This window comes from Mercenaria mercenaria, chromosome 1, assembly GCF_021730395.1.
Source record: "Mercenaria mercenaria strain notata chromosome 1, MADL_Memer_1, whole genome shotgun sequence".
In the NCBI taxonomy this organism is placed as follows: Eukaryota; Metazoa; Mollusca; class Bivalvia; order Venerida; family Veneridae; genus Mercenaria; species Mercenaria mercenaria.
In genome coordinates this window covers 111,093,039-111,153,986 of record NC_069361.1, presented here as the reverse complement: position 1 = coordinate 111,153,986, position 60,948 = coordinate 111,093,039, and the positions used below count along the sequence as shown (strand labels likewise).

The 60,948-nt window shown below is 34.7% G+C and overlaps 3 protein-coding genes across 3 annotated transcripts; 1 reads left to right on the top strand and 2 right to left on the bottom strand.

The window, feature by feature from the left end:
* Positions 1 to 2,587: 2,587 nt before the first annotated feature.
* Positions 2,588 to 5,589, bottom strand: LOC128547581 (monocarboxylate transporter 12-B-like). Its single transcript, XM_053520592.1, has 3 exons — positions 5,414 to 5,589; positions 4,415 to 4,540; positions 2,588 to 3,889 (listed from the first exon to the last, which is right to left on the bottom strand). The coding sequence occupies exons 1-3, from the start codon at positions 5,535 to 5,537 to the stop codon at positions 3,765 to 3,767; spliced, it is 375 nt and encodes a 124-aa protein (XP_053376567.1). The 5' UTR covers positions 5,538 to 5,589; the 3' UTR covers positions 2,588 to 3,764.
* Positions 5,590 to 5,971: 382 nt separating this feature from the next.
* LOC123545302 (monocarboxylate transporter 14-like) lies at positions 5,972 to 10,523 on the bottom strand. The gene is made up of 4 exons (XM_053529216.1): positions 8,879 to 10,523; positions 8,565 to 8,708; positions 7,844 to 7,945; positions 5,972 to 6,540 (listed from the first exon to the last, which is right to left on the bottom strand). The coding sequence occupies exons 1-4, from the start codon at positions 9,114 to 9,116 to the stop codon at positions 5,972 to 5,974; spliced, it is 1,053 nt and encodes a 350-aa protein (XP_053385191.1). The 5' UTR covers positions 9,117 to 10,523.
* Positions 10,524 to 55,244: 44,721 nt separating this feature from the next.
* LOC128547576 (uncharacterized) lies at positions 55,245 to 59,202 on the top strand. Its single transcript, XM_053520584.1, has 2 exons — positions 55,245 to 56,352; positions 57,501 to 59,202. The coding sequence occupies exons 1-2, from the start codon at positions 56,068 to 56,070 to the stop codon at positions 57,804 to 57,806; spliced, it is 591 nt and encodes a 196-aa protein (XP_053376559.1). The 5' UTR covers positions 55,245 to 56,067; the 3' UTR covers positions 57,807 to 59,202.
* Positions 59,203 to 60,948: the final 1,746 nt, after the last annotated feature.

The window sequence follows — 60,948 nt, the reverse complement described above, 5'->3', positions numbered from 1 at the left end:
GCCATAAATATCTGCTATAGAACTTGACCTGTCATACATAAAGATGACAAGCTTTTCACGAACTCCCTTGTCCTTGTTAGATATCACTGGCCGATATACATCTAGGTTCTTAAAGACATCTTTCACTTCCTGACAAACATTCCAAGTTTGCCAAACTGTCTTTTTACCTTTTCCCCAGAAACCTAACACTACATCACAGCCTGTAAACGCATGAAAGAAAGCAATAATACCTTTTGCTTTCTCATGGCCGATTGATTCAATGACATCATGTATGGGTATCCATCTCAAATTTGTTCCCTGTCCGAAGGCTACCCACAGTTGTTCAAGGCCAAGATCTTTCAGCTCAGACAATACATGAATAGCCATGAATAGCGATGGCAACTAAATCTGTGTATGTAGCTTTAATGACAAGCTGTTTTGACCATCCACAACAACATGTCTTGCATGCATAAACATCCGTGTATCGAGTTCCTCATGACTGCAGATTTCCTGATTGCATACAGTCTTTTCCTCTCTGGTCAAAATTATAGTTATTTGTGTGTGCATATCAACATGTCTGTCGGCCAAAAAAATAAAAAGATCAGTCTTGTTATCATTATCCCTCAAGAAACTGCACCAGTTAGGTGGGATTTTTCAGTTGCTAGTAACACTTCGTCTAACGCCATGACCTCATTTCGTTCACACTTCAGACTATATTGCCGAACTATTATAATTGTGACCAGAGAGGAAAAGGACTGTAAGCAATCAGGAAATCAGTCTCGAAGGTCTGACACCATGTAATCATGAGGAAGCTGATACACGGATTTTTATGCATGCAAGACATGCTGTTGTGCAGGGTCACAAACAGCTTGTTATTAAAGATATGTACACAGATCGTAGTCATCACTTTTCATGAATTTTCTGAGATGAAAGATCTTGGTCTTGAACATCTGTGGGTAGCCTTCGGACAGGGAACATATTTGAGATGGATTCCCATACATGATGTTATTCAATCAATCGGCCATGTCAATTGCTAGTGTCAGATTTCCGGGGAAGGGTTGGAAAGGCTGTTTATCAAACTTGGAATGTTAGCCGGGAAGTGACAGATGTCTTTAAGAACCTAGGTGTATATCGGCCAGTGATAACTAATGAGGACAAAATGGTTCTTGAAAAGTTTGTCATCTTTATGTATGACAGGTCAAGTTCTAAAACAGATGTTTATGGTGTCAGACTGGACATGTTTGCCCACAAACAGAGGTCATATAATGCTATTTCCCCAACTAAAGCAGCCCTTGCCGATCACATTAAGCGTGCTGCATACCAAGCTGGCTGCATATAGGGACAGGCACTGTTTTGCCAAATGGAAGTCGAGAATTCTGCTGAATGGGGATGGGGGAAAACATGGTGATTTTTGGCAGATACACTGGACAACATTCCACCGGTTGCAAATAGCTGTAAAGTACTCACCAAATGCATGTAAAACAGAATGTTGTGGTAGGTGTAAATGCAATCGCTTTGGACTCCAGTGTACAGATCTATACAGCTGCAAATATGACAGATAATTGGCCAAAATATAAAGACTTGAGAAATGCCTTCTAGAAGAAACAAGTACAGTAGATCTGCATTGTTTCACCTATGACACAACGCAGGTCTTTTGTTTATCAAAATTGATGTGTCTACTTTAATTTTAAAAATGTCTGTCTTAAATAAAGTTTGACCACAAGTTCCAATCAAGCAGTGACGACCATAAAGGGACATAATTGAAAAACATTCCATGTAGAGACACGAAAACTTAACGTTGAAAGTTATAATTTTAAAAGGGGGATAATTTTGTAAAAATTCGTGTCAGAGTTATAGAACACGGCTTTGTACAGTGCCTAATGACCATGAAGGCATGTGTGAAGTTTCAACCAAAAAACCTAGTAGTTTCTGTGAAAAAGACTTAATACGAAGACTTAACGTTGAAAATTCTAAGTTAAAAAGGGTGATAATTTTGTTAAAATGTATGTCAGAGTTATGAAACTTGTCTTGGTACAGCGCCTAATGATACAAAGTCATGTGCGAAGTATCAACCCAATAAACAGAGTAGTTTATGAGAAAAAAACTTGACAAATAACTTTAATGTTGACTCCACCGCCGCCGTCGCCATCACCGTCGCCGTCGGAAAAGCTACGCCTTGGTCCGCTGCCAGATCCAAAAGTCGCAGGCGAGACAAACACTGTCCTTCAACACTCTAAATATGTTATTTGACCATAACATTAAAATTAGTTTAACTATGAACGTCAGTATTAATAGCAAATTTGTATTTTTACATGAATCGGCGGCCATCTTGTAAAAAGACGCCATATTGGATTTTGAAACCAGTGTTTTGTGTATCAAAAATATGTTTCGCACACTCAAAACATCTTAAGAGATATTTATTCTCAAAATTTACAAAATTAAACTCTGTATAGGTCTGTCAAGCCAAAAATTACTTCCTGTGGCGGCCATCTTAAAAAATGGCCGCCATTTTAAATTTTCAAGTGGCTAACATGCTTTTTGAAAAAAGTAGGCTCTGACGAGTATACGTGCCAAATTTTATGCTTGCATCTCCAAATGCAGTATTGTTACAGTAATCTGCCCAGCTAAACGGAATACAAAACCTTTTTGACACTTTTTAGTAGTTTTGTTTTGCAATTATTGGCATATGGTCACTTTTTCGCAGCCACTATCTGTTGTCAACGCGACGCTGTGGCACATAAAAGTATATCCAGGTCTCATCTCCTATTTGAGGATGTGACATATGCGATCATCTAAATTTGAAACTCTTTCATCGTTTCTTTAGCACAAATGACTCTGTTCACATTTTGCTCCTCTATTAAAATGTGAGGCACAAACTTTTTTAAGCCCAATTGCTTGGTGAGAATCGTATGAGCTCAACGTTGACATGCCAAGAAAAGACGCTATCTCGGACACCATGTACCTGGCCTGTAAGGACGAGCCCTGTCTTTGAGAACTGCCTATTTTTTTTAAATACATAACCCCCTGTTTTCTCTGGTACTCCAAATTTCGCATAATGAAGTATGCAGTTCTCCATTCAGTTCACTGGGTATATGCGTTCCAGGAATTTCTAAAGAACAACGTAATTTAATGTACGCGCTCTAATTTCAGGTTTTTGTTCACGTTTCATATATAAATGTATTTTACTTGCTACAACTGATACAAACCTAAATATCTCCGAAACCATACAACAGTTTTCAACAAAACTTTGCAGACCTAGGAGCCATTTATGTATTAATGTAAAAACGTCCACGGAAATGCGCCATATTCATTATTTTTAGAATGGCCCTCGTAATATCGTTAAACATTTATCCTGGTGTGGATTGTTTTTTACAAGTTGACGATTTTGTAACTTGACACCGTTCAAAAATTATGAAAACCATTGAAAGGCAACTGCAACAATGCCTACATCTAAATAAATTTCAGACATAAAAATTGTTTTGAATTTTCCAAGTCTTAAACTAACTGTGTGCATTTTCTGACAACTACGTAAACATCGCGATCATCCAAACTTCAGATGGGACAATTAGAAGTGGCGAATTGATTTCAAAGATATAAACCATATTCCCTACAAGGTATACAATTGATTCAGTTGCTTCTTGAAAATATGTTCAAAACAAAACGAGCGTTCTATCTTATTATTATCATAGGCCAAGTGAAAACTGTTGATTCAAATCAGTTTATTTCAAAACAAACAGATATGTCAAGATTTTCTATTCTGAAAGGTCACCATAACAATAGTTGAATTAATTCCTTCTCTTCCTTCTCTGCATAAATCTTAGCACAAGAACCAGTAGTCCCCCAATAATCAGCTCTGATCCGGCAACTACAAATGTGACGTCATAATTCCCGGTCTTGTCGAATAGGAATCCTGAAAATAATATTGCACAGTTCATTCCTTTTCACATTAATGTCAGTTTTCTCCCTATTAAGTTATGTTCCTCGGAACAGTATGCTTTGATTATTAGACTTTATGAGACTAGGGCGCGTGAGAGGTGTTGCACATTTTATTACCTCTCATGAACAGACTCATTCAAACCGAGTCTGCTATTATTCTTTTTGGTTGCATTCTATGCTTCCAAGGGATCTTTTCACAGATTTTATCATTTATATTACCTAACTTGCACAGAAGCATCAAATTTTATTAACCAGTTTCGTGTTTTAACCATTGAATCCAATCACTGATGCTTTTACAAGTAGACTTTACCAGCCTTATTTGGTGACCGATGTTCACCCTTTCGTACATTCAGCTTTAAAATTCTAAATTTTACACTTGTAACATTTCATAAAAAACAAGAAATACTTTGTTTGTAAGATCTAACTAAATCACTCGTATTTACGCATTCGGTCGTGATTTAGTTATAAGTCGTCATAAATTTATCAAACTTATACAAACCTCCTATAGGAGTTGATGCTACTGTAGAAAGGCCAAGTGCAAACAGATATAAACCTAATGATTTTGCAATCAGCTCAGGCGAGAACATGTCAGCAAGTACAAGAGGGCACATTGTAATATAGCCACCTAAAATACAATAAAGAAAAAGAGTTTAAAAACAATAATTTGGGCCGCGCCATTAGAAAACCAACATAGTGCGTTTGCGACCAGCATGGATCCAGACAAGCCTGCGCATCCGCGCAGTCTGCTCAGGATCCATGTTGTTCGCTTTCAAAGCCTATCGCAATTAGAGAAACTATTAGCGAACAGCATGGATCCTGACCAGACTGTGCGGATGCGCAGCTGGTCTGGATCCATGCTGAACGCAAACGCACTATGTTGGTTTTCTTATGGCGTAAATCGGGGGTCAAATGGGCATTATTTCACTGGTGGAATGTTTTTTACATAAAATAAGACACTTTTTATGCTTATATTCGCATGTTTTCGAGTTGTTTACTTGAAAACGAAAGTAGGGTGTTTATTCTGCGGACCGCTTTCTGAAGTGCGCAATATGAAGGTACCTAACTTCAGTTGACTTGCATTTCATTTATTATGTGGTGAAATGCAAGTCAGCTGAAGTCAGGTAACCTCATATTGCCGCATTTCAGAAAGCAGTCCGCAGAATAAACACCCTACTTTCGTTTTCAAGTAAGCAACTCGAAATCATGCGAATATTAGCATGAAAAGTGTCCTATTTTATGTAAAATTCATTCCACAAGTGAAATAATGTCCATTTGGCCCCCAATTTACGTGCAAATGCGCGAAAAATGGGGAAAATTAGGATCTATTTATTAGGGACTTCATCACCACGGAAGCACATTTTTGACCGAATTACTGCAATATAACCTAAAGTCCCTCATTCGTAGCTTCCGTATCAGTCAGAAATAAATTATGTCATAATTATCCTATCTGTTGTTATACTGACATAAATTTCGACTTAACAATAAACCTCAATTTTACCAATGCAGAATCCGTAAAGTGACGTTCCTACAATTCTTGTGGAAAATGTCCTTAGCAGATGCGACAACGCCGTAGATACTCCAGCCAGAAGCAATAGCAGAGACGCCATAACTATTCTACTCATAAATCTCCGATCTGCTAACCAACCGAGACAAATTCGACTCGCAGTATTTGCTATCCCTGAAGAAATCAAGCTTTAATATAATTATTTTGTGCATAATACATACAGGTGAATAATATGTACATAACATTTGCAACTTTTTGCATAGGGCAAAATGTTTATAGAGAGTCTGCTGAATTAAAGAGTCTAGTGAATTAGAGGACACGAAATGCCATTGAAAGTTTGTCTCTCATAGATTGTATACGTATTGAAATTTAGGTCTTACATAGAATCTATGATGATGAGGGTCTGATTTCTTTGTATTTTATTATAGTTAGTATTTGCTGTTTATCATAACTATCTGCTTTGCGTTATGATTTTTGTTTTTTGTTAAACACCATTACACATACATATTCAACACAATTTACAAATTACAGCTTTTTCCAGTTTAGTGAAAATTACTTGCCTATTGAAGATGCTAGCCAAGATGCCTCGTATTTCGTCATTCCTAATTCCATAGCCCGATCTGCTGTCATAGTAATGACCACCGAAAATGCTAGATGAACCACCACCGTGGAGAGCAGAAATATCCAGAATCTAAGATCAGTTAGAAGTGATGTATCAAATATTGACTGGAACATTTGTTTAAGTAGGACAGTGTCAGGTGATTTGTAAATTTCTTTTTTGCCCATATCACGTTTGATAGCAGACTCTTCTGGTTCCGTTTCCATTTCAAAATTGTTTTTATTGACGCTTTTATCAGTTTTAACTTCTCCGGTATTTGGGATAAGTGATATAATTTCGCAGTTATGAGTATTTGGAAAATTGTCAAGTTTTAGGGTACGAACAGTTTCCTCGTTAAAACATGTGTTTGGACAGCATTTTCTCTCTTGAAAAGGAGGCAACAGAAAAAGGCTGAATACAACACACTGAAGGCACATGCCTGCTTCAATTAGTATAGTACCTCTCCATCCATATTCTGCTATCAAGACACGCGTGAACTGATTAAAAGCAAACGTCCCGACTCCTACAATAATCATTGACAGAACGTTGACAAATTGATTACAGTGTTTCATAATTATAAATTGTTATATCATTTTTAAAGTGATGTCACTTTTTGAATTTCCGGCGAATAACAAAAAAACAAAGAATATTCAATTCTTTCCAAAAACCGTTATGTTATGATTCAACCAAATAGTTTCCTTTGTCTACCAAAAAGGAACAATTTTTATTTCTTAATATTGAGATTTGGTACCTTTATTACAGACAATAAACTAAAACAATAGAAATTTATACGTGACTTCGGTGAGCTCAACAAAGCAATTTCAAGCACATACATTAATGTGGAATGTAAAGTAAGTTACACACTACAATATCCGACCAAGATACTTACAAAAACAATGCATTTGCAGAAAAGAGAGATGAAAATAGTTTTGATAGCTCGTGAAAACTAAAGACAAGTTTTGACAGGTATATGACGACTCATGACCTAATTAAGTATTTTCTGTTATTTCTTACTTCCAGTTTGATTTTCATAAAATGGGTATTCTATATTGTACCTTACAACTCATAAATTAAAACAATAAAAACATAAATTGTTACCTCACTGTCGTTTTGTCTATCCAAGTCACGTACGAATTCCTATTGTTTCAGTCATTTGTCACTAATAAGAGCAACTTACAGTGTTGCAATCATACAAAACACAACCCTTATTTTCACATAGATACTGAGGAATTATCTAATGAGCACATGTATTTGAAACACAATTTCAATACAGATTGTGTACTGCAATAATGCTAAACTATCTCAGCCGTGACATGTCTTTAAGGGACTTACCAACACATTTTAGGCTAAAAATAATTTCTCTCAAAAACCCATAAAAATTGAGTACTCTCAAAGTGACTAGTAGTTCAGACTTATTGACATAAGATTTTTGCAAGATATTCTTATATATAACCAAAAAGATACAGTAAACCGTTGCAACGTTTCTGAAATAATGCAGAAAATTAACATTCCTTTTGCATTTTTACTAATATCACCCACTTTATCATTTTTCAGTGTGATATATACATTCTATGCCTAACATGGCGGAAATAAACACGTTGAAAAGTTTCACCCAAACTGTGGACGAGTAGCTTTAAAGTGTTTACCTACTATACAGGTCTGGTATAAAACATCAATATATAAAAACATGTTATATCCATAGTTTTAATGTGCAGCAGAGATACTTTCAGATTCAGAAAGGATGCGATTTGCGCACTTGGAATCATTATTCACCTAAATTTCACCGTGAATTTTAAGTAGTTTATAGATGTAATAATTCAATATACCTGACCCACATAATGATATTCCACATGCAAGACCACGTCTTTTGGAAAAATGTTGTACAGTTATGATATTCCCTGTAAGATAAATACATCCTAATCCTACACCTGAAAGAAACAATTTTCATGTCAAGGTCACTGGATATATTGTCTTATATGATAGCTAGTGTAGGGCGATATATCACAAGAAAATATCTTAAAAATATAATGACAATATGTCTATATATATATGAGCCATGCCATGGGAAAACCAACATGATAGTGGGTTTGCGACCAGCATGGATCCAGACCAGCCTGCGCATTCGTTTTCAAAGCCTATTGGAATTGGAGAAACTGTTAGCGAACAGCATGGATCCTGACCAGACTGCGCAGATGCGCAGGCTGGTCTGGATCCATGCTGCTCGCAAACCCACTATGTTGGTTTTCTAATGGCACAGCTCATATTATATTTCCGAGCTTTCTTACATTTAACTAAGATATTCGACTTCTGTTTAAAATAATAATAATATATTATGAAAAAGGTTTCAGAATTAAGTAGAGCATGTGTGACGTTCTTGAAATGACGAGCAAAATAAATATCCTGCACGGGTTTTGCATGTATCAACTATCGATTATCATTTGTATTATTAGTATCTCGATATCAAATGAACTATTTTATGTAAAAAATAATGATAATATTGAGTACCATACCAAACGTTTAGAATTCGCTCACAGACATTTCACTTACCACCAACACAGCCGTAGAAAATATACAGGAAGTAGATGCTTGTAGCAAATGAACTGATCAAAATTCCTACGCAGGATAAAATAGATCCAACCACAGCAATAACGCGGCATCCATACATGTCACAAAGACCTCCACAGAAAGGTCCTGAAATAAAATCGTTATCAAATAAAACATATTAGATCCTTTAGAAGCAAAGAACGCAAGTAAAGCAAATTGATAGTTGAGTATTTATTAATGAAAACTAGGTCAGGTCTTGCACGTAATCAAATGTTCTCTTGAAACAATCATGTACCACAATACACATTTATACGAACCAATAAGACCAGATATCCCAAGTAAGATTGAAGCGGCCAAAGCTGTTGTTGCCCGATCATTGTTGAACTCTTCTATCAGCTCAACCATCAAATTGCCAAACGAAAAAAATATACCGTCTGTGATCAGGATGAGACAGAAAGATGACAAGACAATAATTATACCATATCCACCATCTACACGTCTGTCTGAAAGGTCGCACTTCATCCCTCTTATGGAAAATATAAAAAAAAAATTCATTTAGTCTTAAAACTACATGCAAGTGTTATGAGAAATCTTTTGTTACTTTCTCAAATCATCAGAAAAATATTTAGAATGACAGAATATCTAGGCTGTCATACAGCTCAGAATGTTATAAATAAATGAGTCGATATGGTCTTCAACATGTTTATGTTTCTGTTTGCATGCATAAGTATAATTCGACATAAATATGGTGCCGTATAAGGTAATGGACCCGTCGATTACGTATTTCGGCCTAACGTAGTTCATTTCAACAGCAACCCGGAGAATGCCGAAATCGCATTCGATGAAAACGTAACCGTACGGAAACTGCCGAATGTCATTACGGGTCTATTACTTTAAATGTCAAGTAAAGTCAAACAGTCGCGTTGTAAACATGTACTCATACTGACACCTACTGTAAAACCCACAAATATTGCTAGTAACCTGGTGTTACATTACGAAACATATAGAGAAAGGTAAAACCAATTGGAATAAATAAGCATTTAAAAAAAAATTAACTACATCTAACAGTTTTCTGAGTAACTGAGAAAAGTGTTTAGATCTGTTGGAAAATGAATATTGGGAGAATATCTTGCGCTGTATGTCGTCATTGACAATTTTATTTTTTGAAACAACAGAAAAATAGTTTTCTTGCCCAAAATTACCAAATCCGCTTTATTTGATCCGAGATCATACAATACTGATCCAGTTTCTCAGTGTAACAATTGTAAGTGGTACTGCCTGGGGTCATGAAGAGAAGATGTGTTGTACGTGGTAGGTGGGACAATGTTTTTTATTCTGATGAAAGCAAGGTAGATGTTGGCAATGACAGTCTTGTGTATGTGCGGACGAAATGTGCTGAAAATTATAGGCTAGAAAAAAACACAGAAGGTAATTTATAATTGCAAGACATTTTTTTTTCATAATGATAATGCCCCTTTACATCCTGCAGGCAGGCTAAATGTTTACAAGCTAGAAATAGTGTCAGAGCGCAGATCCCTGACCTAAACAGTGTTGAAAATGAATGCTTTTTGACCAAAAGAAAACTCCATTGTCAACTACATGAGGCCAATTTATTTTCAAAAATTTATCCAAGTCATCATTAGCTCTCATATGCATCTTTTATATTTTCAATAAATTATTTCTAGATATTGACAGACACATACATTATCGATATTGCAGTCTTACTTACAACAGACATTATATTGCAAAAAGAATTTTTAATTTAACTATTACGCCATTTGGACACGTTTACAATAGCGATTACCAACCTTTTTTTTTTTTTTTTTTCGTTACAATTTTACAAACTTATTCCATTTTTTTTCACTGTAAGTCCGAAATGTAACTTTTTTTTTTTGACAAATTTGCAATTTTATTTCCGGACTCTAAGTCACTAAGTATATTAGCTACAGCTTTCAGTCTTTACAGAATGACCAATCACCATTTGAGGAGGACTCCTATTATTAGCGGGGTGGATAGGTAAAAGGTTAAAGCCACAGTTACTCGGAGACTAAAAGTAGTTTCTCGACTCTAATTCATATAGGTTACCAGCTGTATTTTTCAAACTTCACACAATGATTGAGTATAACTAGAGAAAGATTGATTTTGGGACTACATGAACAGGACTAAATTTCTGGTATTTTCATTTTTCTGGGCTCTAAGTCACAAAGTATATTAGATACAATCTGACTAAAGTACATCTCCTATTACGCTACGCATAGGATCTGAGAACGACCTATTCATAGCCTCGTTCTGACGACCCTTTCGCTAGCCAATCAGAGCTTAACTTACAAAATTTAGCAAATCTACCTGTAGCCTTGACTTTTGATATTTACAATTCTTATGTCGGAATGTGTCAGATAGCCGGTTAGCTCAGTCGGTAGGCCACTTGCTTAGTAATCGAGGGGTCCCGAGTTCGAGCCCTGGAATAACTGCACATTTTTCTTACTCTTTGACATTCTAACAAGTCGTTTCATTGGTTAAAATAAAAATAGCAATACTGGAAATCCAAAATATACAGAAGACGTATGTGAATGGGTCGTTCTCAGATCTTCGTTTAGAAGATCAAGTACTTCAGTCAGATTGTATTAGATACAACATTCAAACCTAAACACCACTTGAGGAGGACCCCTATTGATTTTTGGTTCTATAGCTTAAAGGTCAAAGCCAAGGTAATCGGGAGACTGAAAATGGTTTCCAGGCATTAAGATATTAAATGTAACAGATATGTCTTCCAATCTTATAGATTTTGGGGACAGCGATTCAAAGGTCAAGGACACGGGATCCTTTTTGTACTTTCTGTTAAGTTTCTTGAAATGGTATCCTAGAATTCTCATCCACATCCTGGACTCCTTCCCTCATTCATAAAAAAGCATTGTTCTACATGAACATTTAACGGCATCTAAAACATTTATAAAATTATTGTCATTTTTACTCATATATGTAGTGAATTCCGGAAAGGGACTGCAATCTGGACATTTCAGTGCCTTTAAAACTTAACATAACTAGGTAAACATCGTTTTTGACAATTGTTTACATATTGCATTCTTTTTTAAAGGGGGACAACTCCTTTAGAATATTTTAAGTATCCGACTCTATGGGACAGAACAGTAAACGATCGGCATTAAATCTCCCGCATTGAGTGTACGCACGTATTGAATGTACACAATTAAACCTACGTTAAACCTAAGCCTAACCTTTAGTCAGTATATAGTACACTCCATCTAATAGGGGCGATTTAATGTTGACGCAGTAAAACATGTATTGGACATACGTTGTTTGTCAATATGTTGTTCGTTTACTAAAAATTTCTGTTGTTTTGTGATATAGTACTGCTAAAACTGAAATAAATATATGTGATGACAATGAAACACAACAATCTAAAGTTGCTATACCAATGAAAGAATATTTAATACACTGAAATGCTTTTCAAATGCATTTCGATGTTCTGCCACGATATGGAGTGATCGTTAGAATAGAATGTGAATTTCTCACCGAAATTTGTTAATCCACGTGTGCTTGTTATACACATAAACACAGCCTGATAATAGTGTATATGAACGAATAACACAAGATAAATACACTGTTTATCTAAACGTTATCCGATGTACGGTAATTTATGTTTCGTTCATATGCTAGGCATAGGAAATAGAGATCAATATAACTGCGCCTTTACTCATCCTACCTGTTCTATATTACAAGAGTGTGTCTATTGTGACATTCTGATACAAGGGAAACTATATTATACTTCGAAGCTACTAGTATTTCATTTTAGTATAAACCTATATAAATTCTGTAAAAAAAATGCCTTGTATTTCACCATTTAATATAAACAGGAAGAAAACAAATCCGTATTGTACCTTTTAAATTCCGTATTCTACCTTCCGTATTGAATGCTGCCGGTCTACTTTCATTAATATGCATGGCATGACACAGTTCTATAAATAGCGCACATAAAAACTTCACCTAGTTCCATTTTAATATCGATAAACATTGAAGATTTCGTTCAATAACGAAACCTAACAAAAAGGAAGAGGTATATAATAAAAGTGTCATTATAACAGTAGCTAGATCTGGGATTTTGTATTCGGCTGTCGTGGATTTTGCAAGTTCGGATCACACTCGGCGCCTGCGCGCCTCGTGAGATCCGATCTGGCAAAAATCCACTCGAGCTGAATACAGCATCCCAGATCGAGCTACTGTTATAATAAAATAAAGAAAAGTGGAAACTTCACAGGTCGCTCAACACGACAAAAACGAAAATGTCGCAGGCTCGGTTTGATTGAGCCTGTTCATGGACGGTAGTGGAAATGCATGCTACCGTCCACGCCCTCTAGCCCCGGGTTGAGCAGAACTCAACATTTACACGTGCTAAAAGTCGGAAAGCAATTTAGAGTCATCCGCAGATGTATTCAAACGGCGGTGAACATGGAACCGTCAATGATACACGTGTTGAGGCGTGTAATTCCATGAAGAGCGGCGTTTGGTCCCCAGATAAAGTAAAGGGTTTGCCCCAAACGAGAAAACAATAGGCAGAACTAAACAAACTGGAATTTAGGAAGAGGATCTGAGGTTATGGAGCCTGCGTATCACAGGAACTGTCAAAAGACAAAATTAAAATGCAGGCACCATATCCAAGGGGTGATTAAACAACACCCAAGGCTATGAAAGCGGGAGTACTGGAACCACCCAGGCCAAAATGGTCATGTTGAGAAACTAAACAGTACCAATAACACGACAAAAAAGTCGTGCTGAACGATCTGAGATCATGTTAACAGTTTTTTCTTTTACAACAAAAAGTTCCTTCTAGCGCATATGCAATGATTTGTCTTTTAAGAAAATCTGTTTTTAGCATCATATTACAGATGTTTAATATGACAGTGGTAAAAGTCTGTTAGTTTATACTTATTTTCAATAGTAAAATCTTCGAAAATCTGTTCAGAAGTAACACTCCCCCGTATGTTTTCACACGTGATTAACACAAGCGAGCACCTACATATTATATACACAAAAATATTTCACATATTCATTTACGAAACGCGAGAAAATGGTCTAGACAGGTTTAAAAAAAATGAAAAGAAGCATTTGCAAACCTGAATTTCAGCATGTGCAAATTTGCACACATATATCTGAATTTAAGCTATAAAACATCACGTTTCATAACACGATTATTTGGGCGGAATCTATTTTTAGATCATTTATTTCATAACATGATCATTTGGCAGGAGTCTGTTTTAGATCATGCATATTCATTATAGTGTAGGGGCTATAAGGCTGAAAATATGGCCGAATTGTGCACTTTTTAGAAGAGTTTTGATCTTTATCTAATACAATACAACTATCTATAACGGAACAGTTTAGATGTAGAACCCACCTCTACCAAGCCTTTTATGGTAAATAATAAGGGTCAGAGTTATGCCCCTTGAAATCATTTTTAAAAGGTATTAGTATACAACACCCACCATAAAAACTTTTTATGAAATACAAATTCCCAACATTTTATGCGAAATGTATGTCGGAGGAAATTATTAATCAGTCTGGGGGCTAACAATTGAAATAGATATGCATATATGAGAGTTATGGCCCTTGAATTTGTAAAATTATAGAAAAATTGGACAACACTTATAATGGTACATTTAATGTTTGATTTTTGAAAAGTTTTGTTCAGCTATCTTTCCGAAAACGATGTTGTAAGTAGTAAATGACATGTTGATTAGTTGTGAAGCCCTATTTTTATGCCCCCGTTCTAAGAAGGAGCAGCATGTTACTTTTTTAGAAGTCGGTCGGTCTGTCTGTCGGTCTTTTAATATGTTGCACAATCGGTTTCCGGATGATAACTCAAGAACGCTTAAACCTAGGATCATGAAATTTGATAGGGAAGTTGGTCATAACCAGCAAATTTATTTTTATTGATTTTGAGGTCAGTAGGTCAAAGGTCAAGGTCACAGTAACCGGGAATAATTAAACAGTTTCTTGATGATAATTTGGAAACGCTTGGTCCTAGAATCACGAAACTTAAAAGAAAGGTTGATCATGACTAGCAGATGACTTATATTGACTTTGACTTCAGTAGGTCAAAGGGCAAGGTCACATTGACGAAGAACAGGTCTACAGTTTTCAGATTATAACTCAAAAATGTTCGTGCATAGGATTATGAAAGTCGATAAGGAGGTTGGTTATGACCAGCAAATGATCTCTATCGATTTTTAGGTCACTTTGTCAATGGTTAAAGTCACAGTGACCCGGAACATTTTAACAGTTTCTGGACAATAACTTGGAAACCCTTGGACCTAGAATCACGAAACTTAATAGAAAGGTTGATCATGACCAGCAGATGACCACTACTGATACTGAGGTCAGTAGGTCAAAGGTCAAGGTCAAACTGACGAAGAACAGGTATACTGTTTCCAGAAAATATCTCAAGGATGTTTTGGCATAGGATTTTGAAAGTTGATAAGGAGATTTGACACGACCAGCAGATGATCTCTGTCAATGTTGAGATCAGTAGGTCAAGGTCACAGGGATCCAGAACAGTCAAACAGTTTCTGGACGATGACTTGAGAACCCTTAGGCCTAGACTCACGAAACTTTATCGGGTGGTTGATCATGACCAAAAAATGACTCCTATTCATTTTGAGACCAGTAGGTCAAAGGTCAAGTTCACAGCGATCCGGAACAGTTGAACCGTTTCCGAATGATAACTTGAGAACGCTTAGGATTAGAATCACGAAATTAACGAAACTTGATAGGGTGGTTGATCATGACCAGCAGATGACCTCTGTTGATTTTGAGATCAGTAGATCAAAGGTAAAACATTGACCCAGAAAAGTTAAAATATTTTGTCAAATAACAAGAAAATGCTTTTGTCTAAAATCAGATTTGATCTAGAGGTCATTTATGACTAGGAAATGGCCTTTTATTTTGATCTGATGTCAGTACGTCAAACGTTTGAAGTGCACAATGACCGGATAGGTTCTGTTTTTTGTGCAGTTACTAAATGCATCAAGGGGTGGATGGGGGGTGGGGGGGCGCATTTCGTGATCTACGAGCTTTTTTTTTAAATATTTTAATCTGTCTGTCTGTCCGTCTCTATACACTATCTTTGGCTGTCAATGTACGACACATATCAGATTCTTGCCTTCAGCACCGTTATTTCAGTTTTCTGTCTTTCAGAAATATCCAACAATTTGTTCTAAAGGGTCAAGAACAAGTTTAAACCTTCAGATCAAGGTCAGATGCGAGTAAAGGAAAATTAATAACACCAACACAATTATTAGCCATAAGCTTCTCACCATTACAAATCTTTAAGATGTTCCCTTAATGTAAGCATTGCAGGACATGATTCCAAAAGGAGTAAGCCGTTTAATAAAACAATATTTATCTAGTGACATTTGAAATTCAAGTTAATCAGGAGTCATAAACAAAAATAACCTTTTAGTATCCGCAACGCAAAGTATAAAATGTTTTGTTATAAATGAACATGTCAAAACCTTGTCTTCATACATGCATATATTGAGCTTAATATGAAAACGTTAGGAATCTACAAAACGAGTCGTCAGGTGATAAGAGGGAGGGGTGAGGGGGGTGGAGGGGAATTGGCCCTTGTATTTATTCACATTTTCATGTTCTATATATCGACACTTACCGGTGACCGTGGCACAGTGGTTAAGGCGTCCTCCTCGGGATCAGGAGGTCGAAGGGGGATGTTTGTCATGGGACTCGTTCCGAAAAGGCCGGTTCGTGAGCCACGAGCAAGTTAGATGAACGGTTACCGACTTCTATCCGCCCGGCCGTTCGCAAAGTGCTAGGAGTTGGGAGGCAGTTGGTACTCACAGTAAATGTGTCTCATAAACCAAATTGGCTAGCACTTTTAAAAGGGGTGACACGATAATAAGCAAGACCTTTACCCTTATCTATAATAAAATAGACATGATTAAAACATCAGTGCCGTAACAAGCCCTGAAAAAACACGGAGGCAGAATTCTTTCGCAAAAACAGTTGTAACATAGTTACATATTTGTATTATAATGTGTGTATGAATTATTGTTTTGTAATTGATTTTATTTACTTTTAATGTCCATTCAATGTATATGTATTACATATTTATTGCATTTCAATTTTGTCTTAAAGTTAAACATGTAACCAATTTGCCGGGTCACGAATTCTGTTTGCAATGTTGTTAACAACAGATGTTATATGTGTGCTACATCACGTTCCTTATTAACAGTATCCTTGTATTTTTCAAGCTTTATCGCGTGCGTTTTGATTTATAATTCGTAACTTTAGTAATATGTTAATTCAGACGTGGTATATATGATGTCTATCTAATCAATATTCTAGCTAGTGTGTGATGTGTAATATCTGCCTTTCCACCAAAGCAGATAAAAATTATAACTTAAATGCCAATCAAAGATGTTTTACTGTAAGTCCTTTGGACGAAATCTAATTGTGAGACCCCAAGATATAGTCTATGTGCTATACAAATTTGTGTTCTAAGATTCGTTATCATTTTTCTGTTTTGATTTTATATGAGTAAACATGAAGTAAGAATATAAGTTGTAGTAAACCTTGTAACTGAACTTGTTGTTAGCAACTATACAATTACGGGTGTGACTACGCTATAGTGTTTCATATATGGGCTTAGGTACAAACTGCGATTTTACAAGTTATCAGTTTATTTGAACATTTTTTTCTTCAACCATAGAAAGCACATGGAGTTGTAGCATATGTTAATGCAGGGTTACAGGGGCCCATCCTGAGATTTTGTTTGAAATTCTGCAAGACAAAATGATGTATTTTTAGTTATTTCAGATAAAACAATCTCGACAAAACATTTCAGAAATGTACACACAACTCGTCTGCAATATTGGAGCCAAGTTGAGGTCTTGAAAAGTTTTGACACTATACAATACAACTGTGTTAGTTTCAAGCGATTTCAGACAAAAATCAGAGCAAAATGTCACACTACTTGCTTACATAATTGGAGTACACGTAGAGGGTTGTGTTCGGGATCAAAGCTGTGCATTTTAAACAACCTTCGAAAAAAAATATGAGGAAATAAGGTTAAGAAGTTTGCACTAGTCGCCTGCATAATTGGTATACAAGTAAAGATGGAATTTCAAGGGTCCTCCCCAAGAGTACTTTGATATTATAAAAGACAAAATGGTGCATTTTAAGACATCTCTGATAAAGAATTTAAGAGAATCAGGTTGAAATGTACACATTTCCCTGCTGCATAACTAGAGTAGAAATAGAGATGGGGTCCAGGGTCCTCCCCGCTAAATTTTAAATTGATAATTGGTAAATGGGACATTTACACCATCTCTGACAAAAAACCTTAGCAAATCAGGTTAAAGTGTACGCATACGACTACTCGTCTGTGTAATTTGAGTAGAAGTAGAAGTGGGGTTCGGGACCCTCTTAGAGAAATGTGGAAAAATCAATGAAGAGAACAGGTTGTGGGCTCAGAAGTTCTGAAGTTCCACATGAAAATGGTACGTTTTTAAAGCCAGATTATGAAATTGTTAGTTAAACTGTGTGTGATTCACAAGCAAAAGTACAAAATTGAATGCTTATATGAGAAATGATTGGAGGGAAATGTGTGACTATGTTTAGGAGTTACCGTTGACTCTACAATCACACAAGAACCAAAACTCAATGTCTCTTTCGTAAGCCAGTGTAAAAAAAGTCAAGTCGAGATATCATTTCCATTAATATGTATATATGACTTTGGTATTTCTTGATTGGACACATCAAAATGAGTTTTCAGTACACAGAAATCCTAAAATGGACAAAGAAATATTTACATCTACGAAGAGGATTTGAATAAACCATTTACAAAAATACCTGAGTATATAGACAAATCAGGTAAAATATTTTTATCAAATGTATCTGTTTTGTTTAGAGCGAAAACAGAACTTTTATAGATATATCAAATTGAAAAAAAGGAAGAACAGAACAGAACAGAACAGACTTTTATTAAGACGTATACATAAGTACATCGTCTAAACACATCTTTAAACATTTTTAACATGTCACGTGTATATACATGGTACTAGTGTAACCTACAAATGAAACATTTAGTAATATGATAGAGGAAATATGGATTGAACATGTACATACTTATGATAATAATATGAAGCTAGAAGTATATGATATGGTAACAGAGGATGAACATATTAAGCAGAATTATTTAAAATAGCATTACGAATACATAATGCTTCCTTGACATAATTACACAGCTTTATCAATTCAAACTTATTATCAGAGTTTAAAAGTTGATGGTATTTGAACACAGATGGGTGAATATAATAATAACGCTTAATGTGTTTTTGTCTAATAAGAGTATAACATGGGCATATACAAACAAAATGATCAAATTGAAAAAAAGGAAGAACCACGTTGCTTAAAAAAAAACACCGAGGAATCTGCCTCGGTGTGCCTCAACGTAGTTACGGCTTACGGCACTGAACATGCGAAAAACATTGCCGCGAAATCGTCAACTGATGTATACTTTTTTGTATAAAACTTGTCGTTTTCTATTCAGCCCGTTAAACAATTTCATTTCGTCGATGATAACATCTGAAACTCGTCTTCAATTATTCTGCGATATACGTGATAACATCAGTATGTTGTCCGATGTAAATGATGTCATTGATTTATCTATGGTGGCTTTTAGGGTGTTTCGTGATGTTGCACTGGCGTGCGCGTGGTTTTGGCAACACGTTTCTTTGTGTCGTCCTGGCACACACCTCAAACATCATAACAAAATTTTGTAAGTGTGTGTGTTGTTTTGGTATGCGCACAACTTGACAAAACAATTGATAAAGATACACAGAACTCGACATAAAGATACATTTAATTTCGTATTTAACATAGAGCTCGAGTCGTTACTCGACTTTGATACATTTGATGGATTCTAAAACTGTCGTGGAGAAATTGTTCCTTTTTTTGTGCAGTGAAGAGAAAACGTCCGGTAAGAGGACTGTACTGGTTTCTCCAAGGAAAGACGGCTGGCTCCATAACCTCAGATCCCCTTCCTAAATTCCAATTTGTTAAGTTCTGCCCATTGTTTTCTCGTTTGGGGCAAACCTATTATTTTATCTGGGGACCAAACGCCGCTCTTCATGGAATTACACGCCTCAACACATGTAGCATTGAAGGTTCCATGTGTGGCTACTGTCCAAAACGTTTGCAGAGAATCATTATTCCTTTTCTTGAGCAAATTTAAATGTAAACAACTAAACATTATCGTTACCTTGAAATGCATAGTTAATATATGAAAACAAACCCCATTGCGACCCTCTAATTATGCGCAACAAAATCACGCATCGAATCGTAAATGATTAACCGGGTCAATGTCTTATTGCCGTATTTACTCTACTGAAAGTCGTAACAGATGTTATTTGTTGTTGGATTTAACAATTTATGTTAAATAACTAACGTAAATACTTACTTGAAATTGTTTGGCAGTATAAAACAGACATTGCAACCAAAATTTTACAAGATGATCATTTTATATTTATATAGATGAGATGTAAATAAATAAATAAATAAATTGTTCTTGAGTTCCTTAAAAGTCAATAAAAAAGAAATCTTAAATGTAAATTTTTAATTTGGTAACAAATATTAGACCAAAATTGGTAGATCTAAATTACATAAGTGCGACATAGAGCTCTGACATTCAAATCACTGCTTTTTTTTCAAAATAGGTAGTTGATATTCAAAACTTTAATCCCTCTATTCTTTAGACTAATTTAAATACTAATAAGATTTCAGCCCGTCACGGCCTTTTCAGCTGCTATAAATTTGTGTCTATTAGTAATAGTTATTAGATATTTTGTACAACGCTTATTTCGTTTTTTTTTATCATTTTTAATACTTTCATAAATGCTCAGTTTTGTATATACCAGATTTCGCAGTAAATTACTTTTGTTCTAGTTATTCTCGATTTTTGGAACCAGGTTTCGGGTTTCTGGCATTTAATTTTAACTCAGTGACTGGAATTTGAATTAAAGTAAAATTAAGTTAAAATATCACTTTTTCAATAAATGCAAAGACATCGGATTATAACCAGCATTTAGTAGCTTTTCAACCGACATGTCCATTTTATTCAGCAAGGAAGAACTATGACACTGGGGTTATTCTCAACTGATCCCTTCACTTTAGCCGACAAAACTATTCACTTTTATACAGTTGCAAGTAAAATATTGCTGTGCCTTGGTGGTTAGTCTACATTTTGACAATTCTTTGTATCAGTCGTGCGAAAATGTAAAAGAAAGAAAGTTTTATTCCGCATAATTGCAGAATATTCTAGGTTGCTGACAATCTAAATGCAAGCAGTTATCTGACTATATATAGCGCCATACGGAAACTTTAAATGGCACCCTAACATATAACAGATCAAAAGAACTTTACAAGTTTCCATTTTATGTGATCTTGTATCTATGTGAAAAGCGGTATGATTTTAATTAACAACACTGTAAATGTGTTTCCTGCCAATCCAAATAGTTTTAGGCTTGCCTCGAGATTTTTATTCGAAATATTAAAGTTAATAATTTGATATTCTATTAGAATGTTACAATTTTCTAACTGCACATGCATCGAAACGCAGCTTTTACCACATTTTTGCTGTTTTATAAACTGCGTGAGTTTTCTTCTACAAGCGCATCGCCTAGACTCGCTTAATCGCCTTATTGACTTTTACTCTTTAGTTATTATAATTACTTACAAATGAAAGTACTTTTAAAAGAGGCATACATCTGGAGACATTTTCCTGCTTTAAATAAATACTTCCAAATTGGTCACAGTAATCAGAAAACCAACCTGATGTCAATCAAGAAAGACCGTCCCACATGCTGTCAAGATCTTTATCATATTCGAGCAAAAAAGAAGAGAGTTAATTGAATCATTATGTATATAATACCAAATTACATTATAGAGCGCTGACTGTCTTTTTAATCATTTAATCAAGCACATCTTCTCATTGTTTGTATTTGCTCTTTAGTGCGAGTTTTAAGCTTTTACTTTCACTTGCAACGTAATAAGGATAATATAATGAATATGTGTAGAAATGAAGTTTCCATTCATTTCATTATGGAACCAACCGGCAGGAAATGTGTGAAGAAGTCTTTTAAAACAAATAAAACCAAGAATGAAATTCAATTTTATCCGATATTTTATCAGAAAGAACGATTATAACGATATATCAATATCTCCACCCAGCAGTCTGCGCCTCATTTTGGATAACAATGTGCAGATAACTCTGCATGTAACCACGGAATGGGAAAAGTGTCTATTGATAATTATGTGATGTTTGGAGATTCTAGTTAAAACAAGAGCTTGTAGAACTCTTGCATGAATTAACTGACAAAGATCAGAAATTATTTGGTCACTGCCTACTGGACATTTAACGTATTGATCTTAAATCAATAATCATGGGTCATTTACCATTCTTAAATGACCTCCGTATCAAATGTGATCTTAGACCAAAGCATAATCTAGTTTTCCGGCAAAAAAGTTCTATTGTCAATATGATATTGACCTTTGACCTACTGAACTCAAAATCAATAGGGGTCATTTGCTGGTCATGACAAATCTCCCGATCCCATGATCCTAGGCCCAAGCGTTCTCCAATTATCATCCGGAAACTGATTTGTCTACAGACCGACCAACATCCATCATCAAACATTAATATTTACAATATACCCCTCCTCCTTCGAATGAAGGCAATTGAATTTCAAATTAGAAGATGCCCGTGTCTCCCTAGTCCCCCAATGCATAGTCGTAATAGGCAAGAAGTCAATAGAGGATAGGAGCGAAAGACAAAGAGACACTAATGTTTGGCTGCAATAGAGATCATCTATTTCGCATGTCCAGTCACCCTATGAAGTTACAAAATCCTGGATCAAATGGTTCTCAAGTAAACCTTTTTCCATGTTCAGGCCCCTGTGATCTTGATCTTTGATCGAGTGAGTCCAAAATCGACAGGGGTCATCTACTCTGCATGTCCAATCATCCTATGAAGTTTCAACACTCTGGGTCAAGTGATTCTCAAGTTATTGATCCAGAAAGGGTTTTTTTTCCATCTTCATGGCTCTGTGACAAGTGACCCCAGAACATTAAGGGTCTTCGACTTTGTAATTCCTATCATCGTGATTGAAGGTTCTGGGTCAAATGATTCTAAAGTTATTGGTTGGAAACTGTTTTCAAAGTTCTGGTTCCTGTGAACATAACTTTTGAACAAGTGATTCAAAAATCAATATAGGTCATCTACTCTACATGTCCAATCATTCTATGAAGTTTCAACATTCTGGGTCAAGTGATCCTCAAGTTATTGATCAGAAACGGGTTTCCATGTTCAGGCCCCTGTGACATTGACAGGTGATTTATTTTTATTTTTATTTTATTTTTCAAATGAGATCTCATCTTTGTAAAAGCAGGCTATGGATATATTATACATAAGTTACATAGATAAATGACACTTCAGAATAGTTCCTAAACTAAAAGCAACCATAAAAGAATGTTTACAATGAAATTAAATGTTTCATTCAATTTCAAAACAACCAAAACAACTACTGCTATCTTCAATATCAGCACACATCATGATCTTCGGGTTGCATTCAGTCATTTTTCAGCTGTATATTAATATAATATGCCTTATAATCATGACAATATGCATGTTTTAGTATTGCTATATTTTCTGGTCCTTTGGGATCATGGAGTCCATTCAACATATGTGTAACAGAGTTCTGCTTAAGCCGGTGCTGGGGGGGGGGGGGGGGGGGGGGTGTAAGGGGTGTTGCACATTTCATTATCTCTCATGAACAGACTCATTCACCCGAGTCTGCTATTCTTCTTCTTGGTTGCATTCTATGCTTCCAAAGGATCTTTTTACGAATTTTATTGTTCAAATTCAAATATTGAAAACTGAAATTTTTCTAACTTAGTTTGAATGATCCCAAATGATTTCATTGCAGTCTTCCGAATCCCGCTATTGTATAATTATCCGAGAAGAAATCGTACGCCAGATCGTGAATATTTGGGAACGAAAACACCGAAAATCTACCGGCGATTAAAAGGCGAATTTGTTAAAAATAATGTTTCTTTCGAATAAATTATATAATGATATGTCAATCACAAAAACCGGCTGGAATGTAATATTAAATCAAACTAAAGTGCATACGTTCGTAATTTCGGGTAAAAGGGACGAATTTTTCGCCCCCTCCGTTACGGTGGCAATTATTTTCTTAAGTTGTGCCAATAAAAATTATTTACGTAAATATTATGAAAGGATTGTATCTTTCTCTATGAAAAATAAATAGGATAACACCTCTTCTGTTAATTTCATGCAATATATCTTTCCATAAACCCATTTCTATGCTACACAGTTCAACGGATACACGGGTGCAATTTTATCCGAAAATAGAACGCACGCCGTGCTAGTTAGATGTTTTCTGATCATTCGACCAAAACAAGCTCTTTGGTGTTGTTATAATAATAAAATTTCGATTAACTTTTCTAGCAGGAACTGAGTTTTAATTTAAAACGTTTACAAAAGACGCAACTTGTTTTTAATACCGATTATAGATCTACGCGGACGGTGCTGATTCAGAAGTACTATACAATTTTTGTAGGTTATTTATAGTTTATTTTGGTCACGTGATGAAGAATTGTTTTGGTCATGTGATCAAAGCCAGCATGCTCATTTTCGTATGCGTTGTTTTTGTTATAAAATATAGATTACGACAAATTTGTACTTAAGCAGTGCATTTTTTTTATAAAGTTGAATCTCAGAAGCTTTCTGAAAGTTAAACAGACTTGAATTACGTAAAATTTATGGAGAACATGGAACTACTTGTTCTTCGGTTTCGGATAAGCGTTTTGACCGTACATTTGTGGTATGGTAAATCTGTGGTCACGCTTCGCTGCCCACAAAAACTATTGTTCACAGACTGACACTGGTTTATTTTCTGTGTTTTCACAGAAAAATGCTACTATTTATTGAAAAATTAAAAATTCATATGTGCCAATATAGTAACAGCACATCGGCAGCTGGGTTCGCCAAAAACCCGATATATTGTTTATCGAAAACAAGTGCAGCTCGAAATATGCTATAGATATTCAAAATTCCCATAAATATCTCCTGGGTACCGCGACTGGAAAACATTATGTCGTCATGAAAAAAAAAACAACACTTTCGTTGCTATAATTACTACAGCTACAGTTAATATAAATTTCAATCAATGCTTTTATTTGCAATGCTGACAGTGGTATAATTTATAATATTTACGATATTATTATAATAAGTCATTACCAAAAATATAGTTTTTCATCATTTTCGATTTTTTAAATTGTCTGAAATGATAGCTGGAGATATATTTTCGTAACCCACCCGCTACATTATATTAATCAAAATCAATATGGACTTCTGATATATGTAATATATACCTACCGAATCGCCATGCTAACCTGAGTCCATGCAGTGGGTGAATACCGGGCAGCGGGCTCAGATCAGTATAACGACGAATATCGACCCTGAGGCCCGGTATCCATCTGATTTACCGCATGGTCGTGTACAAGGACTGTCGGGGTTGTGGTATGCAGAAGAATGAATAACATGAAATAAGGCAATGCCTTAATCGGGAATTGTTACAGTCCATCCGCTTGTCCAGAAATGTGCATTTGTAGCCATTTAAAGTAAGATTTTGGAATAAAAACCAATACTGCCCGAAAGTCAGACGCTCTGTGCACGTGCCGGAAGACCACATTTTTAATTCGATAGTATATCTCATTCGGTATATATCGCTTTTACCGTGGAGGGATCGATCCTTATTTTAATTTGCTCGGTGATTACACAAATCGTTCGCCAGACTATTATTACCACAAATCGAAAGTCACAAAGATCACCGTGTGCTGAGATTGACAACATAAATCATTTCATGCGCAATTCAAATAGTTCTGTCATGTATATCAGTTCTTCCACGGATATGTTTAAAGATCGTTAAACTCATTTGTTTCAATAAAAACTTTTTCAACCATTTTGTTTGATTCTGTAAATGATTATGTCATGCATCTCTCAGTTATCCTTTTAGATAATACATGTATTAGAAAATTCTAATATGCTTGTCTCTCTTAAAACACTCTTACGCTAGAATGACGTCACGTTAAAGTGCGGTGACGTCAAAGTTTTTGTTGCGACAAAGAAAGAGCACTTCTATATTTTATCTACTGTTTTAGATTAAGGGCATATTAGAATCGAAATAATTTATAACTCGGGTGGTAATACGTCGTACAAATAATTTACGCCCGACGCATAACTGCCCATCGTGCATAAACAGTGTTAAAATACTCTTTTGCTATAAATTATTTCATAAATGAAGGTAAATTAATTCGGCCCTATGAATGAATGTCCGTATGAATGGAACTTTTTCGTCTTTGGTAATGTAAAACTCAATGACGTAATACACACACTGTGTAATATGCAGAGATAAAGCTGATAAATCATGTGAAATATAAAATGTATTTAACAGAAATATACAACACATCGAATTAAAATTTTATCGAAACACTTAGATAATGTTTTATGTTGTTTAAATGGAAACGGAATTCCAGCGACCACTTCGTTATAGATTATGACCTCGGTCTATAAATAGCTCATTAAACAAACTGGTTCCGGGCACAGTTTCATTCATAACAAATGTCGATATGAATTATACTGCACATTATTAATTAAATGTTTAACAAAAGTATTGCTTTTTACTTGATATGATTTTGCATATAATACAATAAATAATGAGCACAAAATACGTATAATGTAAAAGAGTAGCATCAGTTTTAAAAATCAATTCTTCCAGATCAGTTGCTATAGGTTCTACGTGACATAATCGCTGCGTGGAATTGCCACGGTAACGTGATAAGAAACAAATGACAGCATTCTACGATTTGTATACCGAAACAGCGTACATGTTATGTTTTGCTACAGAAATAATGTTTACATTTACAATAAAAACTAAAGTATTATTTGATTTAACGGCAGTTTATTTGTTAAAATTGTAAAAAGTGCTTTGTTTCCAATTTGCTTAAGGGGGTGAAAACACATGTTTTCAACTGTATTTCAGGTTATATTAAGATAGTGGACCCATAATGCATTAACGTTATACAGTCTTGAAGTTAACATTGTTTCGCACTGTGTTGCATTTTTAAACAACTTTTACCGTGTATGTTTTTTTTTTTTTTGCGGGGGGGGGGGGGGGGGGGGGGGGGGGGGGGGGGGGCTGTGTTTTTTTTTTAATTTTGTATAATTTATGTTATTTCCTCAAGACAAATTTCAAAGCGATAACCACTGCGCAAAACGATCGCAGAGAATTCATTATACCAAATATTTTGCTAAAAAAAACCTCAAAGTACTGCGTAACAATTATAAAAGGATTTAATCGAACAGAACTTAAGCTCCAACACTGAAAAAGTATGGCTCTGCTCACTGCATTAGAAAAGAACCATAGGGCAGGAGTAAAACCTACCTACATTTCTTCCAAAATTTGTAAACTAAAGAATAAATGCAATATCAATAACTTTTACAACGTGTAACTAAGTATTTTCAAAGATGTCTAAACCTTCACCCTTCTGTATCAATGAAAGTCTTTTCAACCTGATTAATGTTCATACATGATTTGGGGGATGGCATATCGAAGTACGGATGTTGTTTTTGTTGCCTTTATATGTTATCTGATATTATGTCCCTCAATGTTTGTTGTTTTTTGTTTGTTTTGTTTTGTTTTGTTTTTTTTTGTTTTTCAAAAAGTAAAATATTGTTATATTATCGCATTCTTTATAAACATATATTAACGTTGACTGTCAAAATATGCGAAATCGTTACCAAAAGTTCAAGAGTAAAAGCTGATAGCTTATCCATAAAGGTTAAATTTGGCAACGTAGGGTATTTTTCACATTCTTTACCTCTTCTTCCTTTTTAGTTACTCCATTTCTTGTAACTGTTCTTTATAATACCGCAATTTTGTTTGCAATGTTCCTAACCAGACAAAAGTTTTGTATTGCTTTTGTTTGTTCCACTTAAAACTTACAAATTGTAAGCAATTTCATTGTTCTTAGGACAGTCTCCTAAACAAGGTATATTGATAAGAGATTTTACTTATTTATATGCAAGTCCATGCTATATTAAAGTCAATGAATCAACTTGGCTTTTTAGTGTTAACTTTGAAACCATGGTGGGGCCAATTATATGGTTACAAACGTAGCATAAACCGGTTTCAATTAACATGTGACGTGTTTGCAAATGACATTTACAAGACGATATCCGACTGTGTTCCTTTTATTGTTCATTTTGCCCTCGCTTGTCTATACCTTTTACTTCATTTATATTTTCAAGATATGTTTATGTGTACAAATCAATACATACACTGTTACGGGGTTGTGGTTTGATTGGATTGCGTTCTCGGAACCTGACTTTTTTGTTAGAAATTAATATTTCGTTTTTCAGATTCCCAAGTGAGAATTATGTGCCGTTTTTCTCACTAATTATGTTATCCCCAATGGAGCAAACGCAATGTATTTTTTCACCATCTATAGTCTGTAATATCCTTACACTACCTTCTCAAGTTAATCAAGATGATTCATCACAACAGTACCCTATGCTCGCCTTACTTTGATATGGAAACCCATAATATCTAAGATTTTGCAAACATCTTTCCCGCACAGTTGTGGTAGCCAGCCTTCTGTACTTTCAGTACTTTGATTTATTAACTATTACAAAAGAAATTTCTTAGAAACGTCTACCAACCACACAACGTGACGTATCATTTTTTGTTCATTTTGGATAATGGAGTCCAGTCAGTGTATCTGAATGAAGTCGGTGTTTCTCCGGACATTTTAGCACCTCTATCATGCATGCCAATATCACTCAATTGGAGTGTGTTATTAGTTTGTTTCACAGCATTCTAGTCGTTCAAAGGATCTTTTTATGAAAAATGAATTTATTTTACAGTCTTATAAACGTTTCATGATATCTGTCTGTAAAAAAACAGCTTCTTCATGTATACATTTTTATATGTGTATTTCACGTGTTAAACCCGGGATTTTAATTCATATGTAAACACGTCTAGGCAATAAAACTAAAGTGATTAAATATCATTCACGGATACCTGAATCGGTAATAGATTTTATATTCAGTTATTATATACTGGAAATTGTTTAGAATAATACCAACTTACCGACATGTTTTATTAGATTGGGAGTTTTAATCGAATGAAATACTTGGTGACGACATGTGGAAAACGTAATGAATTTGGTTTGGCCTTAAACAGTACGCTTAACATGGATCACTTATTAGGAATTTTATTGATTATTTGGAATGTCATAGTAACAGTTTATTACATGCATGTGAATGCGTGTTGTCGCTAATCTGCATTTAACCGGTTTGGTCTTTAATCATAAATATTTTCCTAAAAAGGATAAGAAATTTCTGAAAATTGTTTTCTTATCGATATTCAACATAATTTATTATAAATAGCATTTCTTCAGATGATAGTATACAGTTACTGAGTAACCTGAATGTCAATAATAAAAATTATTGTCCGATGTCCGAATAACCGTGGATAAACCTTTTTTTCTACTGAGCCATTCCATAAGTGTCTTATTATATGACATTAGAAATGGATTTGAATTAGTCACTTTTTAAGTTTTGCCTTCAGAAGCTATGGGCTTGATTTCAGACTTGTCATATAGCACAAATTACGGACAGGCGAATGTGTCATGTATTAAAATCTTTTAAGCCACTGAGCAGATAAAAAATACCTCATTATATGTAGTATAAAATTAGTTTGAAATACATGAAATAGGAAAGTTTACGTTTTTGTGTTTTACTACGGAGCTTGTTGATTAACATACTAAACCAATGAAAAATGAATCGTATACATATACCTGAGTCTCATTAAGAAATGTGATGTATGACAAACAAATTAGTCAGGTAAATGATGTGTTAAATATTTTCTCGATATAAATCTTGACATAAACATGTGTGTTAATATAAAAAAAATATACGAAAGGATACACTATACTAATACAAAGGAAACAGTAAAATCATATCCGAGCAAATTAAGGAAGTTGTAAAGAAAACCTATAATAGTTACAATTCATGATGAGTATATGCTTCCGGGTTTGCTCATACATAAAATGTAAATTTAGTGAATATAATCCGGAAGGATTAGACATACAAAAGAGCACAAACTTCAAAGAATAGAACACGCGATAACGAAATGACAGGAAAAACAGTGAAGCCGACTATTGAGCGATGGGCAACCATGGATTCAGCCGATATAGAGGAACCGGAATTAGCCAAGCTTGATTCCAACTATCCGAGAAAACTTAGAAAGTCGATTTCCATGGATTCTGGAGAAAATTTCAGAAACTCTGGAAATTCTTCGACCTACTCAGTTAAACGCCGTTATGTTCGGGTATGTTTTTATTAGCATCATATATGGAGTCCTTGTATAAATAAGGTACACATTATGTTGAATGGTTATCAGTGTTTTACATGTCGAGCAGAAATGTTTGTCTCGCCAATTACACATGTATAGCTGAGCTCTGATAGAGCAATTTTAAGTGGCTCCTAAATGAATATCTGATTGTAAGAGTGGTCACATGTATTCAGATTGACTTTCTAGTTTATGAAAACATCGGTACAAATTCAAATGATATGCTTTGATACACAGGTATTCATTCATTCATAAAATAAAATGAAAACGGTTATGTAAGTAAAGTACACCTCTGGACTTTTACAACTAAACCTCTTAAAATTTTATGAATTAAACAAAACTGGTGACACATGGAATCCGAAATTTGAGATGAAAATGATCAAAATTGTTGTACCTGGTTGTACCAAAAAAAAAAACAACAACAGTTATTAAGTTTAACACAGTGATAATACGAATGATCCGTACCAAGGCCACTGAAGCAAAAACCGCAAAATCATTCTAACGTTTCACGGTGTGTAACCGCCGATGCATCTAACGTTTCACGGTGTGTAACCGCCGATGCATCTAACGTTTCACGGTGTGTAACCGCCGATGCATCATACATTTAATTACACGCAGTCTTTGTACCATGACTGCAATAGCTGATGAATCCTTTTTCATTCTCAGGTCATGGCCTTAATGTCTTAGACAGCAATAGTGGTGAAAGCGAAGAAATACATTCACACAAAAGACCTGTTATAATTTTGTTTTCTCGAAAAGATGAATAAAAGTTTTAAAAAAAAATATCTGAAACATTTTAAAACTTCATAAATTAAAACAATTCTCTAAGTTACGTAGCAGACCATTTGTGGCCTTCCGGCTTGGTTCTTCCTGTTTGCACTTGCCTGAAAGCAACATTATGATCCATTATGATATTTTGAATTAAAAGATATTCAGTGCCCACCATTCATTAAAATATTTTGCCTTTCGATATTTACTTTAGTTACAAACAAAAATCCTCATCGAGCGCATTTAACTTTTAAAAATAAATCATTTAGCTGTGTATGAAGGGCTACAATCATAATTGAATTATATGCAATAACAGTAGACAGATAAACAACTTCGATTTTGTCAGGGTAGTACACATAGATATCTTTATTTCGTTGTAAGCCACTTATGGCCCATGAACATACAATGTACATATAATATCTCATATACATGCAGATAATTGCAAACATGTATCCCTGTAACTAAACAAAACAGTATACACAATTTTTAAACGCTTATATAAGCAAACAAGTGAATAAATAAGCGGGAGAGCCTGTTGCTTCTAGGCAGTAATAGACTATATTGGAAAGATTCATTTTAACAAAAACGTATATGAATTACAGATTTCTTCTCTTTTCAAAGGCTTTAAAGGTATATGCTGCCAGTTTTCTCACGGAGTTTACGTTATCATTTGATAAAAGCTCAATAAATTTGTAATAACTTGGTCTAACACGATAGTACTTATCTATATATATTAGTAGTGGACGGATAGCTCAGTGGTTTGCACACTGGCCTTCCAATCCTGAGGTCGGGGGTTCGATCCCCGGCAGCTACTCGGGAATTTTCGGAAACGCTTTTCAGTGTTTCCCACCCAGCTAGAGGTGTACTGGTCAGGAACCCAGGCAATCCTTGCGTGTATCAGTGCTATACACTGGACACGTTAAAGAACCAGACTGTCTATTCGCAACGAGCTAGGCTAAGTTAGCCGGACAAGCCTGTATCTGATTTCTGATCTCTCTGTCACGGGGGCTTTGTCTCACTCTGTCCCTCTGGTCAGATCGCTCTGTGTCTGTACTAGTAGAGTGTGGCTGCATTTGAAATATGTAAATCGCCTTTGAACGTGAAATTGATCATGAAAAGGGCGCTATATAAATCTGGTATAATAATAATATACTTTACGTAATTCATTGTATAAAGGACATTCACATACAAAGTGATATTCATTCTCTAGCTTATAACAACAAGGACATTTTCTTTCATTATACGGAGTGCTCACTGGCTTTTTCCACCTGCCACATTCTGCTTCTAATCGATGTGATGACACTCTTAGTTTAAACAAAGCAATTCTATATTTTTCTACATTAACGTAAGAAAGGTATGATTGAAATTCAATGGAAGCTAAATTTCGATAAAATAGTGCCCTAATTGATCCTTGCAAGCTTGCGTTCCAGTCTTGGTAATATACATCGCGTACTCGTTGTTTAAATAAATTTAAAAACATATTTGGGTTTCCAACGCCTTGGTTCAGTCATACTTGATAAAAGCCAAGTCTTGATAACAGGGATTTGACTTTGGTGACCAATGTGGGCTTATTTGGGTGCGATTCAGATTTTAATTTAAGTAGATTATAAACCATTTTAGTGTACCTAGAGTCGTCACAATGACATAATTTCAACCAAAATTTAATAATATGTAGCTGTCTTTGTATAAACAATGGGAGCCGACCTACCTCTCCATAAACGAAACTTTTCTGTGTACAAACTTTAACCCCTAACACTTTTTTTATAAAATATTAAAGATATTCTTTCAACATTAATACCCTTGTTAAAACCCCAAACTTCAGACGAGTTATTTACTATCGGTAGAATTAGCTTATGAAAGAGCTCAAGAATATGTTTTGGAGGGATGGCCGTGAACTTATACAGATATCATTTGGAAAATTGCCTTTAGTGCCTGTCCACATAAAGTTTTGTCGGTTTCGTTAAATGCTCCACCAGACGTAAAAACTACACTTAGATATTTAAATGTGTTTACTATTTCCAACTGTGAACCATTATAATAAAAACTTTTGACCAGCGGGACGTCTCCCGTTTCTACTTAAAAACAGAACCTTAGTTTTCTGTATATTTACAGTAAGTTTCCATCTATTACAATATTCTGCTAAAATATCTAGAGACCTTTGAAGACCTTCGGCTGACTTTGAAAACAAAACAATGTCATCGGCAAACAACAAGACGCACAGTTTTAAAGTACCAATTTAAAAGCCCTCCACACCTTTGAGAAAGAAAGTTTCTTCAATATCATATAGATACATACTAAATAAAAAGGGAGATAAGCATTCCCCTTGTCTAACACCTAAATGACATGAGAAATCATCACTAAGCGTATTCATTAATTTGACTTTTGACTTCACACAGTTATACATAGATTTGATTACACTTAAAATCTTTCCTCTAACTCCATATTTAATTAACTTGTACCAAAGAATATCTCTTACAACAAAACCAAAGGCTTTTTTAAAATCTACAAAGGCACAATAAAGTTTTTCTTCATTATTTATACAGTGAGTACGCTGAGTTTAAGGTAGTAATGCACATTTGATACACCGGAAGTAATGGTGTAACGTAATTTATTTTGAAACTGGACATGGTATAAGGAAACAAAAATCGTTTAATGAATTAATAGCAACTTTTGAGTAAAATTATTACAAGGCAATGTTACTATATTTCTAGGGTGGATGGTACACGTTAAATACTTCCAAATAATGTCTCAAAAAAACAGCTTGAAATGTGCGAATCTTTTTAACATGTTCTTGAAACTTCTTAAAAACAAGCACACGGTCTATACATGTTATTTCATCATGTTACAGACCGCATGTTACTGTATAATCATGATCTACATTGTACAAAAAAAAGTCTGTTCGCAAAAATATCATCAAAAGTGTAATTTTCCCATAGACTACCATTGGTGAACTTGTATGGAGTTCATTTTTTTATGTTTTTTAAAAAATCAATTTATCAAACAGCCAAGAACGCGACCCAGTTTCTGTATTAATATGAAGTATACTTTAAAGTGTTTTCAGGCTAACAAGGTATCAAACTAAAAGTGTTTAACTTACTTCAAGATAGTAATAATACCAACTACGTGACAAGGAGCAAAAAAATGAATTTAATCAATTCGATTTCGCACGCGCAATCTATGGCAGAGTTATTTGCTAGTACACATGTATAACGTTTGTGTAAAGACAAATAGTTGGTAAGATAAGTTTTGTCTAAAGTCGGCAAGAAAGCAATATTATAACATAAGCTCTGAAGAGCTTTTGAATTGACTATTACAACATGATGAAAACAGTAAGAACATAATATATAAAAGCTGTAAGAAGAAAGACGACTCAAGCAGGTCGTGATTAAAGCTATACTGGATTTGTTGATCTTGACTCATGGGTCTAAAACCTGCTATAACAAAAAGAACTGTATAAAAAACTGAAAAGAAAAAGAACGAAACAACTGTGTATTGCTAGAAAATGGTTTTAAAAGACCTATTATCACCCGAAATCAGATTTGGAGAGAACGGATCAGCAATTTCTTCATAGATGTACAAATTACAAAAACATTTAATTAAGGATTTAAACAATAAGCAATAAACACAAGAAGCATTATAAGCTGTTCAGTCTTTATGAAGGAATATATTACTAATGTGTAATTTGAAATATAAAACGTTCTATTTAGAAAAAAACACAGGTAAACAGTGGCGTGATTTAAGTGAAAGCTAAAAACTTCTATACGTTCTTTAAACATGTCAGTAAAATACCACAACTTGGCACATGTTGTTATATGTAACCAATTTAACAATTACAAACTATATTGATATACATTCATACACAGATATCCATTCATGTATTATATGAATCAAGGTTATATAGTCTCCATTCGTGAGGTGTGTGAACGCCAAAATCCTCCACATGCATGAAATTTCGTCATATTTTCTCGTAGAATTCGTAATGTTATAATCGTAATTAAAATAACTTATACAAATGCAGTGGTATACCCGTAACGTACCATATAGTATATTATGCTCTATGAATAGAAATGAAGAACAACATGGAAATGTTCTAATTTGTTACTTTTGATAATAGTATTTGAACCGAGTCAAACTAACCGTCATTAAAGAAAAAAAAACATGCTACCATTATGTCACTCTACATATCATTTAGACAAAACAGATAAAAAGGAAGAAAATTTTGGGCTCAGGCAAACATGATGTGATACAATGCAGTCATCATAATGTTAAATCCAGAGCATGGGAACAACATCATCAGTTGGAATGTTTTTGAGCGCCAAATGTCAAAGGCTGCTAAATTGTGTCTCTCTAAATAAATGGGATTTTATGTGATTAAATGACTATGTAGAAACTTCATTTTTGTTCTGGAGTTACATGAATATATGACATTTATGAATATATCATTCGTTTTTGGATTACTAATTGCATTTTTGGAGTATTTGTGTCCAAAACAATTGGATTTTAACAAAGGATTTTATCATAACTGGGTGAACACCATCTCTGTGCACACAATGGATTATCACATAATGGATTATCCTAAGGGCCTGGTTAAAACCTATAGTGCAAGTGAACTAATGAAATATAGATCAATACCCAGACAATGGATTTTACCTGACCAACAATTATTGGCAAGATTAAAAGGTCTGGGGATATTAAACTTTAGAAGTTACCGATCAGGAGCTGCAATACACACAAGTCACAAAATACAAAGGAAACAATATGGTGTAAATGTGTCAAATCTTGTATATCCAAAACGATCAAACACACTCAGTAACTATACAGAGAATGTCACCTGTCTAACATTGAACTGTCATTCAGTAGTCAAAAAGGATGTGCTAGTCGGACAATTGCTTCGTGACGAGAACATTGACTTTGCACTTTTGACGGAAACCTGGTATTCCGATGAAAAACAATCCCAATTCGAAACATCAGATTTAAATCAAGATGGTTATAGACTCAGTGTTGCGAATCGTAGAAACAAAACGGGTGGCGGTATTGCTCTGACTTGTAAAAGTAGTGTTCAAATGCGCAAATTGTATCTGGCACCACCGAAAGTTTTGAGTACGGAGTATGGCAAATGGTCTTTAAAAACATTACCATTAATTGTGTAGGCATTTATAGACCCCCAGCTTTGGAGACACCTACGCAGTTTGTGAAAGACTTTTTCGAATTTCTTGAAGACGTTATTTCCAAGTACCCCAGTCTCATGATCATGGGAGATTTCAATCTACATATACATGACGACACCAACACTATTTCTGAATTCAACAGTTGTTTATGTGCTATGGGGTTGCAACAACATGTACTACATTTCCCAACACAAGTGTTTGGTCAGAGTCTTGATCTAGTGATCACAGAGGTCGCAAATTGTGTTGAACTTATCTCATGTGAACCCGGTCCTTTCTTATCCGACCATCGTGTAGTAAAAGTCATTACAAAAGTGAAAAAGGAAAACATCATCAGCAAGTCTATTACTTACCGGAACTTTAATGACATAAATGACTCAGATTTTGCTAGTGACCTTGCTGATTTGAAAATTGAAAGTGATTCAATTGGGACATATGTTGACATTTTCCAAGATGAAATGAAAAATATCATTGACAAGCACGCTCCTTTAAAAGAGAAAACTATTATTTGTCGAAATCCGAAACCGTGGTTTAATGAGGATATCCGCCACTTAAAACAAATTCTGCGCAAATCCGAACGTTTGTGGAGGAGGTACCAAAATCCACAGGACTATGAAATTTTCAAGACTGCTCTTAATAAATATCACCATGAACTGAAACTAGAAAAACAGAGAACTCTTAGCCAAAGAGTGCTCGAATACAAAGGCGATTCCAAAAAACTTTACAAATTTGTGACAGATCTCACCGGCGGCAAGTCGGAGAATCCAATGCCTGTTGTTGAAAATGAAAATACGCTAGCTGACAAATTTGCTGACTTTTTCATGGAAAAGATTCAGAAAATACGGGACAGCTTAAAAGATTTTGAAAACTATAAACCATCAATTAGAAATGTGCCGGAATTTGGAAAATTTGATGAACTTAGTGAGGATGAAGTTAGAAAACTCATTAACCAGTTACAAACAAAGTCGTGTGAAATTGATGTTATTCCAACAAAAGTGTTGAAGTCATATTTAAACGAGCTTCTCCCAATTATAACTAGACTAGTGAATCTTTCATTGACTCAAGGAGTCTTCCCAGTGCAGTGGAAACAGGCAATAGTTAGACCTCTGTTAAAGAAAGCTGGTCTCGAACTTATATTCTCAAACTATAGGCCAGTGAGCAACTTATCATTCTTGTCCAAATTGATAGAGAAAGCAGCACTGTATTTACTTAATAAACATGTAAATGAACATAATCTCCTTCCGAAAAATCAGTCCGCATACAGGCAACATCATTCGTGCGAATCGGCTTTATTGAGACTTATCAATGACATCTTGGACGCTATGGAACATCAAGAAGTGACTGCATTAATAGCATTAGACCTTAGTGCAGCTTTTGATACGGTAGATCACGATATTCTTTTGGACGTTTTGAAATGTCAGTATGGTGTCTCTGGTGTTGCATTGGACTGGTTGAACTCATATCTGAGGCCACGGAGCTGCCGCGTGAATGTGAATCAAACAGTGTCATCAGCACGTGAGCTTACGTGTAGTGTCCCCCAGGGAAGCTGTTTAGTGCCGTGGCTCTATCTCATGTACGCAGGAACGATTTTTGACATTGTTCCCCCGTCCATTTCCGTCTTTGGCTTTGCCGACGACCACACCGCAAGCACACGTTTTAAGCCCGAACCATCCATCGAGGCTAAATCCATTGGTGAACTAGAGGAGTTTGCTACAGATTCAAATGAGTGGATGAACAGTAACAAACTAAAAATGAATTCCTCAAAAACTGAACATATTGCCTTTGAAAGTGCCCCTCAGTTGAATAAGTTAAACATTCACGAGATAGATATTTGTGGTGATAAAATCAAGAGACAGAGTAACATCAGATATTTGGGGGCCTATTTGGACGAAACTTTAACTTTCAAAGAGCATATAAAAATAAAGTGTAGAACGGCAATGTTGAATTTTGCCGAATCAAAAACATTCGCAAATATCTGACTCAGGATGCAACTGAAACCTTAGTGCTATCGCTGGTTATTTCGCATTTAGACTACTGTAATGTTATTTTATACGGTATTTCTGATTGTGACATCGCAAAACTGCAACGCATTCAAAATATGTGTGCGAAGTTAGTTCTGAATCGTAGAAGAAGAGACAGTTCTAAGCAGGCACTCTACGATTTGCACTGGCTGCCGATCAAAGCCAGAATAAACTTTAAGATCTTGACGTACATGTTCAATTGCCATGTTGGAAATGCGCCTGCATATTTGATTGAACTCTTAACACCGAAAATCCCCCAGCGCTCCCTCAGATCCTCGGAGTCATCAGTTGACTGTTACATCGTCCCTTTCAACAAGCGAAAAACTTTTAGTGATAAAAGCTTTAGTACTATAGGGCCAAAGTTGTGGAACAATTTGCCGTTGAACATCAGACAAAGTTCTTCAATTGACTGCTTTAGGAAAAAGTTGAAAACGCATTTCTTCAGAGACTACTTTGCATTATTCTAAGTTTTGACTGAGTTTTAAACAGTGATGCTGGTGACAGTGATAGAAATTTAATGTTTGTCTGTGATAATTGTATGTTAGTAATATTTTAAAATATAGTATTATCATTGACTTTAAATTAATAATTGCTATTTTTATTCGTTTTAATTAATCTTATTTAAAATATTTTATATTTAATATTTTATTTCAACTTGTATTGTAAAACGCCATTGAATATGTTTTAAATGTAGAAATAGGCGTTTAAGCAAATAAACCAGTTTCAGTTTCAGTTTCAGTTGAATGCAGTCAGTAATTTATGTTGATGTGTACCAAGTATGTAAGTGCCTGTATAAAACACAAATGAGCCGCGCCATGCGAAAACCAACATAGTGCGTTTGCGACCAGCATGGATCAAGACCAGCCCGCGCATCGGTAACAGTTTCTCTTATTACAATAGGCTTTTAAGCGAACAGCATGGAACCCGACCAGACTGCGCGGATGCGCAGGCTGGTCTGGATCCATGCTGGTCACAAACGCACTATGTTGGTTTTCTCATGGCGCGGCTCAAATGTTACTTCTTATTCAAACAATTGTTTATAAACAATGTTCTTTTACATTTACATTGCAGAGACGCACTATCAAGCGTTCAGGCAAACTGGAACCGAATTTCGGACATGATAGCGAAGCGTACGAAAAGATCCGAGAACGGGTTCTAAAAGAACATGCAGTAACGAACGCCATAGATGCTTTAAAGAAACGCTGGAGCATGATAACCTTTAAATATGATGACTGTGTTGAACGGAATGAGCAGAGAATAGAACGAAAATTAAGAACACTTTGTATACAGCGGCAATTCGACTTAATTATTGTTGTGTTCCTATTTGTGTTAATATGTTTACCAATATGTTATGGTTTTTCTTGTATTATATAGATAGTATATGGAAATGAGATAATTTATTTCTATCTGTTTTATGTTTTGTATGGATATCAAACAAACATGTTGCGCAGTTTTGTTAGTTTTTTTTTTCCATTTCCTCCGCTGAATGGGTCTGACATTATGAAGTATTTCAACATCATTAAAGAAATGCTTTTCAAGCAGCGCGATTATGAAATATTGGATAACAGCTTGATCAGTCTAGAACTAAGAAACAATTAATTTGTGAACTGAGCTGCCGAGGAGGTAACCAAAAATTGCGGTAATTCAGATGTTAAGTTTACAGACACCTACACAAGTAGGATTAGAGGGACTGCTATATAAGCGTAACTAATATAGCGTAAAATGGCCAGACAATATGCTGTAACGCTAATGCAATTGCTTGTCAGGAAACTTCCTAATCGATAAATAAGAATATCACAAATTAACTTTTTCCACTAAACATCATATATTGATGTCATTTAAGAAACAGTATGATTTTTCCTTTCATCTAAATAGGATCTGACCTTTATCGAAATATATTTTGACCTTTATAGCCCTGTTGCCTGTAATATGGCGCACCTAAGAATTAACTTAACTCTATTACACAATATACGCAAATAGTAATTAGAATACATGCACATCCTTTACTTCATATGTCTGCACGTTTGCAAAGGAAAATACGTTCAAACTTACTTGTAAAAACGTCTGGGAACACACCACCCTCCGATCTGCATCTATGTTTACCTTGCCGGTAATATGGCGCATATGACATCACTGTGTGAAGTAATCAGCTGATTCTGCTATTACGTGTGTACCGGTATTTTAAGTTTCCACATGCAATTTAAGTATTACAAAGTGTTATGACTTCGGCTTTTAGACAATGCCGAAATTTAACTATACAATATACATTTACATGTACGTGACTTAAAGTTCCTCCTCGTTTTTGGTGAATGTAAACTCCCTTTGATCAGACTGACTTGTTTGTGCATTTAGTCGGTTAAAAAGTTCTGTCACACCCTTTACGGCTCTTTTCGAATATAGCTCACTAGGGAGAGAGTTTTATCCGGAGAACGATTTCGTATATAGTTCCTTGCTATAGAGGAGCTGTATACGTACTCAAGCATGACCAAACCCGAATGCGACTCCCTATACATAAATTAAAATGATATCCGCGCAGTCCGGTCAGGATCCATGCTGTTCGCTAACAGTTTCTCTAATTGCAACAGGCTTTGAAAGCGAACAGCATGGATCCTGACCAGACTGCGCGGATGCGCAGGCTTGTCTGGTTCCATGCTGGTCGCAAACCCACTATTTTGGTTTTCTCATGGAGCGGCTCAATTATGATTTTGGGGAAGCGGGGAAGGCATACAGACTTACTCGTCTCCTTCCGTACGTACGAATGGGTAAGACACTGAGCGTACGAATATGTAACAAGTGTTAATTTGGTATATTGACTATTTTGTTTTTGTATTAGCCAAAAACTGCAGCAGAATTACAGCCCTTAGTGAAATAAAGTAATTTCCCCAAAGTCTAAAAACTGTACAGATGTATTGATTGTTGTTGAGTCACGAACCTTACATTAGATTTAAATCATCATATGTGAAATATTGTGACACAAATTTCGTGTAGTCTCAAAGAAGAAAAATATCAATGCTTTTGTATTGTGAAAAAGCGGCAAAGTGGAAACATCCGTATCTTATCGACAAAGTTCTATTTTCTTTTTGTATGTGTGGAAGCCCCTACAGAAACAACCTGACTGTGTGGTGTGTTTGCACAGGAATGACATGTAAATTGTCTAAGCAGTCTGCCATTCTCTGTAAATACGAATATAATATGTCTCAGAGACAATTTCGTGACACATTGAGCATGACACCCCTCCCAACCCCACCCCGAGGTTTAGACAATCCCTGATTTCTAGCATGTCATTCATTTATTGCTATGGAAGATTAAAAAGCGATTGCCGAGCTCAGCATTCAAGCTCTCTGTTCTTTTTGTTCAAATATATAAAATAAAATGTCGGTGGCCGAGCTTGGCATTTTGCAGCTCGACTATATTAATGTGAATGCCGATATTCAGCCCAGAGCCGACTTAACACACATTACTGAAGTAGAATACAGGACTAAACTATTCTGTACTTCAAATTAATTTCAGTATCTTAAACGAACTAGCAACTACGTGGTCTATATTGCATAATGAGACCGGGGAGCTATATGCGGAACAGAGGTGCAGGTGTTTCGTGTAGCAAGGGGGGCTATTATTACTTACACTGCTTGTTGGTGACAGGATACGAGATATACGCTGTGTCACATAGCACAACACAAACACGAGTCTGAACGTTTTTGATGTTTATTTGCACAGTGGAATATTTCGTACATAACTTTCATGATTTATTTTGTAACTTCTTAAGTCTTAACAAATGTCATATCTAAAGCCTAACTTAATCTTAATATCTACGAGACCCATTTCCTAGGTCTCATGCACCTGGTCTCTTCTAGACCCTTCTGATCAACCGAAATATCTAAACATCAATATATAAGCAGTTATCTAACATCAGTCTGACAACTTGACGTATAAAACGTGTGGGTTTGATATAATAAACAATTACATAAATGCACCAACAATATATCAACTTGACAGGTGTGTAGCAGGTTTATAAACAATAAAATAATCTTTCATTATTTTACAGCTGTCGAGGAAAAGCTCTCGCCTGATATGGATTTTCGAGACAGCGTATATCCAGTATCCTGTCACCAACAAGCTGTGTAACGATTTTATCTTGCCGACTACCCTTTACTTACATGATATAATCAACACATTTTATAAATTAACAAAGCTACTTACAGTGCAGACTGGAATCCTACAATCATTCGTTTGGTCATGTTTTGTTTATAGTTGATTTAAACCAGCCATAAAATGCACAATGACCTGTGTTTTGGTTTAATCACAAAACACAAAAGCTCATTTACACAAGTTATGAACTGGTTTAGATCAGAAACACTAAAAAAATCTTCTTGTTCCATCCCTTCGAAAGTCACCAGATTTCACGATGTCACAAATGTCTTGATACTTCGGCTTTCACCCCGTTTCCTGTTAAATAATTTATCTTGCACGTAGATTAAACGATCCTACTGTGACAGGAAAGGCCGTACCGGCGACAGTAACCATCAAAACAAATCAACACCCTTTACAATATTTACAAATTTATTTACATAAGATGATTATTAACAATGCATAGATGATATGAAAAAAAAACTGATTATAAGAAAGAAAAAAATCAAAGTTCAGTATCTCCGGATACAAAAGTTCTTACAGTTCCATTCGAAGGTGACGTGTCACAGTTCTTTAATTTAATTGCGAACTTTAAGTAGCACAAACAATATCAAAACGTATCTTGAAATAAAGTCCCTTTAACCCGTGAATACGCTGATTCCGGATTGGCTCCCTATGGTGGTAGGTGATTGCATCCCTGAGCTAACTTCAGAGGATAACAAAAATCAGCGCCTTTGCGGTTTACGGCACAACCATGGGACGAAAGCTCTGCGCTGGGAAAAATCACATCCAGGCGAGTGAAGACAAGTGAACCTCGGGCATTGTACTTCCGGGTTATGACATCACCAGGTAAAATCGTCTGGCGGAAGAAGCTAAAATATATAACATATGGTAAGCACCATAGCAAAACAAATAAGTCAGGGCATAAAACTGCTCCTTTGGGTACACCATACCTCCGTAGGCTCCCATAAATAATACGTGCTACTTATACAAAAAATATGTGCTACTAAGTTCATACGTCACGTTATTAAAATACGTCACTAATTACTTCCATTATTACAAAAATTACTTACTTAAAAGACTAAAGTTAAAGTATGAAAAAGATATGAAAAGTATATGATGAAAAATATAGTAATGGAAATGATAAACTGCAGCCATTATTTACAACTACAAATTAACAAAATTCAATGTAAATCAAACGTTATATGATAGTTGGCATCCATATAATATCTAATACCATACACTACAACGGACATTAATTAGATGTGCTATAGACTGGCACACAATTACAAATTACAATAATATATTACATACATGGTAATAGACTTAATTGCCATATAGATTTATACATAACCATACAATGCAGTAATGGCGTTTCATAATTAACAAAATGTTTGACATATGTTTTTGAAACAGTGCTTTACAAACATCATGTTAAAAGTTTCAGTATAAATCTTACATCTTATATAAACGAAACGTTTAGACTCCTCTTTCGAAATAATTTACAAAAGTCTGAAAAATTTAATAAATTATCCTAACATACCGAAACTAGCTAAAAATCATATGCCGAAAAGTAAATGTTACAGAATTCTGTAGAATGCACAAAAATTTACCAAATAAAAACGTAATGCAAAATCATACAAAAATCTAACAAATAAATTTCTTACCTCGATCGAGCATAAATTTCTAGCAAGAAAATTAATCAGACATAGATTCGTCTATAATGTCGGAAGGTGGTGTGCGCAAGGCATATCAAGTCCAGTCTATTTAAAGGGTAATGTCCCGCCAAATACTAAATTGCATGGGATTCACGGCCTATGCATAAACTCTTGACTATTTGTATTTCCACGGGATTCACGATATAGCCGGGGAATCTAACTACTTTGGCGCGGATTTAAATTGACAATTTGAGGCCCATTATAGTGGTTTTGGGGATAAAAACATAAATTACTGAAGTTTATAAAATATCAACTTTCTTATTACTGAACCGAATTTCACAAAATTTACATGGAAATTTAAGTTATGAAATACAGAAAAACCTTAGAGGTATTTCATGCGTGAAATCTAACATTTACCTCAATAACTCAAAAATTTACAAAAAGATGATCCAGTACCTGCAATTACAATACAGATAAAATAAGGCCCGTTTGTCAATTTGTAACACCTACCACAAACTGTTGAGTAACAAATATGTCAGTTCCTTTGTTTTACGATGATTTAACTACGTCCGTGTATCCCATAAAGAGTTATTCCGCTTAAATTACGGCTAACTTTTGTCAAACTTCATGAGCCTCAACATAAGTAGAATGAAATCGGCAAAAAAACACTAAATTTACTCTTGGAAACGATACTATCGCTGGAGCTAATAAATAATCTGACATGATTCAATTACGCCAGCAGCGTGGCAGCCATTTTGTTTTTATCAAAATTCATATCTGAAATATACTAGCAGGATATGGAATATATCCTGTCTCCACGTGACGTCTATTGACCAATAGAAATGCAAGAAACTTATAGGAGGCAAGATAAATGCGAATACGTGCTCCGAATACAGCTTCCAGAGTAGCTATAGAAATATTGTACAGGTATTGCGCCAGGTGTAGGCTGCATATTTCTGAGCTCCTAAGTTTTGATTGTTTCCAAGTGCTTCTGTTTTATGTGAAATGTTGAAATTTGGCAGATGTGAGCAGAAAATAGCTTGGATTGTGTTTTTGTGTTTACTACTAGGATTCTTTGTGTGCTTTTTGAGAAATCTGAATTTTAAAAGCAAAAGTGGTATATATTAGGACATTTTATACATGTGCATTTTACCTACAGCAATGATGAGTCAACACATATCAATGTGGAATAAATATGAAAGATCAACTTTATATAATATTGGAAAATCGGTGATTGCCCAGGGTAGTCGACACAATCCTATTGTCATAGAACAAGCAGTTACGCATTCAAACATACAAAAAGAGGAAAGAGCGGTGGTCAAAATCATGTGAGGACATGGGATAACAATTAAGGAGTGAATAAAAATACATTGTAATTTGCAAACTTTACCACACGAAATTCCCGGTGTGATTCAAACAAGACCCTTCTCAAAAAAGGAACAATAATACACATAATATTAATAATATTACAAAGATAAAATGTGAATCTCTTAACATAACAAAAGGTCAGAAAACCTTTAAAGTATGTTCTATAAACACAAGATCTGTGAAAAACAAAACAACCCCTTTGTGATTTAATCCTTTCAAATGATTTTGACGTTGTTGCCATCACAGAGACATGGGTTAATAACACCGTGGAAAATACATGCAGCAGTGAGCTTGTTCCTGACGGGTATCTCATGTAGCAAGTACCTCGTCCCCGGAAAATACGCGGAGGTGGAGTCGCTATTATTTGTAAGGCCAGTATAGTATTTACAATGCTGACATCTTCCGGTGACGGACACTTCTCAACATTTGGGCACACTGATTGTAATATTGCTACAAATAAGAACTCCTTGCGTCTTTCAGAAGTATACAGACCACCACCATCACAAAAGAACGGTTTCAGTACTAATGACTTCCTTCAGCATGAATGGCCCCTGTTTCTTTCAAAATACACAACCATTGACAAGCCAATAGTTATTGTTGGTGACTTCCATCTAGACATACCTACAGATCGTGATGCTTCCAAGTTCAACAGTTGTCTAGAAACACTTGGTATGGAACAACATGTTCGAGGACCAACACATGTTGCAGGACACACTTTGGATGTGCTTATCACAAGAAACACTGAAAATATTGTATCAAATATAGAAGTTACTGACCCAGGACTATCTGCTTCTGATTGGAAGATATCACGTGACCATTTCGCAGTCATATTTCATGTTCGAGCAGGAAAACCTGCTCCAATAAGGAAAACTGTGACCTTTCGAAAGTTGAGATCCATCGACATTGAGTCATTCAGAAACAAAATAAAATCTTTGGAGATTCTCGGCACGAATACGTTAATTTCTGATGTTGACGAGCACGTGGAATCATTAAACAACAGTTTGATATCACTCGTTGACCAGTACGCCCCTTTGCTTACAAAAACAAAAGTGCCTAGTCCAACATCTCCATAGAAAAGTGAAGAACTACACAATGCCAAACATTTGAAACGAAAACTTGAACGCAAATGGAGAAAAACAAATCTGACAGTAGATCATGGGATATACAGAAATCATTGTGCTTCTGTGAATAAATTGTTGAAACAAAGACGTGTTAATTTCTATTCTGAAAAGACAGAGTCCTGTGGAGACACGATCAAAAAACTTTATTCAAAGTGACAAAGAATCCTCTTGGTAGAGACGAGGAGGTCGCCCTGCCAACATCTTCCTCATTCAAAGAACTAGCTCAAAATTTCAGCGACTTCATCGATGAAATTAATAGAATAAGAAATAAGATTAGGTCAGAAACAGAAATACAAATCGGTGCAGTTACCACCGAGGAAATTCCGAACACGCAAATAAACTTGTTGAATTTACTCCAGTCTCACAGGATGAAGTGAAAAAGGTTATTTTAAAATCTGCAAGTAAATCGTGTGAGCTAGGTTCAATTCCGACATGGCTTTTGAAATAATGCTACTAATAAAGAACTGGTAACATTTCTCACTAAAATAATCAATTATTCATTGGAGAAAGCATATGTACCGAAATCCTTTAAAAGTTCGTTAATCAGACCACTCATCAAAAAGTCAGATCTAGATGCAAATGTTTTGAAGAATTATAGACCTGTCTCTTATTTACCGTACGTGTCTAAAATACTTGAAAAGGTAGTCGATGCTCGTTTGGAAAAAACACTTGTATTTAAACAGTCTCCACGAAGAACACCAGTCTACATACAGAAAATTTCACTCCACTGAAATTGCATTACTGAAAGTTCAAAATGACATTCTCAACTCCCTTGACCAAAATGATGTAACAATGTAGTGATGCTTGACCTATCAGCTGCTTTCGATACCATCGACCATAGGACACTATTGCACAGCCTCTACGACCATTTTGGTATTGCAGGGAAACCTCTCGAATGGATAACTTCATATCTTAGCGGCCGCTATCAAAAGATATATAGATAGTAAATTGTCAAAACCAGTGCAAATGATATACAGTGTCCCACAGGGGTCAGAGAACGGACCAAAATTTTTCACAATGTACTCTAAACCAGTTGGTACAATATATAAGAAACATGGACTAAATCACCAGTTTTTATGTCGACGATGGACAGTTGTACTTATCTTTCAAACCAACTAATCCGGTCTCTCAGAAGGACGCTTTACTCTGTGTTGAAAACTGTCTCGTCGAAATTTGTATCTTGGATGAACAGCAACATGTTGTAAACCAATGTCGATGAAACTGAAGTCATTGTATTTACCTCTCAAAGAAACGAAAAACATACTGAAACTGTTTCTGTGAAAATTGGAGAAGAGAACATTAAACCATCTAAATGTGTAAGGAATCTTTGTACTTTTCTAGACTCTAAAATGAGCATGGAAAAACAAATCAACTCAGTTTGTAGATAAGGATGCAAAAGTTATATAGACTCTTTTTTTTCTAAACTAAACGGATTAAAGCCATGAAAACATGCCTGGGCTGCAAATCATTAAAGATGGACTGGTTTGCTAATAAGTTATAATTTATAATACATATTTTTTCAATTCAAAATATCCTTGGAATAAGCAAAGTATGCATATTCTGTGGACCTGACTCCCTTTTGCACAACCTTTGCTCATCTTAAACCAGTTCTCGCATAGCAAGAATTCTGAAAAGTGGAAATTTGACAGAAGATAACAACATTCTTAATTTTAAGAACGTGCAGAAAAAAGTATGTTTTTTTTTTCTTTTACGTTTTGCGTTTTTTCTCTAGATAAAGAAAATGAGACATAGCTTCCATTTTGAACTGTCCTAAATACACACATCAGTCCAGAGTTATTATTTTATTAGTCGCATCCATTTACAAAACATAAAAGACGTTAAACCCCCCCCCCCCCCACACACACACACAAAACATAAAATATAACAGCATACAATACACAAATAAAACATGTAAACGGCCATTCTTACAAGAGTTACAAAGAGACTTTTAACTAACAACTGTACATCACCTTTAAACACAATATTACCAGGAGTATGTAAAATCAGTTATGTAAAAAAAATGTTGCTAGTTGTGTATGCGTACTGGTGTGTGATTTGTTGTTTGTGTAGTGTCTGATGTGTGTGAAGGGTAGAGTATGTATGGTAAATTTTAATTGCATGATATATAAAAATAAAAATACTCGACTAGTACTATATATACCGAAAAACAAGAAATATCAATGCCTATCCTGTTTCATCTTTATGAAGAAAAACTATAGTGAAAATAGATGTAACCTAAAACTAAAGCTATTTGTGTGATATATTAGCCTTATACCGTATGTGAAGCTTATGCAATGACTATTAAAACGTACCGGTATTCACATAAACACATATTTCGTATTTGTAAAATACAGTGACAGGTTTTGGCTGTAACTTTTAACATCGAAAGTTCACAGAGTATAAATCTGAGTTTGTTTGACATATTCATAAGCATAACATAATGATCCTTTTCAATGGCTCTTTCAAATAAAAAAGAACGATAATCATCATACATTTTGCATTTTAAAAGTACATGAGACTCGCTTTCTATGATATTGCAGAATGGGCATAAACGGTCTTCCAACGCAAGATGTTCTTATCTACCAGTTTCACTTCTGATAGGAGCAACCCCACATCTGAATGCAATTAATGCCGCTCAGTGTTGTGGTGGTAATAATACCTTGCAATAACTTTCAGTGCAAAATTCAGATTTCAATGAGCTGTATGACCGCCCTAACCGCAACTGCTAACATTACTGTTGATTTGGACCAAACCAGCCTCGAATAAACTGATGCATTGACACATTCTCTACTTGCTTACAAATACTATATTTAGAAATACTAACACTAATGGTACAATAAACACCAAGGTCCAATGAAAGAAGTTTCTGTTTTACGCAGTAAAACAAGTTCTACCTGCATTTTCATCAGCCCAGAGTGCAATTCGTCTGTTCAGTCGATTTGATAAGCGTGACCAATACATACATACCGATTTCCATTGTCTCACTTCTTCAGTAGGGAGCCAGCCCATGTCTCCAATGACAGCTGCATTTGGTGTGTGTGTGTATTTACCAACACCCAAATAAAACCTCATTGCTCTGTTGAACACAGCATTAAGGTAGTTCTGCACGTTTGGATCGATTTTTTTTCTACAATGTAGAATTTGATTAAACTACGATTTTTCAAAACTTTAGAATGTACCTAGAACAATTGGCAAATAAAAAGGATAGGGTCGTGTGCTTGATTTTTTGCTTGACTGATTTGAAAAATTTGGGCCTCACGCAATTTTCATAATGGCAGTCTGTTGGAAAATCATAGCTTTCATAACATTTTCGCGAATAGAAATTTTTCTACAATGTACATTTTGATGAAACTTCTCACAGTTATAAATAAACATGGTGTATAATGTGATGAAATAAAATGTATAGGTCCGTTTGCTTATTTTTTGAGATATTTAACCATGAATAAAGTGCACCGAATATTCCACGCTAATTTTGAGACATTATTTTGAATAATTTAACGTGTCATATGTTTTAATATCTTATTTTGACTTTAGAAATATAGTAACAGTGTCATTTTAATAAATTTACTTACAGGTTGTCATTGATTCATAAAATGATTTTCATTTCCGTACACCGAATCCAGACTTTATTCTACGTTTTCCGGATAAATAACGTTACGCCATCACTTCCGGTTTATCAAACGCGCAGAACTACCTTAATACAAGAAAAGGACTATCAATATATTAGTTATATCCCTTTAACAGAAATAAATGCCATAAAACCGAATCAATTCATTTTACCCCTAGCTATAAACCATTCTGAAAACAAGTAAGACAGTGTAGAGACAAATTTCAAAGTGATGGCCAATGTCCAAAACGTTTGCAAGTAATTCATTATATCATTAATTTTGATAAAAGAAACACCAAACTATCGGTAAACAATTATAAAACACAAAATAAAACTATCAGTATCATTTTTTTCCAGGGTACATCAAGTAAACGGATTTAATGAGACAGACTTCTAACTCAAACAATGGGAAAATTAAGGTCGATTCCTGCGGGTCTGTTTTGAATTTTGCTCACTTCATTCAAAAATAACCTTGGGGCAAAAGTAAAACCTACCTATATTTCTTCCACAAAATGTAATCTAAAGATTGAAGGCAAAATAGAGAACTTTTACCGTATGTATCTCAGTATCTTTAAAGATGTCTAACTTTACCCCTTCTGTTTCAAATGTAAATTCGCTTTGAACAACAATACATCGGTTATCAAATGAAATTTTTCCACTTTTGTACAATAAATCAACAATAAGTCTTAAAAGAAGTCAAAACTTACTAGAAAAAAGGAAAATAAGGAAAAGAATTTTGGTTCCAGTGGGGCTTGAACCTACGCCCTCCTGAAAATTGCAGTCAAAGTAGGTTTATGATAGGAATTGAATACTCTTCAAAAAGGAGATACTCTATTACGGGTCTAATACCTTAAGCACTTGTAAAAAAAGACTGAGTGCCAGCTTTAACAACTACACGAATTTTACGTTTGTTATTTATGGTGACATTCAACAATTTACCACAATAAAATTGGAATACGGTGCAGTTATAAACGTATCGTATAAAACTGCTTTCGTTATAAAATATTTTCAATGCGATTCAGAAAAACGTGGATCATTTTATAGACATAGTGTTAATTAACGATACAATACATGTATGTAGATCTGATTAATTACCATTGTTCTTGTTTTTGCTAATATGTTTACCAATATCAGCTGTTTTTGTTTTACTAAACAATAAAGCTTATGTATCTGTCTATTGATTTCGATAAATTCTGCTGCAGATATAAGCTTTGGAAATTTACTCAGGTTTGGTTGTTGCATGAGCTTTCTTAATCCTATACGATTAAACATATAAAATATTTAAAAAAGACATGAACAGTAATAACTTGATTCTATCCATTTACCTTGACAGTAATCGATATTTTATCAGAATATTGTACAGCGTTTTTGTATTTCTTATACTGCCCCTGAACAGTATCTGTCACCTTAATTATAAACAATTCTAATGCCCTGCCTAACAAGACACCAAAAAGTCAACCAACTAAATGCAACCATTAAGATGTTAAGGATGCAAGGTAAACAATGACTTAGGGAGAATCATAGAAAAGCCTGACAGGTTCTTGTAATGTTATTGTAATTGCGTATCGGGAGCACGTCCCTACCAAATACACAATAAAGTGTAGAATTGATTAACAAGTACTAAGTACTATTGCTTCAATTACACGTATTTATACATGGTGATAAATATGGCTTTTTTGATTAGCGAAAACTGACTTCATTTGGATAAAAGTATAACACATACTTTAAATGTATTAATTGTATAGATTGTGAACCAGTAGACAGGACCAGAAACAATACCATAGTACCTCTGTCGAAGTAACTAACGTCATTTTAATGTTAAAACATTTGCAACAAGTTTTTTGAGATACTGAAGTCTAATGTAAGTCATAAACTTAAATAGGTATTGAAACTTGTTATTTTACAGATATTTAATAATTAAGTTCAATAGCCATCCAGTTTGGGTCAGTGTCTTCAGAAATATGGTGCTTGAATAGTCAAAATTGAGACCTCTTATTAAATGGGTTCTTATAAAACCAAGGTGAAGTTTGATGACCAGCAAATATGGACAGACATTTTCTCTAAGTAACTAGACAATTGTTTCTTTGACCTCTACGATACTTACACAGAAGATGAGTCACTATCACATCTAGCTCCAGTCAAGAGACTAAATGTTATGGCCCAATAATTAGTAAGATTTGCGAAAATCGAGTGTCCTACCAATAACCAGTGTTGTTTTTCCTTGAAACTCTTTATATAGAATGTATTTTACTATATACGTATAAAACATCCAGGCCAAGTTCAATCACCAGCAAGTCCAGACCAGTATCTTCAGAGTTATTGCCATTTACTGACACAATGTTCCGAAAATTTTCAGTGTCCACTCAGTAACTTGAGTATATTTCTCTTTTCTCAACCATTATATTATACAAAAGATATTTCGCGATAAAATCTAGGTCAAGTTCAATATCAATGCAGCTTGTTTAGACTACTAACTTGATAGCTGAATGTTTTATGTTCCGTTTGCAAATATAACCACTTAAAAAGTGAATATTAAGCTTTCTTTGCTGCGACGAGAGTATCGTGTGAAGATACGAACCGTAAAAGGTCCGCGGAAGCTAGAAAACATGAATATATTGCTCACACAACGTAGCTGAACAGGGAATATAATGTTCAAACAAAGAATTCCGTATGTACAGTATATAATTAATTACATGTAATCCGGCTGTAAAATTACATTTTAAACAAAAATAACGTATGTTTATATAAAGGATACACGAACATATGCACCACTGTTAGCCATACTGTACAATGTATCAAAATCGGATATGCGTAGTATGAGAGCAATTAGTAAACTCATAAAAGTGGCATAAATGAAGTTGATAAGAAAAGCAAAATACACAACGACAATATATCATTACATTGCTACTTTGCAATTCATTAACTGTATAGCCATCGGTAGGCCGTTGTTATTTGATGATAACAAAATGGAGAACATAGAAATATCACTGAACATTATTGCCAAAATACTTTGAAGGTTACATACGTAATAAAATATAAGGAAATGAAAAACAAGTAAAATAAGTGATTCAGCAAGATGCAACTGCAAAATGAGCAAAAATACTAATTAAGCAGAAGTAACTTTCTAAGACAAAGGGGTTCCGGTGACTTCGGCCACAACTAGCCACCAAATTATCAGAAAAATGAAAATCCAAGTATAAGCCAGTTTAGTTTAAATCTTTAACTGTTAGGAAGCAGCAAAAACAATTTTGTAAACCACTTTTTTGCTCCGAAAAGCTTTGAAGATATACCTTTGATGTGGCATTTCCGAACGAAGATAGCTTAACACATGCAACGATATGTACATAAACACAATTTTCGATCGCTCCTGCAACAGATTTCTCCAACACTCAGATGACAGAAAAGTAGACAAGTAAATCGAAAAAAAAATCCAAATTCCAATCTACTTGTTACAACTATTTGTGGCTCAGTTTGGTACAGTAATATGTTGGGGCACATATAGACTCTCTATGGTTAAACACATTTAAGGGCGGTTAATGCTCATTATAGCGTGCCCATTTTCATTCCTAGTCACACGTACTCTTTTGTAACATTTATAGAACGGAATACAACTTTTTCAGTAACTTATATATAGATCTATATATTATTAATTATATATACAGTAATGCGTTACATGCATACAATCTTATATATAATAATTAATATATCATTTGCTTTGTATGTATCTATACGGTGGGACCGATATCCCGTCTTTTCATCCGTGTGTGATAGGTTATTAGATTTGTATCGAGAAATATGCACGAGTTCTGTGGTGGTAATATTGCGCGACTTTAGGAGCGCAATATTATTCCGCGAAAGAATGAATGCATATTTCTCGATGCTAATCTAATAACTTTTTTTTTATCACATTCGCATCAGTACTTAAAACTATTACACAAACGATATAAATTTGTTCTTTAGCCTAAGTAAAACTGAAAATGTCGTCGTTTAACAACTTTTATACGCGATGGCATACATGAAACTGACGTCACAAATGATGTCACCACCCGGTATGAAATTTGAACTTCAGTATGGAAAAATATTGACGTTTTACGTTCCATTTAAACTTAACGGGAGACTACAAATGAGTATGTAATGAAAATACAGATTTCTTCAAGATTTACTTAGGCTACAAGCGTAATCAGGTTTTGTGAAAAAAAAAATATTTGTGTTTCAACTTTTTCGCAAATTTATTTTATTGCTGCTAACATGATGCTATTTGTTTCTCACGCTCGTAAACCTCGAAATACCACTATAAACTATAATCATGTTGTCTTCCTGCTATTCAGACAGAATCAATTGGGATTTATGTTGTCTTTCTCTGTTATTGCTCATTGTTTCTATCTGGTTGTTATGTATCAATGTTTGCCGTCAGTGTCTGTCTCAAAAATAAACAAATTCATCTAAATGTAAATTCCATTTTCTTTACATTCATTGGAATATACATGCATATAGTAATTTGTATAATGCATTGTTAAGTTCGACAATGAGAGAGTAACAGTAACAAATATGACATAATTATAAGAATTTAAATCTGATCATTGGTGTTTCGCCTCTTTTCCAAATTTTGTTTCAAACCAGTTATTGGAAATTGCATGACATATTGTTTTGCACACATGCACAATGTTCTTATCCCCATAATTATTTTATGAGTAATATCCAGCCAACTACTTTAGTATAGAATATGTGTTGTTGTCTTTTATGGTGTTGTTGTTTTTGTTGGTGTTTTTTTTTTTTTTTTTTTTTTTTTTTTTTATTTTGTTGTTGTTTTGTTTGTTTGGGGATCTTTTTGTTGATTCTAAGTTTGAAGCATCATTATCAAATCTTATTCTAGTACATTCTTCTAGATTCTGGTGTTGCATAGATTTTTTATACTACTTTTCATATACTGTTTATGTTTAAGCATTAGTTTGTTACGATGCGTTATTCTAATTGGTGTCCTATGTTATATACTATGGATAGAATTTTCAAGAACCGCATGTATGTTAAACTGGCTATAGCTAAATATATCATCCTCGTTAAAGGAAGTTGTCCAAAGAATGCCAAAATATTTAACGACAATACGTTTTAACATGGAAATTGCCGATCCATTATCTTGAAATTATTGCTTTTCATCAACAGCATTGGTTAATGGAAATAACCATACATATTTTGCAAAAAATGCTCTTAAGCTTCAAATCATATGTATTTTGATATTTGAATGAAACATGTTTATGTCTAATTTTTTATAATGCTGATACGTATTCTTGGTCCTCTTTTGGTAAGATGTTGTTTTAAATCTTCTTTTGTTGGTTAGACAGAGTCACTAGCAAGCTCTCATAATTTAGATATAAAGCAGATCAATAGCTGGACGTAAAAAAGGAATGATTTCCAGCTTTAAGAAACACTTGTTCTCCTCGTTTGTCGTGACATTAAACAATTAATGTAGTGCGATAAAGTGGCACATTTAGTAGCTGTTTACAAATCGTACAAAATTTGTCTTTGTTTAAAAATTCTAAACATATTTGATATGTAAACGTGGATTATTTTATGACTAGAGACATTCCATATTGATAGTATTATTTAAATCATTTTATTTACGTATTCAGTTACGACCAAGAACATGTGGACTTAATTATGGTATATAAATTGTGCACGCAAAATGTACAATTGTTAACATCGACTAAATTATTGAACATTTTTTGAATATATTTAGAAATAATCATCTTACTCTGTCGGTGAGATATTTCGAGTGTAAAATATAGCATCTAAACAGATGATCGAAATAGATTACTTACATACCTGTAATTAGTGCGATATACTGCTGATAGCACGCAGTATATTCATTGTTATTTTAAAAACAGCAAATTGGATACGAACACAGTTGAGTGAAGAACTATTCTTGACATTTGGTGATCGGTACTAAAAAAAGCTCTAGTCATAACCATTTCTAAAGGTCTAGTTGTTAAGCCGTGCTTCAAATTGTTTAGAAAAATGAAAATAAAATATATCCCTCTGGATGCATTTTCAACATAAACGAAGTATTTATCAGCACATTAACAGTTCATTAACAATTAAGCGTGAATGTAACCGGGTTTGCTAAAAGCGTTCTACAGAGAAAAAAAATGGATATTAAATCAGTGATTAAAACAAGGACGGATGATACTTTCAAAGGTTTACATATATCATATGATAATATAGAGAAAATGTCAGACAAACGAATAAAACCGACAATTCAGAGATGTGCAACTATTGATTCAGTCACTATAGAGGGTCCGGAACTACCCAACACCGATGCTTACTGTGTAGGAAAAATAAGAAAGTCGGTTTCCATGGATTCCGGAGAGGCAGAAGTTGTCAAAAAGTCTTTGACTGCATCCACTGGATCGTTAATACGCCGTTCTGTTCGGGTAGGTGTCGTGTCTACATCATATGGAGATTTTATTGTTACAATATGCAAATGTATTTCAACTGCCAACAATGTCTTTATTTTGTCTTCTAGAATGTAACATACTACATACATAGTTCAACTGGGCTCAACAGCCTCACGTGAAATGTATTGTATGCATTCAAGGCGATGATAATATATACTAAATATGGCATATGCGTCCATTTCTATAAATAATAATGAAATAATAAAATTAAATCTACAAGAAGATCAACTGTTAATAAAATCGATAAGAAGGCGGATCCTATGATATATAAAGACCTTGTTTTAACGTTATTGTTGTTATATTTTCTGGTCCTATGGGACCATGGAGTCTAATAGAGTTCCGCTTAAGCCGGTACTAGGGGGCGTTAGAGGTGTTGCATATTTCATTTCCTCTCAGGAACAGACTGAGTCAAACCGAGTTTGCTATTATTCTGCTTGGTTGTATTCTATGCTTCCAAAGGATCATTTTACAGATTTTATTTTTACTAATAATTCTTTATAATGTGCTGGAATTCGTTCAAATTTCATTCAAATTCGATAACCATAAAAATGTGAATTTTTAGAGCCCATGTCAATCGGACGCAATAATCAATAGTAACGTTATTTGTAATTAGTGTGATGATAATTTAAGACCATGTATTTCGAAATACATTTTGAAAAGTTATTTTTTACTTTTACACACTTTTCCCAACTGTGTAGGGATTGTTGTAACATAATTTAGAGATTTGTTTTTCAAATCAGAGATGTTTTATATTGAAATGGCTATAACCCTTGCTGAAAACATTTTAAATATTTTTTAGGCATTTTTTGTTGGCCGTTATCTTTCTGAAGTCATAAATACTGTGAATAGTTTTATCTTATCTGTTTAGAAATTTTCAATATTGGAAAGGCTTATGTATGTTCTACACATTACAAATATACACAAACCTTTGAAGATTTCAGTAAAAAATATATTTCATCGAACATAGTACACCATTTAAATTAATTTTATATAATCGATAATTTTGGTCCTCCTTAAATCAAACCATTTGCGTTTAGTAGGAACATCGATAGATTGGGACGAACAATACATACCGACTTGAATTTTAAATGATTTTCTATAACCAGTATTCCTTTGCTTTCCAGAGACGAACTAGCAAACGTTTAGGTAGACCAGAACCAGAATTCGGACATGATACGGTAACGTACGAGAAAATTCAAGAACGGGTATTACAAGAACGTGCAGTGACAAACGCTATAGACGCTTTACAGGAACGCTGGAGAATGTTAATGTTTATGTATGACGACTGTGTTGCACTGAATGAGAAAAGAAAAGAACGAAAATTGAGAAAACTCTGTGTACGAAGACAATTCGAACTACTAACAATTGTAATCGTGTTCTTGCTAATATGTTTACCGATAATACTGGTCTTGGTTCTAATAACTAGATAACTTACTATACTGTATACAACTGTATAAAAGTCTTCTGCTTTTATGCTTCTACTAGCTCTAACTTTGCTGACTGTATTTATTCAGCAATATATTTTTTTTTGCAAATATTGTTCTAGCAGAATGATGTTAATGGAAATATGATTTGACGCAGATACGTAGCCTCTTTAGTTCAAACTGTCTCTTAAATAAATTGTCAGCCTGTTGATGTTTAAAACATCTATACGTAAATGCAATATGCACATGAGACTGTCAATATAAACAGCTATAATTTTTTAATCAGTTTACATTTATTGATATTGGTACTTGATGAACACATTTCTATTACTTTTAATAAATCTTTTTACCTCCCTTTAATGGATCTGACTTCCTAAGGTCGTTCAATGACTTTCTGTTTGCGTTAATCATCAACATTTCCTAAAATTTCTCTATTGATAATTGCTTATTTTTATACAATTTTGTAAAAAGTTGTTTTTTTTATCCCACATCATTTATGCGCTAAATTTACATTTGATTTTATATCAAAATGTCTACGTTATCTAGATACACAGTCGTTGCTATTCATTCATGAAATCTCGGCATAATTGAAGCCATCTATTGATTATCACGATTCCTATTCAATCCATTTAAACTTTGACAAGGCATGCAGTCATTTGAATGATTCAATTATTTTAAATTAAACTGGATTAACCCTGCTGCTATTGATTTCGAACCACGAATTGTGCGATGTGCTCTAGTTTTGTAGAGATATTATTACATTTCAGACGTTCTGTAATCCACGACTGCCCGGTGATATGTTTTACGAACATACAAAAGTGCAATATACGGAAGTCATAACATTTAAATTTTACTGAAAGTTCATCGCTTATGTTGATATCTAAACACAAAATATGTACATTCCCTGGACAGATTCTCGCAACAAAATATCAACAACGACATAATGTCCAATATACTTGTATAACATATATTTAAACATCTGTATTGTTTAACGTTGTTAACGGAAAGATGATAGATGGACAACGTTACAATAATTACAAATGCGGTGATTGTTCCTTGGCAGCAATAGTTTACATTGACTTAGTTATTGGATAGATGGCAAAATTTATTCTAACTTGAACAGTTATTGCCTAATTATACAGCCAAAATAACTAGATATATACTCTATGAAAAGTGTAAAGACATAACCTTTCCTCGTTTACACTCTTTACAACATGAAATGTATAACTATTTTCTACAGATTTTCTACTTAGTTCTGCTTCGATGTTATTGAAATAGTCGTGCATATTCTTATATTAGTTAGAGGCAATGCTTGTATCTTTTTACAGATTTTATTGTCTATCTGTTTGTTTCTCTTCAATATCAATACGCCGTTTTACCAAATAAAAGAGACAAAATGAAATGTTGGCTTTCCTCTCTATATCTACAGAGATTTTTGGTCGACTGTAAAACTACAGTACAGTGACTGGATTCTTCAGATAATTTCTGGAACAATTTCCAGCACTATTGTGTACACTTAATCCCAGACAATTTCCAGTTTCCTACATTCACAAATCATATTACATGTATCCCCTTGGGCTGCAATAACTGCACGACAACGAGCTCTCATTGACATGATATATACCCTTTTAAATACGCTGAGGAATGGCATTCCATGCCTGTATAACAATGGCACCAAACTATCTTAGTTTGCGTTTCAACACGTTTCGCACGTGTTTGATCGGGCATAGGTCTGGACGTTTTGCAAGCCATGACAGAACTCGAATGTTGTAAGTCGCCGTCTGGGTCCCCGTCGGCGGTCTGCTACACTTCCGGACTGGTTTAACTTAACTTTTCACATAGGCTTTGGATGGTGAATATTCTCCTGTGACCTGAAAAGAAAGTGGTAAGCCACGAAAACGTGATACAGAAAAAAAAAATGTTTTATTAATTTCAAAGTGAGTTCATCATTTATTTCCACAAAATTACTTGTCACCTGTCTGACAGGAGTGCCTGCTACAATGGCACGGTCCCACGCTTCGATTGACATTCTCGCCACGTCTTTTCGCTTTACTATCGTTACGAATTACATGTCGGAAAAATGGAACGCACGAGTTTCACGTGCAAAAAAGGTTGAAATGACCACTCCATAATGGCCGACTGCTTTCAAGAAAGCTTTATTAATTTGAGGTACAGTGAGCGATCAAGGACATAGATAGAAATAATTTTGCAAAGTTTTATGTCATAATCATCTTTAATTTTGAAATAAAAAAGACTTTTAGGGGTGATCAATTAGAAATACTGTTCAGTGTATACATCTGTCTGTTCGCAGCTTTGATATTATATATGTATAGAATATGTATTGTAGATGATGTACCATGTACAAGTCTTAATAAACTATCTGTTCTGTTTGTCTGTTTTACCAGTTACAAATTGAGTTTCAAATAATGTCATAATTTTTAATAAGAACTATCAAACCCGGCGTCTTACGTAGTAAAATATTTAACGATTTATACCAAAAACAAATATCAAAATGTAAAATCTGCTGTGAGGATAATATTTTACTAAGCATGAGTGGGAAATATTTGTCAAAAATGTTAAGAAAAGGTCTTGAAAGCTCGTTAGTTTTAATACACCTGACTTAAACATAATAAAAGTATTAAGTGTCAGCTTTATCATAAAACTTCTGTTTAATTTATTGATATACAGTGAAAACGCTGTCTACCAGCTCTTTTAATAATGCTTTAGAATGTAGGGATAATACACGTTTTCAGCATACTAACGTCTGCAGAAGCTCGCGGGATTGTTTGTGACCGAGACCGAACGTCTGCAGAAGTCCGCGGGATTGTTTGTGACCGAGACCGAATGTCGAGGTCACAAACATATCCCAAGGGCTTCTGCAGACGTTAATACACAAAACAAACGTGTATTATCGCTATTCTTGCATAAAAACATTACACGACGACTAAATGCATTGTTTTCATATGTGATGATTTTACGATTCCGGTACATTTTTTAATTACCATTCTGTTGTTCTTGGAAACGGTAAACATGTTTTAAATATCCATAACCATGGCCCAGAAATCAACAACATTACTTTATAGGTTATAACACACTAAATAGTTGTTGTTCTTTATTCTATATAAAATTGACCTATTTCCAATGACCG

What these genes read in the sequence shown, in the direction of transcription:
- LOC128547576 (XM_053520584.1), top strand. Translation starts at nt 56,068, where the DNA reads ATGGATATTAAATCAGTGATTAAAACAAGGACGGATGATACTTTCAAA. An exon ending in TAATACGCCGTTCTGTTCGG is followed by an intron (nt 56,353 to 57,500) that starts GTAGGTGTCGTG and finishes TTTGCTTTCCAG; the next exon opens with AGACGAACTAGCAAACGTTT.
- LOC128547581 (XM_053520592.1), bottom strand. Translation starts at nt 5,537, where the DNA reads ATGAGTAGAATAGTTATGGCGTCTCTGCTATTGCTTCTGGCTGGAGTA. An exon ending in ACTTTACGGATTCTGCATTG is followed by an intron (nt 4,541 to 5,413) that starts GTAAAATTGAGG and finishes ATTGTATTTTAG; the next exon opens with GTGGCTATATTACAATGTGC. An exon ending in AGCATCAACTCCTATAGGAG is followed by an intron (nt 3,890 to 4,414) that starts GTTTGTATAAGT and finishes TATTATTTTCAG; the next exon opens with GATTCCTATTCGACAAGACC.
- LOC123545302 (XM_053529216.1), bottom strand. Translation starts at nt 9,116, where the DNA reads ATGAATTTTTTTTTTATATTTTCCATAAGAGGGATGAAGTGCGACCTT. An exon ending in TTTCTACGGCTGTGTTGGTG is followed by an intron (nt 7,946 to 8,564) that starts GTAAGTGAAATG and finishes TGTTTCTTTCAG; the next exon opens with GTGTAGGATTAGGATGTATT. An exon ending in AATATCATTATGTGGGTCAG is followed by an intron (nt 6,541 to 7,843) that starts GTATATTGAATT and finishes TGATTATTGTAG; the next exon opens with GAGTCGGGACGTTTGCTTTT.